Source organism: Lissotriton helveticus, chromosome 4_2, assembly GCF_964261635.1.
Source record: "Lissotriton helveticus chromosome 4_2, aLisHel1.1, whole genome shotgun sequence".
In the NCBI taxonomy this organism is placed as follows: domain Eukaryota; kingdom Metazoa; phylum Chordata; class Amphibia; order Caudata; family Salamandridae; genus Lissotriton; species Lissotriton helveticus.
The window spans coordinates 75,663,512-75,735,600 of NC_136064.1; positions in this window are offsets into that span (position 1 = coordinate 75,663,512).

A 72,089-nucleotide genomic window follows, 5' to 3' on the forward strand; every position below is an offset into this window, starting at 1 on the left:
CAGGGGCAGCCAGGAGTACCTTGTTGACAGTGCTTCGCCCTTCCTGGGCCAGGTGTCGGCTGAGTCATCAGTCGCTCCCCAGGGGGCGGAGCCAGCATTGTGGTGGCAGTGCACAGCCCTATTCAGAGTCCAGGGGCACTTCCACCTCCCACTAAGGTGTAATCCTTGCATTCACCACCTGTCATCCCCCAGCCCTGTCACTCACATAACCCAGACAGTCAGATACACATCCTAGCAGAGGCGGGCTGAAATGGTTAGGCAAGCAAATGCTAGCTGTCTAAAAGTAGCATTTGCAAACACAGGATAATAAAATAAACTTTACTAAAAGAAGTATTTCATTATTCTGAGTTCAGGCATACTAAACTTGACTTTCTACCATGTTCCCTGGGCCTGCTGGGATTATAGAGTGTAATAATTCCAGCAGCCCATTTTGGCCTAAGAGAACAGGGAGCCTTACAATAGTGAAAAACGAATTTGGCTGTAATTCACTATTAGGACATGCCACACACATCAGAGCATGTCCTACCTTATACTTACAATGCACCCTGCCCTTGGGCCTACCATAGGGGTGACTAATATGAATCAAAGGGAAGGTTTAGAGGCTGGCAAGTGTGTGCACTTGCCCAGCCAGCATGACAGTACCAGACTGCACGCAGGTTCTACAATGGCAGACCTTAGACACATTTAACAGGCTGCTTCTGTGGGTGGCGCAACCAGCGCTGCAGGCCCACTAGCAGCATTGGCATTTACAAGCCCTGGCACTCCTGGTGCACTTTACTGGGGACTGACAGTAAATCCAATGAACCAATCAGGAATATCAATCACAGTTACACTTTACATGGGGAGCACTTGCACTGCGGCACTGATTGGCCGTGGCGCAGTGCCCTGAGCAGCGGACACCACAAAAACATCTGAGGCACATCAGCAAAAAGTGGAAGGGAAACTCTCGCCAAGGTGCCAGGTCTAACACGTGTCCCCTCCAGCTGAAATGTGGGGAGAACTACCCTTCCCCAGGGAGTTCCTCATCACTAAGGCGGAAAAACCTGGACAGACCGTCAGCATTGGCGTGATCTGTGCCATGGCAATGTTCCACCGTGAAGTCCATACCCTGTAGGGAGATGGACCACCTCAACAGCTTTGGGTTCTCACCCCTCATTTGCATCAACCATCTGAGGGGCTTGTGGTCTGTCTGAACCCGGAAGTGAGACCCAAACAAGTAGGGTCTTTGCTTCTTCAGCGCCCAGACCACAGCAAATGCTTCTCGCTCTATTGCACTCCACCTACATTCCCGGGGAAGTAACCTCCTGCTGATGAAGGCTACAGGTTGGTCCCAGCCCTCCTCAGTCATCTGTGAGAGAACAGCCCCTACACCATGCTCTGAAGCGTCTGTTTGCACTAGAAATTCCTTGGAGAAATCAGGGGCCAAGAGCACGGGCGCCGTGCACATGGCAGTTTTCAGGGTGTCAAAAGCCTTCTGACAGGTGTCAGTCCAGATCATATTCCTGGTCTGCTTCTTGGAAGTCAGCTCTGTCAAGGGGGTCATAATAGTGCCATAGCCCTTGACAAACCTCCTGTAATACCCAGTGAGCCCCAGGAAGGCTCTCACTGCAGTCTGGGTCTTGGGGGGTTCCCAAGCCAGGATGGTCTCAATTTTGGGTTGCAAGGGTGCCACCTTGCCACTCCCCACTTGGTGTTCCAAGTACACCACTAAACCCTGCCCAATCTGGCACTTGCTTGCCTTGATCGTGAGGCCTGCTCTGCGCAGGGCCGTCAACACTTCCCAGAGGTGTTGCAGGTGTTCTGGCCAGGTGCCACTGAACACTGCGATGTCATCCAGGTAGGCGGCACTGAACTCATCCAGCCCAACCAACACCTGGTTGACCAACCTCTGAAAGGTGGCAGGGGCATTCTTCATTCCAAATGGCATAACCCGGAACTGGAAATGCCCATCTGGTGTAGAGAATGCTGACCTCTCCTTTGCCCCATCGGTCAAGGCGATCTGCCAGTACCCAGACATTAAATCAAACGTGCAGAGGAACCGGGCATCCCCTAGCCGATCAATGAGCTCATCAGCTCTGGGGATAGGGTGCGCGTCAGTCTTCGTGACCGAATTGAGTCCTCTGTAGTCCACACAGAACCGGAGTTCAGGTGTGGCTCCCGGCGCAGCAGCCTTTGGGACCAAGACCACGGGGCTGGACCAAGGACTCCTGGAGGACTCAACCACCCTAAGAGCAAGCATTTTGGAGACCTCCTCCTTGATGCAGGCCCTGACCCTGTCAGTTACTCTGTAGGCCTTATGCCTCACAAGTAAGCTGTCTCCTGTGTCCACATCATGAACGCACCAATCTGTGACACCAGGAACCAGGGAGAACAGATCTGGAAACTGCCCCAGCAATTGGCGGCAGTCATCCTGTTGTTCAGGCGTCAGGGTGGGTTAGAGGTTAACTCCATCCACTGACCCATCTTTCTCAGAGGCTACCAAGAGGTCAGGAAGAGGCTCAGTCTCCTCGTCCATTCCATCATCAGTTGCCAACAACATGCCCACTTCGGACCTCTCCAAGTGGGGCTTAAGGCGGTTAACATGTAGGACCCTCAAAGGGTTCTTGGGAGACTGCATGTCCGCCAAGTAGGTGACAGGACTTTTGCGCTCCACAACCTCAAATGGTCCTGTCCACTTATCCTGAAGTGCACAAGGCTCCACTGGGGCCAAGACCCACACCTTTTGTCCAGGTTGAAGCTCCACCAGAGTGGCATTCTGGTCATACCACCGCTTCATCTCTTCCTGGCTGGCTTCCAGATTTGCCTCAGCAAGTTTCCTGAATCGCCTGGTCTGGTTTCTGAAGGCCAGCATGTAACTGTATACATTCTGAGGAGGTTTCCCGGGAGATTGCTCCCAGCCTTCCTTTACCAAACTCAGAGGTCCTCTTACTGGGTGACCATACAGCAGTTCAGAGGGGCTGAACCCAAGGGACTTCTGTGGCACCTCACGGTATGCAAAGAGAAGGCATGGCAAGAGGACGTCCCACTTACGCCTCATTGGACCTTCCAGGCCCATGATCATGCCTTTTAGGGTTCGGTTGAATCTCTCAACCAACCCATTTCCTTGGGGATGGTAAGGGGTGGTGAACTTGTAAGTTACACCACACTCTTGCCAAAGAGATTTCATTTACTTGGATATGAAATTGGTCCCCCTGTCACTCACCACCTCTAGAGGGAATCCTACTCGTGAGAAAATTCCCATCAGTGCCCGTCCCACCACGGGGGCCGTCAATCAATCAATCAATCAATCAATCAGGTCATTTGTAGAGCGCACTACTCACCCGTAGGGTCTCAAGGCGCTGGGAGGGGGGGGGGGGGTGCCGCTACTGCTCGAACAGCCAGGTCTTGAGCTTCTTCCTGAAGGAGAGGTGGTCTTGGGTCAGGCGCAGATTGGTCGGAAGTGAGTTCCAGGTCTTGGCGGCCAGGTAGGAGAAGGATCTTCCTCCTGTTGTCGCTCTTCGGATGCGGGGGACGGCGGCGAGGGCGTGGTTGGTTGATCTGAGGAGGCGCTTGGGAGTGTAGAAGTTGATCCGGTTGTTGAGGTAGCTCGGGCCTTGGTCGTGTAGGGCTTTGTGCGCGTGGGTGAGGAGCCGGAAGGTGATTCTCTTGTTGACCGGGAGCCAGTGCAGATCTCTCAGGTGTCCGGAGATGTGGCTGCGACGGGGGATGTCGAGGATGAGTCTCGCCGAGGCGTTCTGGATCCGCTGGAGTCTCTTCTGGAGTTTGGCGGTGGTTCCGGCGTAGAGGGCGTTGCCGTAGTCCAGTCGGCTGGTGACGAGGGCCTGGGTGACCGTCTTCCTCGTCTCGGTGGGGATCCACCGGAAGATCTTACGTAGCATGCGCAGGATGTTGAAGCATGACGAGGAGACGGCGTTGACTTGTCTGGTCATGGAGAGGGAGGAGTCCAGTATGAAGCCCAGGTTGCGTGCGTGGTCCGTCGGTTTGGGTGCGGTGCCCAGGGCGGGGGGCCACCAGGAGTCGTCCCAGGCGGAGGGCGTGGAGCCCAGGATGAGGACCTCCGTCTTGTCTGAGTTCAGTTTCAGGCGGCTGGTCGTCATCCATTCGGCTACGTCTCTCATCCCTTCGTGCAGGTTGGCTCTGGCGGTGTCGGGGTCGTTGGTCAGGGAGAGGATCAGCTAGGTGTCGTCGGCGTAGGAGATGATGTTCAGGTTGTGTTTGCGTACGATGGCCGCGAGGGGGCTCATGTAGACGTTGAAGAGGGTGGGGCTCAGTGAGGATCCTTGAGGGACGCCGCAGATGACTTTGGTGGCCTCTGACTTGTACGGTGGTAGGCGGACTCTTTGTGTTCTTCCGTCGAGGAAGGAGGTGATCCATTCCAGTGCCTTCTCCTGGATTCCGATGTTGCTGAGGCGCTGTACTAGGGTGCGGTGGCAGACCGTGTCGAAAGCCGCGGAGAGGTCCAGGAGGATGAGGGCCGCTGTTTCTCCGTTGTCCATCAGGGTTCGAAGGTCGTCGGTGGCGGCGATGAGGGCGGTCTCGGTGCTGTGGTTCATCACTGTCCTCAGAGGGATGGCTTCAGGGTACCGGGTGGCATGGTCCACCAAGACCAGGATGAACCTGTTGCCCATGGCTGTCTTGGGGTCCAGAGGCCCAACAATGTCAATACCCACTCGCTGGAATGGAGTACTGACCACGGGAAAGGGTTGCAGAGGAGCCTTGTGCCTCCCTCCGCTCTTACCACTTGCCTGGCAAGTCTGACAAGATCTACAGTGAGCATCTGAGCTCTTGTGCATTTGGGGCCAGTAAAAGTGGGTGACAAGCCTGTCATATGTCTTGTCCATCCCCAAATGTCCTGCTAACGGCACATCATGAGCCAGTCCCAGTAGGAAGGCTCTGAACTTCTGGGGTACCACCAGCACACGGGTTGACCCAGTTTCAGCAGCCTTAGGCTCTGAATACAGGAGGTCATTCTCCCAGTACACATAATGTGTCTTGCCTGAACACCATTGGCCTGGTCTGCAGCCTGCTGCCGCATACCCACGAGAGAAGGGCATTCTTTCTGCTCCCTGCAGAATTCCTCCCTGGAGGGGCCTCCTTCTTGCTGCCAATGGGTCAGCTCAGGCAGGTCCCCCAGTTCAGCAATCTGTTCCCCTGTAGGCTCCAGGGCATCCCCCTCAAGGTCTGCTTCTTCCTGGACTGTGGGAACTTCAGGGGCCGGTTTCCCACGCCCCCTGCGCCTTTTCCATAAGGCCGGTTCCTGGGCCTCTCCTTCAGGCCCCAGGATCTCTTAAGCACCCCTACTGGCTGCCATTGACCGGGTGGTCACGCACACCCAGTCAGGCAGACCCACCATCCTCAGGTGAGTCGTCTTCTCCACCTTTTCCCAAGGGGAGTCTTCCAGGTCATTCCCTAGCAAACAGTCTACAGGCATGGCTTTTCTCACACAGACCTGCAGAGTACCAGAGACCCCCCCCACTCAAAGGGAACTTGAGCACTGGCTCTCTGAGTTGTCAGCATTGATAACCCTACAGTAGGCATGGGGTACAACCTGCTCCTGAGACACCAGGTGCTGCCTCACTGCAGTCACACTGGCTCCTGTATCTCTAAGAGCCTCAGCTTTCTTACCATTGATGGTCACCACCTGCCCATATTTCTTAGTGTTAGAGGGCAGGTAGTTCTCAGGGACCATCTCAATGTCTCCTAGAGAGACTAGGGTCATCTGGACAGGATCTCTACCCCCGGGGAGTACTACCTCTTCCCCCAAATTAACACTAGCTACTTGCCGGGATGGAGCACCAGTGGGTGCTGGTTTACCAAACAGGCGACACTTAGGATCAGTGGCAATGTGACCCGGGTCACCACACCTGTAACAATTGAAGGGCCCCTTTGGAACAGGCCTACCTGTCGGGGCCCCGGTCTGCTTCGGGGGTGGGGGAGGCTGAGAACCTTTCTGCTGGTTCCCTTGGGGATTACTTTGGGGGCCTTTATGGAACCCTTTCTGTTTACCCCTGTCCCCCCCACTCTTCTGCTGGGGACCCTGTCCACCTCTGGCTGAGTCTCCCACTGGACCCTTGTGGACCTTGGTGCTGAGCCAGCGGTCCGCCTCCTCAGCAAGCTTCCTCGGGTTGGACAGCTTGCTATCAATCAGGTGCTGGCGTAGCTCAGGAAAACAATTAAGCGACAAGTGCTCCCAGGCCATTAAATCAAGAAGCCCTTGAAAATCATTCACCTTACTACCCTTTACCCATCCATCCAGTGCTCTGCAGAAACAGGTTACATACTCCACATACGTTCTCCCAGGTAGTTTAGTACAATCCCTGAACCTCTGTCTATACATTTCAGGAGTTAACCCAAACCTGGTCATTAAGGCATCTTTCATGTGGGAATAGGAATTGCGTTCTTCAGGGGGCAAATCTAGGAGGGTGTCCCGCCCTTCGCTAAGGAACCTCCCTCGCAACCCCTCTCCCCAATCCTTGTCAGGGACCCGGTGGGAGGACATGGCTACTTCATAAGCCCTAAACCACTGTCCTATGTCATCCCCCTTAAAGTATTCCTTAGCCACATCTTTGGGTATGTACACCCTGGACTCTACCCGCACCGGCATTGGGCTGCCACCAGAGGGAGGATGCTCCAAACTTTTCTCCTTTAGGCTCATCTCCCTCAATTTCATTTCATGTTCCATTTGGATTCTTCGCTCTTCCAGAGCCATTCTTTTGCTCTCAAGCTCCAGTTGGCCCTTCAATTTTAACTCTGCCAGGTTCATTTCATGATCCCTGGTTGCCTGTCTGTCTGCCAGCTCCTCTGGTGACAGGTCTCTGCCAAAGCTATGGACGCTGTCTGCTCTTTCATGTGCAACAAGGTCCTCAGGTGTATTCTGATCCTCAGGTGCATTCCTTGATTCAATCCAGGCTTTCAGGGCCTTGTAGTAATCCTCCTTGTTCTTGCAAGTGGAACCTTGAATTTTTTTAGAAAGTAAAATAGCTCAGCTCTCTTGTAGTTGTCCAGTTTTGACACATCCCATTCCACTTCCAACACCTCAGAGGTTTCAGATGGCGCTCGCTCCACGCTGTTGGTGCCAGGCATGGCTTCAAACAAAAGGGATCTTCTTCTTCCAGCAAAGAAATAAAAAATTAAAAAGTCTGTGGCTAAGTTACTGGATTGTATCACTATGCAATGGTCAATAATCACTGTATGGACACTGCAAATGTAAATTCGTGATCCTTACCGCTGCGTCCAATGTTAGAATTTGGGGTCTCTGGTTGGCGCAGTGCAGCACTGGCGACAAGCAGAGACCCTCTCCTCTAAGTCAGGGTGAAGGATTACCCTCTAAAAATAACCCCTGCTTACCCTCTAGGTAGTGTGGCGCAAGCAGTCAAGGCTAATCTCTAGAGCACATAGGGTTAAACATTTGCAGCATCACACACAACAACCACTAACCCACCACACAATGACACTAGACTGTAGGTTGTGTAAAAATATATCTCTTTTATATAGATTTAAAGCAGGCTTGTAAATACAGTCTTTGTACAGTTCAAAATGGCTCCAGTTACTTGTTCAGGTTGCCACAGTTCTTGTTCAGCTTTAAAACTAGTTCTTTGGGGGTCTATGCGCTTCCTAGCGCCTCTGTACGATTCTGGCGGGTGATGCGGGCCCGGCCTGCCAAAGCTCACGCTTCTCGCGTGAGAAGCGTACGGCACGGCCGGGTCTAACTCTGAGTACGAGTCGTACTGCTGTGTGCGACTCTAAACGGAGGGTGCGCAGGCTACGGAGCGCACCAGGGGCGACTCGGGGGACAAAGAGCGGTGCGAGCCTCGCTGAAGGGGCGGCTCGTACCGCGGCTCGAGTCACACGCTGTGGGGCTCTCGGGGCTGCAGAGGGACTAAGAGCGGTGCGAGCTTCAATGGCAGGACGGCTCGCACCGTGCACACAAACAGTACCTTGGAGATCTTTGTAGGGGATGAAGGCGGCAATGCAGGGGTCGGTTCGAAGTCCCGCGTCGCGGTGTCGTCCTTGGCTGATGCGAGCGACGGCTCGGCTCAGCTCGGGAGTTCGCGGCGCGGGTCGGGTCAGTCGGGCAAAGCACCTTGGGTCCTGGAAAGAGGGGGCGGGGGCCCCGGGCAGCAGAGTGAGGCACAAACAAGCACAGGGTTGCTCCTTCTCTCCCCGCGCCGCTGCTGCACACGAACGGCGGCGGCTGGGGCTTCAGGGCAACTTCTCCTTAGGAGCAGGCGGGCAAAAGGCAGAGTCCAGTCTTGCGGTGCAGTCCGCAGCTAGGCAGGCAACAGGCACGGTGCTTGGGCCAGCGAGGCTGGTCCTGGCGATGTTAGCTGGGGCCTGCCAGGTAGCAGATGCGTTGCTCGGCGGGACAGGGGTGCCCAGGGCCTCTCAGAGGGCGCAGTGATTCCTTCACAGCGCACTCAGCTTTTCCTCAGGAGGGTTACCAGGCAGATGCATACCCCACAGCAGCTTCTCTTTCCAGGGGGGGGGTAGTGCCCACTGTTCCTGGGGCGCAGTTCATAGGGCAAGTTCCACAGCAAGCCCTTGGAGATTGTCAGATGCACAAGTAGGAAATAAAGCAAAGTTTCTTCTAGTTTTTTTTTCCTCTCCTTCAGCAGCAAGGCACCCACCACAGGCCAGTCTCTCAGGCTTAGAGACAGTACTTCTCCATGCAGCTTTCCTAGGTCCTTCTCTTCGGGCAGAGTTTCTTCTTGGCGTCAACCCGATCTGATTTACAAGGAGCAGGGCTCCTACTTTTATACAGCATTTTCTTTGTTCTTGCAGGCCAGGGGCCTCTGCATAACTTCTTTCAGTCTCTGAGCACGTTGTTGGGTGTACTCTGGTTTCTGGGGAGGAGTGTGGAGGAGTGTGGCTCCAATGAGCGGCAGACCCTGATGCAGAGTTCTGGCCCAGGACCAGGGTTCAATTCCCGCCTCGGCGGGTCTTGGGCTCAATTTCCTCGGACCTGACAATTCTCGCCTCGGTGCCTATTCTAATCATGGGCCCCACGCTGCAACTCTGGGCAATAGCTTGCTTAACCTCCACACCGGCCCCAACAGCGCTAGGATGCCTGGCTTTGCCCAGGAGTGGACACTTCACAGGGAAGGCCAGGAAGGGTTCCACAGCGGTATGAGTAATAGCGACAGGAAACCGCTTGGTGACAGTGCGCTCTACAAATACCTTGACATTTCCATTTACATTTCTGCTTTCAGTGTGAGGGGCAGGCACATCAGACGCTCCACAGGAGGTGGAGCCAGCATTGTCTGGACAGGGGCAGCCAGGAGTACCTTGTTGACAGTGCTTCGCCCTTCCTGGGCCAGGTGTCGGCTGAGTCATCAGTCGCTCCCCAGGGGGCGGAGCCAGCATTGTGGTGGCAGAGCACAGGCCTATTCAGAGTCCAGGGGCACTTCCACCTCCCACTAAGGTGTAATCCTTGCATTCACCACCTGTCATCCCCCAGCCCTGTCACTCACATAACCCAGACAGTCAGATACACATCCTAGCAGAGGCGGGCTGAAATGGTTAGGCAAGCAAATGCTAGCTTTCTAAAAGTAGCATTTGCAAACACAGGCTATTAAAATAAACTTTACTAAAAGAAGTATTTTATTATTCTGAGTTTAGGCATACTAAACTTGACTTTCTACCATGTTCCCTGGGCCTGCTGGGATTATAGAGTGTAATAATTCCAGCAGCCCATCTTGGCCTAAGAGAACAGGTAGCCTTACAATAGTGAAAAACGAATTTGGCTGTAATTCACTATTAGGACATGCCACACACATCAGAGCATGTCCTACCTTATACTTACAATGCACCCTGCCCTTGGGTCTACCATAGGGGTGACTAATATGAAGCAAAGGGAAGGTTTAGAGGCTGGCAAGTGTGTGCACTTGCCCAGCCAGCATGACAGTACCAGACTGCACGCAGGTTCTGCAATGGCAGACCTTAGACACATTTAACAGGCTGCTTCTGTGGGTGGCGCAACCAGCGCTGCAGGCCCACTAGCAGCATTGGCATTTACAAGCCCTGGCACTCCTAGTGCACTTTACTGGGGACTGACAGTAAATCCAATGAACCAATCAGGAATATCAATCACAGTTACACTTTACATGGGGAGCACTTGCACAGCGGCACGGATTGGCCTTGGCGCAGTGCCCTGAGCAGCGGACACCAGCAAAAACATCTGAGGCACATCAGCAAAAAGTGGAAGGGAAACTCACGCCAAGGTGCCAGGTCTAACACATATACATTAGGGGGGGGGGAATAACGTTAGGGGAAAAGTAGTCCTTGGGCGTATGCATACGGGGAACAGCGTTTACAACGCAACTTTTACCACGCAGTACCTTTACCACGCAACTTTTACAACGCAAGCATTACAACGACTTGCGCTGGGGGGCGCTGTAGGATAGGGAATAGTTTAATTTACTATCCAACTCCTTCCCTACTATCCACGGGGACTGCAGTTGGAATAGTAAATTAAACTATTCACTATCCAGCGCCCCCAACGCAAGTCGTTGTAATGACTTGCGTTGTAAAACTTGCGTGGTAAAGGCATGCGTTGTAAAAGCATGCATAGTAACGACATAAATCCATGCATACAGTGATATGAACACGGCGTTCGGCGTCATGGGCGCATACAGCGCTTGCGAGAGGCGCAATGGCGCAATGCGGCGTTCGGCGTCCGGACAGGAGCACGGGGGAGGAGCGCGGAACCGACACCCGGTTCAGTGCAATGTCCGCCACCATCATGGTGAAGTGAGCGGCGGCGACAGTGGGGCCGTGGGGCTGAGACGGCCCCCGAGGATGGTGCGGGCTGTAATGGTGAGAGGGTATGGAGTGAACAGAGGGGTGAAGGGGACTGAAGAGAGGTAAGGGAGTTCCTGGTAGGGTGAGGAAAGGTACGCTTTTGGTAAGTTGAAGACGTGAGACTGAAAGCAAGGACATGGGTGGGATGAGGTGGGGGGTCTGACTGAGGTGTCAAGTGTAACTGACGGGTTGGGAGGGTGTAGAGATTAAGAGGTGACGTGGGTTAATGTAATAGGCTGAGAAGGTGATGGGGTACACATGGGAGTGGGCTGAGATGAGGGAAGTGTGAGGTGAGTGTACTCGAGTGATGGTGTGAGGATGAGGTGACTGGGCTCAGGAGGTTTGGGGGGGTCTCTGCTTAGTGGCACACCGGCCTTTCTTGTCGCCAGATTACAGATCATCCAAAATGCGACGGCAAGACTTTTGTGCAATGTGCCTAGCAGAGAGAGTGTACGCAGTCATCTGAAGGAACTACACTGGCTGCCGGTGTCTCAAAGGATTACTTTTAAAATCCTAACATTTGCATTTAAAGCAGTTAACGATCTTGGGCCTGCTTACCTGAAAAAAAGATTCAGCCGGTATATTCATACTCGATCTTTACGTTCAGTGGATGGGAATTTTCTGAAGATACCCCGCTTTCGGCGCGCTCGCCTTGGCGGCCAGTCAATTGCCATCCTGGCAGCTTCCGCCTGGAACACTCTGCCGCTGTTCTTGAGATCGATGCAGTACTGTGTCCCTTTTAAGAAAGCTTTGAAAACGCACCTTTTTAGATCTGCATTTTAGTTCTTCGGTCACTTTCTGTCTTTTTTGGCCACATGCTTGTTCTTCTCTTTTTCTCGCGCCAGGATACTCTGGTAGTAATAGAGCGCGTTATAAAACTGCTTAAATTAAAAAAAAAAAAAATTCGGTGCGCAGGTGGATGGCCGGGACAGTGAAGCTGAGGCTCTCAGAACAGAAGGCCAGGTAGTTTGAGGGGAAGTGGGCAAAAAGGGGTGATTGGTAAGAGAGAGAAAGGAGCTGCCCGTGTCCGGGGTGCGCAATGCTGGTGAGTACCTTTCACCTCGCAAAGCCTACCTGGACAACGTCGGGACAGGCTGCTAGTATCCATATAAATACATAGATGGTCTTTAGGTTAGACTTCTTATGCCATTGGTCTGTCCGAGTGTCATTTACACTCTGCTTCCATTCTGTCTAGGGTAATGGGTCAGTCCATATCAGTCATCAGCTCTCTTTCTCTGTGAATGAGAGCAGTTTCTGATCACATATGCGTATCCACCTGAAAATTAACGTGCACCAATTTCAGGGCTGGTTGTCCAGGCCGAGCATTCAAGACCTCTTGTATATACTTTAGTATATACTTATATGTGTATGTACTTTTTGGGCTGTGGAGATCATCCCTAGTCCTAGGACTTGTCTGCTTCCACTTATGGACTTTTTTTTCTGTTCAACTGCCTCTATTTAACTGTCTTGATAGAAAACGACCAGTAGAGGTCAGTATAATACCAGAATTGCTTTCTGCTTGTTCAGCTGCCTCTATTCAGCTGTGTTGATAGAAACCCACAAGTTGAGGTTAGTAAAATATCAGAATTTCTTTCTGCTGAGGAACTTTCTTTTTTTAATTCTTCTGGTAACTGCCTCTATTTAACTTTCTTGATAGAAAACGACCAACAGATGTCAGTAAAATACCAGAATCACTTTAGCATTCTCTAGATCACAATCCATAGAAATTGTTTTCCACTAGTACCTGAAGACAATAATATTTTTTTCAAACTTATATTTTCAGTGATATGATCACCAAAGGCCCTGATTTTATATTAAAAACAGAGCTTTGGACTATACCATTTCCAGCTGAAAGGCAATATTTCTCTCCATGTGTTCCCTTACCTGGCGTGTCACGCAGTTTGGTGTTTACTTTCCCTCCATGTTAAAGAACAGTGGCTGTTTCAGCACCCAGGCTAATGTGCTGCATAACTAAATACATATAAAGTCCCAAAGGCGAGACCGATTGCATCGCAAATGCTTTTTTTTCAATTGTCTCCTTTTATAATTTTCATTTCATTTTATTCGATTTCTTTGCTTTTCCTCTTTTTATTGCAATATTTCCTAATAATATTAATAATATTATTAAATCATTTCTAAAGCACCTGGTTACACCAATTGGTGTGTCCCCGCGCTAGGAACTACTACTTAAAAGAAAAATGGCTGAAAGAAACAGAAAGCAGTAAAACTGGGGCATTGCGAACATAAGAACTCCCAGTTGGAAGAGCAAAGTCTTCAATCTTTCTCTTAAGATTAACTGCAGCTTTCCAGGGAGTGCTAATGGATAGCTTGCTTATCACTCCTTTCATTTACAGTGCACCTTCATTAAAATACGCAAACATTATGGAATGCTGTTGCCCAATATGTATCATTGTCTTACCGTTCCAAGATCACAGCACATTGGTTCTAAACGTGGCGGTAATGTTGGAACTTTAACAAAACAATTTACTATTCATTTCAATTTCCTTTGGGGATAATGTTCACCCCATATACCATCTGAGCTGAATTATAGTACCAAACTAGTTTGAGTCCTATATAACAACAATTAACAACACCTATGTGAGGTGAGTTGTAAATCCACTTCTATACTTAGTTTTGTCATTGCAGGGATATGCATGCCATGTTTAGACAGCAATTCTCCTTTTTCTACTTATTTTTTAAAAATTATTCTAGCATATGTAGTTGAGTCAGAGAGTAAATGCCAGAACAAGGCAGTGAATCAATACATTGGATGCATAAGTGAAAGGATGAGTGACAGGGGGCATGTATGATGACTGATTGAGTGCCTAAACCCAACAATGTGGAACAAAAGGGGGTGGTGATGGATGGAGCATCTGAACCAATCAAGCACTCACACCCAGTCAACAGATCTGGGTTTAATCCATCACCGTTCTTTAGCCCACTCTGCCACCCCAGTTCAGACATGGCCATATGCAAATCAGTCTGACCCTGTGCCTCATGGGAACGTTCCAGCCCGAAATGCCAAGCCATACCTTCCCTGGACCGTAAACAAGCTTCCGAGGACCGTTTTCTGGTATTTCAGCCGTCTTCAGCCCGGCTTGCTTGAATCGAGTGGCAAAGTGAGCAAGGGACTCACGTCTGCGCATACCCTGCCAATTTATGGCGAACAAAGTGGTACAAAAGGGGGTGGTGATGGACGGAGCATCTGAACCAATCAAACACTCACACCCAGTCAAAAGATCTGGGTTTAATCCATCACGTTCTTTAGCCCACTCTGCCACCCCAGTTCAGACATGGCCATATGCAAATCAGTCTGACCCCGTGCCTCATGGGAACAGTCCAGCTCAAACTGCCAAGCCATGCCTTCCCTGGACCGGCCGTCTTCAGCCCGGATTTGCTTGAATCCAGTGATTGGTTCAGATGCTCCGTCCATCACCACCCCCTTTTGCACCACTTTGTAAACCTAACAATGGCACAAGTGACACTTTCATTCATAAGTTAACTATTGGCATTGCCAATGCTTGTTTTTTTAAGGTGAATGAGTCAATCTGTCACTCTTGTTTTTTGCTCTCTCTCACCTCTTTAGAAGTGAATTCTGTATTTTTTTAGGGTGATCAAGTCAATCTGCCACTCTTTCTTGTTCTCTGTTTCTTGCCTCTCTCTCTGGTGCTTTCTATTTGTCGCATGCTCCCTCTCTTTGGTGCATATCAACAAGGCGGCGATAATTTTATTGCAATATTAGCAAGGTCACGCTACCGCGTGAATCCTGCTTTAGCGCCCTTTCCTGCAACGTCCACCTTTGCATCTCTAATGAGATGCACAGTGGGCGTTCCAGCTAAAAAAAACAGCATGTTCCATGGAAACCAGTGCTATCACAGGAATAATTATCGCCATTGCGCTATGCGTTGGTAATACGGCGCTAGCATGGCGATAATTATCTGAGATAGCAGGCGATAAAATTCCTCACGCTAAGGGCGGCCAGAGATAATTATCGCTGCCGCTTTTTGATATGCCCCTTTATCTTTTTAACTCGTGTGCTCGACAGTTTCCCTTACGTTAATTGGAGAGAGGGTATTTTTCTTCAATTTTATCCCCAGCATAGACCTCTGTGGGCTTGTCCTAAAGTGGTTAGGGCGATTCTGCAACTAGTTAATACTGCTAAGTGACACCCACATGTAACCCACAGGGTGGGGGACATATTTTTCCGTCTGGGTGGCTAGTGTTGTATGTTTACAAATAACTACTATTCAGAGAACTACCAACACAGCCTCTTCCTGGTGTGCAGGTATCACTGCTTATCTACAGCCAGCTCAGGATATGCACCTCTGTCCCCAGATGCAGCCCCCAGGGGCAGATTTATCAAGATGTTGTGACACCACATCAGAATCAGCAATTAATGATCACTACTCACAAAACATTTGAACGAAAAGGTCACTCTTTGACACAAATTGAAATTCCAAATTGCTGATTATGTTTACTAATTAATGTCAGGAGGAGATCAGAACTGCAGACTTTTAGAAAACAGAGCTGTGGTCGATTGACAAACTAGACAATGGTTCTCAGAATATATTTAATGAAGCAGAAGCTCAGCAGTGTATTCTCTTACATAAATATTTAATATACAAATCAACTGTGCAATGAGGAACTGACAATGAATTTAACATGCTCATAAAGATGCGATTCACAGACTAATGTTGAATTATGGAATGAAATTGTTATAAGACACAAAGTCACAAACCAATATTGTAGTATATCTCTGTTAAATTGGCATATGGGGAGAACATAGCCCACAGAGGAAGGGAATGGTAAAGCTTCGAGGTTAGAATAAGTAGTTCACCATAGGTAACAAATATAAACTTCAGGCTACACCACATGGTTTACCTGATGGTGGATAGATAGACCTAGAGAATGTCATGGTAGAAAACAGATATAGACTGTACTCAGAACTCTGTAAGAGCATTCACTATTGGACTTTGGCACATTAAATTAAAGTGAGAAATCCTATGAAATGCTAAAGCATATAACAATACCATGGTATGCAGAAGTTCTTATAGGGGATTGTTTAATGCATTCACTGAATGGCATTGTTTGGAATGTTTAGCTGACCCAGGTATGCTTGGTCATATATGTATTATTTGGAAGTAATAGTCTTTGCTTATTGTGAGACGTGACAGCCTCGGTGTGGTCTGCCCCCGACACTTTGCCTTCTCCCTCCTGTTTGCTGAAATTTGTTTTCATAGGCTTTACAACTATGTGCACTTTACCACTGCTAACCAGTGCTAAACAACTTGAGCTGACTCCTTAACACATGGTAAAAGTGACTTGCACCCAATTGGCACATTGAATTTACTTATAAGCCCCTAGTAAATTTTACTATATGTGCCCAGGGCCTGATAATCGAATGTTACTAGTCAATCAATCAATCAATCAGTACATTTGTAGAGTGCACTACTCACCCGAGAGGGTCTCAATGCGTGTGCCTGCAGCTCTTATTGTGCCCCTCCCTTAGCATATAAGCATGTCTCAGGCTTGCCATTGCAGCCTATGTTCAACTTTAAACTGCCAATTTGACTTGCCAAAAGAAACATTTTGACAAGCCGAAACCTTCATTTTTTATACATATTAGTCACCTCTAAAAGCAAGCCATAAACAGCCTATAATGCAGGTGGCAGGGAATTTGAAAAGTTGGACATGTACATTTAAATTTTACATGGTCTGATAGTGAGAAACTCTTATAATCATGTTTAACTACTGCAAGGGCTATGTCCTATAATTGATAACTTTTGATTCGAAGCAGGTAGGAATATCACGATTGCACTCAAATTAATTGTAATTTAAAACCCTCTGTAATGACAACGTTTGATTTTAAGCCTCAGTTTTTAAAATGGCACTTTTAAAAAGTTGGCATTTTCTTGTCCTAACCATTTGGTGCCTGCAGCCTGTTTTCTTGGGTCACATTACTGGGTGTAGTGGTCCTTGTGTATTCTTCCCAGACAGTGATACAAGGGGGGGAGTAGATGTTGGCAGGGTGCCCTTCCTGACAGGATGGGCGAGGTGGAGCTGTCCCTTTCCAACTTACATTTTAAAGGACTACATCTAGCACACTCACAAAGAACTTGACACCAGTCTATTGTCACCCTAGACAACCTGAAGTCTGGGAAGAAGAAGGAAGGAAAATTCCAGAACAAGATGCGTGGGTGGTCTGGAAGATTTATCCACTTCAAAGGATGGCATCAGGTAATCATATTAGACCTCCAAAGCCACTCTACAGTACAATTCTGGATCTGGGGGAAAACTTCGAAAGCACTGCATTGTTTCTCAGAGGACTGCCCCGCTGCTTCAGGTCTGCATTGCTGCTTGAAGGAGAGAGGACCAACTTCTTGAACCCAGGGCGACTAGAGCATCGCTCAGGGTTGGTTGGATGACCTCCTATTCTGAGCTAAAGGGATATAACAGGCCATACAGGCCTCCCTGAAACTGCCCAGCTGACCTGATGCAACTGGACCTGCAACTGGACCTGCCTCATTACTGTTGGCTCCTGCTAAAGTGAGTCCTCATCCCAAAGAGGTGCCTCCCCAGGTCCTAGATTTTTGACTGGCTTTCAAATGCCAAATAGAAATCTTGAAGTTTTGAGCTCTGTGTGACTATGAACAGACCCATCCTCACTGATATTTTCCTGCCCATAACAACAGCAAATGTTGAGCTCCGGTGAGCCTGACATTTCATGCTATAGAGACCACCAGCGGCGACCAGCAATGTGAGATCTGCATTTCTTGCTACTGCAACAGCAACCTCCTGTGACTGTCAACAGGAAGCTCCAGCAATGACCTTCCACAAAGCCTGACCGGATCTTCACACTATGTGATGGCCATCTGCTATGCCATGCCTGCTGTTCGTGCTACATCGATTACCATCCATGGCGCTTTTCCTGCTCCTCGCAGACTACTCCACTGTGAATTTGACTTCTCACACCAGACTATGAGAAGATACGTTTTTCAGCAGGCCAACCCTCCATCATTGTTATGTTATGTTATGTTACGAACTTTTGTACTGCGCACAGCTGCCCCAGCTAAGGGGCGTCCTGGCGCATGGCAAGTAATAAGCAACACCTACAGGGAACATAACAGAGAAAGACAAAGGCAATTTAATCAAACAAAAAAGTTTTTTGAGCTTTACGCAAAGCCAAAAGATCAGAAAGCAGTCGCATGTCAACAGGGAGAGAGTTCCAAAGTTCAGCCGCTCTGACCCGAAAGGAGCGGCCACCTACCCGGCACAACCTGTATCGGGGGATCACTGTGAGAGCTTGCCCCAAAGATCTTAAAGACCGGGCAGGCACATACCAGGATAGAAGGTTCACAAGAATTTGAGGGCTCCCATCCCTCAAAATCTTGAACGCCAGAAACAGCCCTTTAAACTGGATTCTTGACCTGATAGGCAGCCAATGTAGTGATCTCAAGGTGCCGGAAACGGAACATGATCGGGGTAGGCCAACAATGGCTCTCGCCGCGGCATTCTGGACACGTTGGAGGCGGGTAACCTCCGCCACATTAGCCCCTACCAGAAGCGAGCTGGCATAGTCCAGACGAGATAACACTGTGGACTGGACTATCAGCTGCCTGGTGCGATGGTCAAAGAACTTCAAGACGGGACGCAGTGACCGTAGTATACCAAAGCAGCAGGCCGCAGTTCTCTTCGTATGGCCCACGAAGCTGAGGGAGGGATCCATCCATACTCCAAGGTTCTTCAGCTCTGTGACCGGAATGGGGGCCGGCCCCAATTCCGCTGGCCACCATCTGTCTCCCCATAGTTCCGACCTCCTACCGACGATCATGATCTCAGTTTTCTTTGCGTTGAGCTGGAGACAGTTGTTCTTCATCCAGCACGCCACCGCCCTGAGTCCGCTCTGAAACCTGGGGGCGTCCCGGTCCGCATCCCCGCTGATCGTAACCGCTAGCTGAGTGTCGTCGGCATATGAGACCATGGTCATGCCCCATTGCTTGACGACCTCAGCCAGCGGTCTCACGTAGAGATTGAACAACGTGGGACTCAGCGAGGAGCCTTGCGGCACCCCCTGTTTCAGAGGATGGAATTGGGACTGGAACGGTGGGGTGGCAACGCTAAACAACGATCGTCTAAGAAGGACCGGAACCACTGGAGGGCCAGACCACTCAGCCCAATCTCCTCCAGGCGATGCAATAAGATGGGATGCGAGACGGTGTCAAACGCGGCGCTCAGGTCTAATAACACGAGCGCCGCTGTCTGCCCCGCATCCATCACCATGCGAAGATGTTCAGCCATGGAGAGAAGGGCGTTCTCCGTGCTGTGCCCCGCACGGAACCCGTTCTGAGTGGGATCCAAGATGTTAGCCTGGATAAGGTGAGCTGAAAGAACTTTGTTAACATGGGCCTCCAATACTTTGGTCGGCCACGGGAGCAAGGAGATAGGCCGGTAATTTTCAAGTTTCTCCGGATCCAGGGAGGGTTTCTTCAAGATGGGAGAAACTACCGCCCACTTCCAGCTAGCGGGTACCGTGCCTGACTCCAACGAGATGTTAATCAAGGAGTGTACCACGGCCCGGCCCACAAACGATCGATCTCTAAAAAGAGTCGGTCTAAGCGGATCAGCGGGGGACCCTGATTTAACCTGCTGAGCCAGAAGGTCAAACCCCTCAGGTGTCAGTGGGGGCAGCATGTGCAAAGAGGTGTCTCCATGGATGTTAATCGGAGACTCAACTGGTGGCTCTGTATTAGGAAATGTCTTATAGATGTTTTGGACCTTTTCCAAAAAAACACAGCCAGGGCCTCACAGTGATCAGTTGAGCCAATCGTCGGAATACAGGCTCGCTTTGCTAGAAGATCCTTCATCACTTTAAAGGTGGTTTTGGAGGGGTTGGAGCTGACAGCGAATTCAGCAGCGTAGTACGCTGCCCGCGCTCGACAGACAGCCCGATGGTAAGTTTTGACGGAGGCGAGATACAAAGCTTTTTTCCCGTTATCGTACGCCTTCCGCCAAGCCCTCTCCGCTCGCCTACAACTACCCTTGAGTGTTCGTAAGGCGCCATTGTACCACGGACTAGAGTCCCTAGAGCTGATCTTACGAGCGGTGATTGGAATAAGGGCGTCCAGCGCCTTGGAGATCCAGGAGCAAAACCTGTCGTAGCCTGAGTCAGCAGCTACCAGAGGTTCTAAAGGCTCCGCGGCGAGGACACGATGTAAGTCCTCTAGCCGTAATTTGCTCCATTGCCGTCTCGCGACCAGCTTCGCAGGGGGAATAGTAATCATTCCCGGCAGGGGGGTACAGATGGCAACCAAAGAGTGGTCCGACCAGCCAAGGGGTGTGACGGCAGTGACAGAAGCGTCTGCCAGGTTTGTGAAAAATGGATCTAAAATATGGCCGCCTATATGAGTAGGCTGCCGAACCAGTTGCACAAGCTGAAGGGCTTCTAAGTCAGCAAGAAGACCACCAACCGTAGAGATGTTAGGGTGGTCAAAATGTTAATTAAGGTCTCCCAGGATGGAGAAGTTAGGGCAACCCACCGCCAGAGAGCTAACCACATCGGGGAAGGCAGCTCTAAACGCCGCATCACTTCCAGGGGGGCGATAAACAACCATCCCCGAGAGCGAGAAATGTGGGGAGACCAGAATTTTAAACACCGCACTTTCACACCCCGCAATAGTCAGCCCTGACCAGCTACAAGTGAAGCTGGAACGCATGGCAAGAGCGATACCCCCACCCCTAGTAGATCTATTAAGGGTAAAGACAGAAAAGTCAGAGGGGAATGCCAGATTGATGATAGCCGCATCGTCGGTCTGAACTTGCGACTTTTCCCAGTTCTACAACAACCAGATGACCACTAGTGGCACTTTGTGCTTTAAGGCACTATACTTACTTGAAACTTTTAAATTACATATCCTACTGGTTGAATTTTTTTAATTTTGGTCTTATTTATTACAATTAACTATATTTTTCTAAATTGGCGTGGAATTATTCTTATGTTGTATTTTAACTTTATTACTGTTTGTGTGCTGTATAAATACGTTACACATTGCCTCTAAGTTAAGCCTGACTGCTTTTGTGCCAAGCTACAAGAAGGTTAAGCACAGGTACATTTAGTGACTTTTGTGGTTTACCTTGGTTTACCTTGACAAGGATTGTGGTTGTTGCTTCAGAAGGGTTAACACCAGTGGAATAGCTAGGGAGGTCAGAAGGAGGGGAAGGGCGGTCCACCCCAGGCAGCACTTTTTTGGGGGCGGTGGCCTTGGTGCATGGCCTGTGGCTAGGGACTCGGAAGCCATGGCAGAGCAGATCGGGATACAACGCAATCGCCCTGGCTGTGGCCAGAGAGGAGGGCAGGCAGCGGGCCTGGAGGAAGCAGATTTTATTTATTTATTTTTATTTTAAATGTTTTATATAGCGCGAGCTTGACCCATAGGTATCAGAGCGCTTTACATACACATAGTAAAAACAGAAGGAAATTGCATTACATAGTAGGAAGGCAGTAAGGAAGCAAAACAGAGATAAAAAAAATACAACATGAAAAACACGTAAACAGTGCAGTGGAGGGAGAGAAAACAAACAAAGGTGGTTAACACAGTTCGGTCACCAACTATCATTGAATGTCAAGAGAGAGAGGAGTCAACTCGGATACTGAAGTCTAGGTTAGTTGACTTTGGTCAGGAAAGTAGTTGTTAATGAGATGGAGTTTCAGGTCCCTTTTGAACAGGAGAAGGAGGGGTTGCATCTGAGGACTCTAGGGAGAGCGTTCCACATCCTGGAAGCGTTGCCAGAAAACGATCGGTATTGGGTGGTTTTCTTTTTTCAGTTTCGGAGGGATAAGAAGGAGTGAGTCGGACTCACTCACTGTGATACTGTTTTCGGCACGGTGCACGCAGAAAACTCTTTACAAATGGAAATTATTTAATCTTGCACCTGTAACCTTTCAACTTAGGTCCTAACAGGACTTAGGCCAATAAGTCCTGTTAGGACCTAAGTAGAGGTAGTGGCGTAGGGTTGGACCAAAAGGTAAGTTTTCTTTTCTCTCCTACCTCATCACCTTGTTAACCTGGCTAATCCCCCCGATTGTCTTCTTTAATCCGGCGTCACCGCTTATCGTTGACTTTCGCCAGCACCCACAACCGCCCCCGACTGTTACCGCCCATTAGCGGCAATCTGAGGGATCGCCCCATGCTTCTAAAGCACTAGCTAGTGGACACTCCCCTAATTCAATATTGCAATTTCTCACACTTATTTTAAAAATCATATGAGGATTCTAATACAAATGTTAAATTGTGTGCAATTTGCACACAAACGTTTTCATGAAGGAACTAGGGCTTAAATGGACCAACATTTGTTTTTTTGTGACTTGCGATGACAGAAAATAATCTATTCCAAATAGTGATTTGGATTTGCTTTCTAAAATTACCAATTTGCGATTTTGGTCACGATCACAAACTTCAGCTGTCACAAAGACAGACATTGATGACATCAGAATCATAAATTAGGCACGATCTGCCACACTGCAGACCAGAAGCAGTCATAGGGGGGAGCAGGCTCTAGCAGTTCACATTTCTTATTATCTAAAATGGTGAGCCAGGAAGGCCAGTGAGAGGAGGGTGCAAGGAAAAGAAAAAAGAGGTTTACTGACAAAGAAATAAAAATTGTGGTGAGGGGTGTGTTGCAAACAACAATCAGATGTTTGTTAAATGGCCACTGACTGGTCAGATAGCAGAAAGAGTAGAAAATGAGAAATCAACATTTTCTAATTGGTCGCTGCATATTTTTTGCCTTTTGCTGGACCCTGTATGTTTGCTGGTTTTAGAACTCTGTACACTTTAGCCCTGCTAACGAGTATTAAAGTGCCTATTCTCTCTCTTTAAACATGGTTGAATTGGCACATAACCAATTAGTAAAATCAATATACATAAAGTCCCTAGTAAATTGTACAAAATGTACTCAGGGCCTTTGTACAAAATGTACTCAGGGCCTGTAAGTCAAATGTCAATAATGCGACTTCAGCACCTATTGTGCCAATCACTACAATGAAAAAGTAAAACATGGCTTCAGGCCTACCTTTGTGGCCTAACTGTGCAGTGTAAAAACTGCAACTTGACCTGTCAGAATAAACCCTTTTTACATGCCAAAACTTCCTTTTTATTATTAATGTCACCCCTATGTAGGCCTTAGATCCCACAGGCAGGGTGCCTGTGACTTAAAAGTAGGACATGTAGAAATGTAATATGAACATGTCATAACTGTGACTTGCACCCAGAATCTATTTTCTACTGTGACAGTCAGAGCTGTGTAGAAAACCAGAGTACAGGAACAAACAAATTATTGTATATCCTCTGTTAGATTTCTGGAAAGCCCTGCTTTTTTTCTGTCAGATGTTTGTCTCTGTTTTTAGTTGGGGTACAGTGACTGATCTGGATTTTATTGTTAGATGTGGGAGGTCATTAGGATTACCAGCATTCAGAAACCAAGTGTAGTATGGCCAAAGACATCCACCATGTCAAAAAATGCTTTAAGGGGTAGGGTCGGCAATGGGAAGATTCACCCCATTGGTTAGGGCATGCCCAAAAGTAATTCCCGCATCTAGCTCATGCCAGGCATAAATATGGCATCTCCTGGCACCCACTACAGAACACTCCTGGACATGAGGAGGATCAGAAGACTACTGAACCTGCTTTCTGCTTCCTGAGAAGAGCCACCCTGGAGGGCGGGACTTGCTCTCTCTTGTACCCACAACAAAGATGTTAAAGCTGCAGCTACACAGAAAGCTACAAGAAGCCTTTTCTTGCAACGACCCAAGTGACCAGTGGCAATCGAATCTGGATGCCTCTGCATGACACATGTGAGTCTCTAAGTGCCACACCTAAGGCCCAGGGGGCTTTAAAAGTGCACCCCTGTGGTGGAGTGGGACTTATAGAATGAAGGTCAGAAGGTAAAACCTTTGTCGGGGTTGAGTATGGTTTGCTCCATCGCTCCATCACATTCAGCATTTAGTTGCGCCTAGGTCCTGGTCTACCACGACATTCGACTGTCATGGGCACATTATGCTTCTTGGCGCTATTCCTATTTACAAATTTAAGAATTCATATCTCCAGTTCCCCTCATTTGAAATTTTGTCATTTTGGTGTCATTTAGTTTATTAAATGTAACTTTTTTTCTTGTTCAGTATGATATTTTTATTGCTTTGCATTTAACTTTATTACTGTTTTGTTTCTGCAAAAACACTTTACACGTTGCCCTAAGTTGAGCCTGGCTGCTCTGTGCTATGGCTTCCAGGGCATTGAGCTCAGGATCATTTAGTGACTTTCAGGGTTCACCCTGGCAAGGGTTGTGATGATTACTTGAGGTGGGTCACCATCCATCCCAATTAATAATCACATTTTTTTAATATACAGGAAAGAAACACTGCTGCAGGAGTTACTATCAGGTACATTGAGGAGCTAACAAAGCTCTGGTATGGCCTACGCTCCAGAAATAAGAAGAAGCTTGCAAGTAGGATGAAGGAAGCTGATGGGACTGGAGAGGTGCATCTACTGAGCCGACACCCACCACGGTGGATGAAGCCATTAAAAGTGCATTGAATCCAGAGAATGTGTCTGGATTTATGCGGATCGACACTTTTGAAGCTGCACAACTACCACAATGTTAGTATTTAAAATGAACGTACATTTTTAATTGTTTAAAAATGGGATGCATGAACTTCTGATAAGAGGGTTTTAGCAGGGGCAATGGGTAGTGCAAGCTGCAGTATGCTCCTGACAAGGGCCCTGGCACTTATCTGTTTAAAAATAAGGCATTTGTTAGAAATGGGATTTCTGGCTAGCTGAGACTTGCACCAAAGCGAGGCAGAAACCACCACTCTAGTCAGGATAAGGGAGTTACACTTCTAAAATAACCCCTGCTCACCCCCTTCGTAGCTTGGCACGAGCAGCCAGGATTATCGTAGAGGCATTGTGTAAAGCATTTGCACATAACCAACAGTAAAACAGTGTACGCACTACAGAAGGACACCACACCAGTTTAGAAAAATATCCAATTTTTATATATATATATATATATATATATTTTTAGTTTTATATAGCGCGAACTAGACCCGAACCGAATCAGGTATCGGAGCGCTTTACATATTTTTACAGTTACGTTACATGAGGAGACACTTTCATTTTTAGGCACGGGGAGATTAAGTGATTTGCCCAGAATCACAGGAGATTTTGGCGTCGTTACCGAGACTCGAACCCAGATCCCCAGGTCGAGCGCCCTAGCCGTTAGGCCAACTCCTCTCCCCAATATACTTAAGACAAGACCAAATACAATAAAAATCCACAATATTATTCTTCAAAATCTTCACTTATCAAAATATGCTTTAGGCTAGTAGTTCCTTGATGTCGATAGCTCCATCCGGGGCTATCACGATGTCGTGAACAACAAATCCAAAAACAGTTCTCGCTGACCCACAGGAGCACCAGCGCTTTACCACTGATCAGCAGTGCGAAAAGCCGGGAGGGCAGAAAGCAAAACTTGGGGAAACACGCCAAAACATGCCAAGCCTAACAGCATTGCACTACAGTGTGTGCAGACATTTATGAAGAGAGTGCAACACAAAAAAAGATGTGATTGTCACTATCAAGTTGGAATGCAAGGATATAGAAGAGCTGTAGCAAACTAGCAACTGCCACCGGAGTTCTTAGTCACAGATCTGTAAATTTGCAGAATGAAATGGCACACTGTGAAGCAGTGATGTAGCAATGGGCTTAGTTCAGGTCATGTCTGGCTTAGAAGTACTGGATGTTCTACAGACATGAGTCATCATGTTGAGTCATTCATCAGGCATCTCCTGCACAGGAAAGTGAAGAGGCTGAGATACAAAGGTCAATGCAGACAAGAAGAGGTGGAACAGAAACAGAAGGATGGGGGTCTGTGCCTTCCACTGATAGGTCCACTGCTTCAGAATTGAGGACAAATAACGAGGACTCTGATTGCGAAAACAAAACTTCAATTATAATTTCTATTCCCATACAATTGTACACAAATGAAGTACACTGACAATGCTTGACATTGATGTGTCCATCATTTGTAGATATTCTGTAAATAAAGAAAGAAAAAAAAGTTAAACATATTCAACATGCTGCATGTGTCATGTCTTTCATTCTTTTTGTCACGCACCCACTTTAGAGGCGGTTTGTTGCTGTGTCTGTCTGATGTCCCCTTTCTTCAGCAGCCCTTGCAGCATCTTGACCTGAGTTGTGGGGTGAGGGCTCGTCATCTATAAAATGATGATCATCTGGCACTATACTATGGAAGGTCCTTTTCGTCTTGCAATGAGACATAACATTGCACAACTGGCAACACTTTAACCTATTGTCTCTGTGTGATACAGCAGTTGTCGTTTTTCACCAAGTTAGCAGGAGCACGTCTCAGCTTGCCTGCTGCTTTTGCGCAGGTTACTACACGTCTTCATTTTTGCAATAATTTCAATGACTGTTGTTACATGAGAACTCATTGTTGTGTTCACTTTCTGCATGTTCCTGGGATTTTGACTGAACATAATGTGAAAGGTCGAACAACAATGCTCCTCGTTATTTTGTTCTGGCCCGACCTTAGCCCTTAGACAAAACATACTGAGACACGAAACAGTTTAAAATATTTATTTTAACTAAGGTGCCCTAATATGCAGTATAAGTGCCACAACAAGTTGGAAAATGCATAGTACAAATATAGTCAGCATAGCAGCCAGTCTATATATCATGGAGGGAGATGTCATCATAAAAAGACAGTGGAGAAAAGACTACAGTGCTGTTGTTCGGACAGCATACTTGTGCTTTTAGTGGGGTACACAAATAGGTAACACGCATTTGGAGAGGAACCTTTCCAGGGAGAAGAGCGAGACAGCACCTATGATGTAGACCTACCTTCTATAGGCTAAGGTATGGGGTCTGCTGACAAAGCCCAGAGATCTTCTATTATATAATAATACTTCTTCTTAGCAAGTGGAGGTAGGTTAGGCACTGTAGTCTTTTCTCCATTGTCTTTTTATGATGCCATCTCCCTCCATGATATATAGACTGGCTGCTATGCTGACTATATTTGTACAATGCATTTATCTGCTTGTTGTGGCACTTATACTGCATATTAGTGCACCATAGTTAAAATAAATATTTTAAACTGTTTCGTGTCTCAGTCAGATCCTTTTGAGGACAAGTACAAGAGTGTGAGCGAAAGGGTGTGTCTTGTTACTGTGATTCCTGAGAGATCTGGGAGTGTTGTGTTCTGGGGTGTATAATCATTTGTTTCTCTGGGAGTGAAAAGGAGAGCAAGTGAGACACTATAGCTAGGTGGTTCTGGGCTTGTGGGTACTCAGGTGGTAGGAAGACTCAGTCCCTTGAGACCAAGGTCTCATGATCTGTGCATAGTTCTGTATTTGTGCAGAATCCCTGCAACAGCAGGCCCCCACCACTTTTAAGAAGACACCATAATCTGCCCTTAGGAGGCCTAAATATGGGCTGAATACCAGTCCTTGTACATCTTTATGCAACAGTATACTCTCTTTGACTAGTTGACTGTATTGGGGTATGTTGACAGAATCCAAGGGCCTATGGCATATGCACTATCTCTAAAATAGGTTACCAACCTAAGGTGTACTTGAAATGTTTGTCAAATCAGAATGAAAGCAAAAACGCACCGTACCTAACAGGATGCAATCTCTGTACTTTTGCAAGACTGGTGTAGAGGCCACATTGACTGGAAACGTAGGAGTCATGTGTACTCCCTGGGCATTTAGCTATAGGGTCTGTATTACCCCTTGCATTGTATATCAATCAATCAGGGGTTTATATAGCGTGCTACTCACCCGTGAGAGTCTCAAGGCGCTGGGGTGGGGTGGCTCTAGATCAGTTGAAGAGCCAGGTCTTGAGGTACTTCCTGAACGTGTGCAGGGTCAGGAGCGTCTGATGTTCACCGGGAGCTAGTTCCAGGTTTTGGCTGCGATTTAGGAGAAACCTCTCCCGCCAGTTCTGTTTCTGCAGATGCGTGGAACCTCTGCCAGAGCGAGGTCGGTGTAGCGGAGGATCCTCTTGGGTACGAGAAAGGATACTCTCTCGTTGAGATATTTGGGTCCGATGTTGTTGAGGGATTTGTAGGCATGGGTGATGAGTTTGAAGGTAACCCTCTTCTTGATGCGGTGCCAGTGGAGGCCTCTTAGGTGTTGGGTCATGTGCTCATGGTATGCTGTCCTGAGGACGAGTGTGGCTGCGGGGTTCTGGATGGTTTGGAGTTTGTGTGGAAGAGTTTTGTTGATTCCGGCGTAGAGGGCGTTGCCGTAGTCCAGTCTGCTGGTAATGAGTGCACAGGTGACGGTCCTTCTGCAGTCGGGGGGAATCCATTTGAAGGTCTTGCGGAGGAGGCGAAGGCAGTTGAAACTAGTGGAAGTCATGGTGTTGATCTGGCGGTTCATGGAGAGGGAGGAGTCAAGGGTGATGCCGAGGTTCCGATCGATGTCTGTAGGGGTGGATGGGCTCCCGAGGGCGGAGGGCCACCAGGTGTTGTCCCAAGTGGAGGTTCAGGGACTGAGGATGAGGATCTCGGTCTTCTCTGAGTTTAGCTTCAGGCAGCTGTCCTTCATCCAGGCTGCCACATTCTTCATTCCTTCTTGGAAGCAGAATCTGGTGTCTTCTGGATCCTTCATGAGCGAGAGGATGAGCTGGGTGTCGTTGGTGTAGGATATGATGCTGAGCCCATGCTGTCTGACGATGGAGGCGAGGGGGGCCATGTAGATGTTTAAGAGCGTGGGGCTGAGTGATGATCCCTGGGGTACTCCGCAGTTGATTTCTGTTGGTTTGGAGAGGAAGGGAGGGCGTATGGTACTTGAGTGATAAATCTTGCGATTGTGTTAAATGTCAATTAACTGGAAATACATTATATTAGTCATACTAGATAGAAAGGTCTAGTCTAGGCCTCTACAAAATGTGTACATTTAATCAAATGTTAACAATTTGTTTCCAGATTAGTGCACATGTGTACATATGGATGCAGTATTTATATACCCCAAACATAGCCGCAAGTGATAGGAAGAATAAAAGTTTGTGGACCTTATTTTTCTTTTTTTGCTGTTTTTTAAGTTGGAGCTGGATTTGCCCTGTTGTGCTGGACAGGGGATGACATTCCAGATCCTTGGTTCACGAATGGGAAAGGCCTTTTGCTTGATTTTCTTTTTTTAGACCATCTTCTTCTACTGTCTGAAGGTGTTCTTGGTGCAGGGGTGTGGAGAGCCAGGGGAGATGGCAAGCTTTTCATGCAAAAAGGCAGGGGTGTCGGAAGTATAGTGCAAACTTAGCTAAAAGCAGCGGAGTACTGAATAGGGGCAATGACAAGCATAATGTCAAGGAATTATAGGAAAGGTTGCTGGTTTGTGAACTGGCAATGCATTGTGATGGCTGTGCAGATGATGCAGCTGTGCGTGAAAATGGCACAGGCCAGCAAGAGAAAACTGTGGTGTTTCATCACAGTGGAATGATGTAGTCATATTTCTTCACGCCCTAATGAGGGGAGCTGCAGCAAGTAGAATGCTCCTGGGGGTCACTGTGGATTAAAATTCCAAGATGCTTTCTCAGATACCCAGTGCACAATAGAATATGTGATAAGAAGATATGATAGAAAATAAAACAGTTGAAAATTGCTTGATTTCCATTAAACCAAACACAAAGAGATGATGGACAAGACGCTTTTTCAGACACGCACCCCCAGTCACAGATCTGGGTAGAATCCATAATCGCTCGTTAGCTCACTTCATCGCCCCAGTTCAGACACAACTATAGGCAAATCAGTCTTGACCCTGTGCCTCATGGGAACAGTCCAGCCCCAACTGCCAAGCCATGTCGTTCCTGGACTGTAAACGAGCATCCTGGGACTGGTTTTGGGGGTAACACCCCTCATCAGCCAGGCTAGCTTGAATCCAGTGGCAAATTTAGCAAGGGACCCATGTCTGGGCACACCCTGCCAACTTAGGGCAAAGGAAGCAAACACAAGGAGATGATGGATGGAGTGCTGAAACATTTCAGACACTCCTGAGTCACAGATCTGGGTTGAATCCATCATCGTTCTTTAGTTCTTCTTGCATTTGACTTCCATTAAAGGCATTACCCTAGTTACTAAAAAACACGAGAAACTACTAGAATACAATCATATGTAGGCTTAAAAGAGTTTCATGTCACATGCCATGAGCCATGGCTACAACACCCCATCAAAGTCCTCTGAAGCCTTTAAATGTTTTAATACTGATAATTAGTGTACACGTACACGGCTCCAGAGTCCATTTCAATTTGTAAATTAGCGTGATGCAGATTCAGTTACCAGATTTGAGATACATCTCCTCTCATTTGATTTCTCCTAAATTTAAACAACATCCGGAAAGCACACATTCAATGCAATGAAATAGTCATGTGAGTCAGGCCCACTAATGGGCCCATTTACTTGGACCTCAGAGTGCTGGACTATGGCTGCACGGCCCAGGTGAAGGAGGCTGGGCCTCAAGGGTTGTGGCTGGTGAGTATGGTACCATCATGGACAATATTCTCATTCTAAGTCAGAGTAAAAAAGCAAAACATTTCATTTGAACTTCTAGTTATATATTAATAATATCGAACAAAATATCTGTGCCTCATCTACTAAGCAAAATCTCTAAAATTGGAAGTCACAAAATATAAAGACTAATGTTGTAAGGTCTTCAAATTGGGTGGAGTCCACTGGTTGGCTTCAATTGACCTCAGAGGAGCACCAGCCTCATCAGAGGGTGAGATTAATACAAGCATTCCATTAATCACTATTTTGTTTACTTTAGTGTGTCGCCTTAAGTGGGACTGGTATGCTTCAACATAGGTCCTGTGCACACGGTGTAACTGGAACCAAGCTATTCCTGGCTGATGAGTCCTAACTAGAGCAACACCTGTCCTGGGTTACTTGTCTTCCGGTTCAGGGAGGGCCTGGCCTGCCAGTTTGATTTGGACTGTTCCCATGAGGCGCAAGGTCCAGACTGATTTGCATATGGCTTGGTCCAAACCATGATTTGAGGTGGAATGGTGTGCAAAACAACAATGGACTGGGATGCAGCCCAAGTAATTACCAGATGCTGAGATTCATTCAAATAATCTATCCATCACTTTCTGTATACTTTTTTGTGGACAGTAAAATACAGCCATCCTTTGGGAGTATTGGACCTACAACCCCATGAGACAACGGTCCAAATGCAGTTGTTGCACTATTGATGGACTCCCATGTGGTTAAATTTGGTGGTCTTGGGCAATCACTTATGTAAATGTTTTGCCAGAATCACTGAAATAATGCAATTGTGCAGTTGTGGTATTTTTTTCCAAAATTGAAAATTTGCCTGATGTGTCACATAGTCCTCCATCCGCTGCATTATCTGCAGATTTTAACAAAAAAAAATTCTTTTTCACTCAAATGGTTCAAAAGTTACTAAAAACTCAGCAACACGAGTTGCCTCGCAGTTGAAGACCCGTTGCAAAGCTAGACTAGCCACCTTTCTGTTGCTTATGGCAACATTTGGATGTTAGTTAAACTGGTACAAATGAGGTGCAACAGCCAATTTGAGACAGGAATGTGCGCGATGGGACTCCATCAATTGGTAGATGGCCACACCCGCTCTAAAGGGCACATCCTGGACCTTATCTGGACCTCGCAACCACGGGCCAGTCAAATAGATATTAGCCCCTGTGCATGGTCGGACCACTCGCTAATTAGCTGCTAGGTCCCGCTAGATAGCCAACTATTGCAACCACTTCCAGAGTGGAGAATGGTGTGAAGCTGGAATAAAATTGAAGCTGATAACCTAGTGGATACCCTACTCAGCCCCCCCCCGCAAAATTTAAAAAAGGGAATCTCGACCAGGAAAGTGAAGCCCTGACCAACACCCTTCACGGAGCTATAGATAAAGTGGCACTGGAGCAAAAAGACAGAGTCAGAGACAAGGGCAAAGGGGCCCTCTGGTTTAATGAGACTCTGAGGGAAAGGAAGCAAAGCCTCCGCCAAGCTGAGAGGTGGTGGCGTAAAGCATATGACCCAGCTGAGCTGTCACCTTATAAAACCTTACTTACCTCATATAAAAAATCTATCACGATCAGGAAAGTGTGATATTAAGAGGCAAGAATTACAAACGCGCCAAACAAACAGAAAGAGACTTTCAGAATACTGAAAGAACTCAGCCAAAAGTCTGAGATGAAATCCATGGCCACGCCCCCTAGACTGCAATGTATTTCAGACCTTCTTTCTTCAGAATGTCAGGGACATCCTCTCTGAGATTGACAATACCCCTATCAATCAGGGCTCTCTAGTTCAGAATCAAGTCCCTCCACTCCCCGGCAAGCAACTTACCATCTTCCCTAACCTGGATTCAGCATCACTGACACAACTAATGAATTGCACCTAATCGGGCTCTCCTGCAGACCCTTGCCCCCGAGGATCTTCCGAATGGCCCTTCCCGAGCTGGAAAGGCACATCCTCGCTTTACTGAACAACTCCTTGGAGACTGGTTACTTACCCTCAAACCTGAAGGAGGGCAGAGGTACCCCCCATTAAAGAAACCTGGAGCAGATGCTGCTAATCTCAAGAATTATAGGCCCATCTCCCAGCTCCCCTTCCTGGCAAAAGTCGTGGAACATGTCCTCAAGACACTCCCGTCCTTCCTGGAGGAACACCAGCTACTCCTGGCAAAAGTCGTGGAACATGTCCTCAAGACACTCTCGTCCTTCCTGGAGGAACACCAGCTACTCCAGGCTCCACAGGCTGGTTTTAGAACCCATCACAGTACTGAGCTGGTGATGCTGTCTGTACTCAATGACCTCAGAATCATGGCTGACAATAAAAAACCAAGCGCCCTGATTTTATTAGACCTATCAGTGACATTTGACACGGTCAGCCATACACAACTGCTGCCTTGAATCACGAACCTGGGCATTCGCGGGCTGGCACACCAGCGGCTAGAATCCTTCCTGTCAGGTCGGACCCAGAGGATCCAGTTGGTGGAGCAGATATCGGACAGGGGCACCCTCATCTGCAGCGTCCCTCAGGGCTCTGCACTGTCCCCGCTCCTCTTCATCATGTACATACAGCCTCTGGTGACAGGTCTAGCCCACATGGGTTGCTGAGTTTTCAACTACGCGGACGACAACCAACTCATCCTCCATATTGACAACCCCGCCCATGCCCAGGATCTCGCGCAAAACATCCTCAGATTCTCAGTGAACTGGATGACAGCCAATTCACTAAAAATGAACCCTGACAAAACAGAAGTCCTTGTCATCCCCATGAAAGACAATGCCTGGAGTGATCGCTTCTGGCCCCAAAAGCTGGGTGCCACCCCCACACCAGTACCTGTCGTAAAAAGCCTGGGTATAAAGATCGACTTCGAGCTTTCCATGGCCAACCAAGTCACCCCAGTGGTCGGAACATGTTTAGGCCTCATGAGACAGGTACGGAAACTTGTCTTCCTCCTTATCACTGCCTCAATACAAATGATTGTGTCAGCCACAATTGTTTCTAGACTAGACTATGGCAATGCCTTATATATCGCCATCCCCTAGAAGCTCGTCAATAAACTGCAGATGGTACTGAACGACGCAGCCAGGCTGATTTTTAGGCTGCCTAGAAGGACCCACGCCATGCTTCTGCTGTGCAAACTGCATTGGCTTCCTATTAAGCAGAGAGTAAAATTCAACGGTCTCTGCAGTGCCCATAAAGCAATTTATGGCAAAGCCCCAACCTACATTAAAGAAAGCCTGGAGAACTATGTTCAGGGCCGCATACTGCGGTCATCCGAGGCCTGCCGCCTGGCCCCTCCAGGGTGCAATATCACATCTAAAGGGGGCAGAGCATTTTCAGTCCTGCTTCCACAACTATGGAACCAACTGCCGGATTACCTCCGCAAGGAGCCTGCTCCTTCAGGAAACAGCTCAGAAATGTCCTGTTTAGGGGAATTTTGGACACCACTAACGACCATTTGGCAACTCTCTCTAAAGCACTAAGAGACCTGCCGGTGATTAAGCGCTTTGCAAAATCAATTAACATAGCATAACAGGCAGTGTTAACAAGTGTAAAAATGATAATCTAGGGCCATATGTAGGTGGCCAAATACCGGTCGGTAACGGCCGATTTCGGCCGTTACCGACCGGTATTTGGAGTTTCAGATGTAGGGGGCCAAAATATTACCGAACATGTAAATTTACCGAATTGGTAAATTTACCGATTCTGTAAATTACCGAATCGGTAAATTTACAGATTCGGTAATATGGGATGTAGGTGGCCCTGAAAACAGTGCCACAGGCCCTTAATAATTCGTTATTTACCATCAATTCTATTTGATGGTAAATAACGAATTCCTGTGTACATACACATCTGTGCCTGTACACCTGTGCCATGTGGAACACATACATGCCCTAACGGCATGTATGTGTGTCTCATGGCACACAAGCCTGAATTCGGGGTGCAACAGGGTGTCAAAGTGACACCCTGTCCCCCCTTGTAAAATCAGTAATTTTACCGAATCGCCCATAGGAATCAATGGCAATTACCGAATCGATAAATACCGATTCGGTAATTACCGAATGTTACCAATTCGGTAAGTATTTCGGTAAAAATACTTACATAGCATTTACCGATTTGTAAATACCGAATCGGTAAAAGTCGGTATTTACAATTCGGTAAATGCCATTTACCTACCTAGTGTATTAACACTATCATAAAATTATGCAGCGTAATTTTCTTTTTCTTGGCACATAATTTACTCACCTGTGCTCCATAATTTTGCCCTCTCCTGCTGCACAATTCCCATGGCCCTGTTTATTGCACTGCTGCTCCCTGTTTGGCAAGATTGGGAGTTTTTTGATTCAATGTAACAACTGCTAATCTGCTTTATTAAAAAAAAACACTAATTATTTCCTGGGAGGAGGGAAGTGGCCAGTCACATGGTATGGTCACCTAAATGCAGTTCAGTGGTAAATAGCTATCCTTTGCACCAAGTAGCGGGGTACAGCAGGCCTGGTTAAACTAATTTAAGAAAAGGATTGATCCTCGGTAAATAATACGCTCCCTGTACCTCGTCAAATGATCTGAAAATATAGCAGCAACTTGAAACAGGCTTGATGTGAGAAATAGACACCTAGGCCGTGGTATACTCGCAGGATCTTGTTCAGCCTGAGGTCCAGTTTTAACCTCAAGTCCATAACGAGACGAGCTTTCATGTGGCTTCTGCTTACCACCCTCACTCTAACCATGACGTGGTGGTATGGCTACAGCTGCTGACTTTGGAACTGGGAATACAGGTTCTAGTCTTAGCTTCACCTCAACATCCAGGGGCATATTAACAAGGAACAGGGAAAATTAATGCAAAGGGCGCTTAGCGTTAATTTTTTTAACGCCTGCTATCGCTGGATTATATCGCCTGGTTATTGCAATATTAACAACGCTAACCGCCTAGGCGATAAAAAAATCCAGCGATAGCAGCATTTTGGGAGGTTATCTCTGGTAATGCAGCGATAAAACTACAAGGATAGGGATATCCTTGTTGATAGTCCATGGTGGATTTAGCCATGTAATCCACCTCCCATTGGATTACATGGCTAAATCTGAAAATTAGCAGACGTAAAAAAGCAGTGTTAACTGTGGTTAGCGCTGCTTTTTTTGTCTCTAACAGGGTTATCGTGAAGCTTGATAATAAGACCTTTCTCCTATTATTTTGCACTGGAACGCCCACTTTGCATCTCATTGGAGCTGCAAAGGGAAGCGTAGTGAAAAAGGGTGCTGACATGCATTTTTGCATGTTAGCACCCTGTTGTTGATAGGGTGATTTTTTATCTCTGCTTCTTTGGCTTTTAAAGCCAAAAAAAGCTGAGTTAAATCCCTTGTTAATATGCCCCCATGTGTTTCTGGGAAAATCTCTAAGGGCCTGATTTAGATTTTGTATAGACTCCTGTCGTCCCTCCGTGGGTGTGGATAGAAGGACTTCACGGAGCTGAGAGAGTCCTGCCGTATTTATATATGTGCTGGCTGAACCGTCGTCCGCATCGACAGACTGTTTACTGTTGCCTATGCGGCGCACCTCCGTCGACTTGGGGGACTCCATTGCTGGCCAGCAGTACTCTTTTGCCGTCAAGCTAGCGGGTTTGCACTTAGTTGAGTTAGATGTCCTCTTTGCGCTGCTGTTGTCCTCTTGGCAGTTTCCTGGCAGAATGAGTCACTGGTGGAGTGAAGCCTGGTAGGTACCACTTTTAGAATATGTCACTGCACATATAGGTTGTGTGTGGTTAAAAAATATATGCAGGTGATGTGTCATGCCATTTTGTACATGCTTTGAAAAACTGGGGGGTATGGCCCTTTGGACTGAAGTGGGGTAGGGCCGTACGAGGAAAAATTCATTTATAGGAACAACCCTTACAGTGACAACATAAAACAGTGGGCACGGTATATTGATGATATCTGGCTCCTGTGGCAGGGGAGCCAGATAGAACTCGACAATTTTTATGGCTGGCTGAATGCACGTCATCCAGACATAAAATTTTCAATTGATTCGAGCAATAAGAAAATGACCTTTTTGGATGTGGAAGTTGGCATCGAAGGAGATAGGTTTTCAACCTCTTTATTTAAAAAACAGACGGACAAAAACACTATTTTACACTATAACAGTGCGCATCCCCAGTGTCTGAAACAAAACCTACCTTATGGTCAGTTGTTGAGGATAAGAAGAAACTGCTCTGAAATAACTAATTTTGATACACATGCAGCCACATTTTGTGATGAGATGAACAAGAGGGGTTACCCAAAAAAACTGCGTAAGCATTCAACAAAGAGAGCGAGGTACACTCCTAGGGAAGAACTCCTGAAAATAAAATCAAAAAATGAACTAAACAAATTAGTTTGTGTCACCACTTATGGGGCTCATACTAATAAATTCAGGCAAATAATCTTGCGAAACTGGCACTTACTAGAGGGACTTGAAAACCCTTTGGAGAGGCCAATTTTCGCTATGAGAAAAAATCCCAGCATTGGCCAACAAATCATCCGGGCAGACAGTTATGTCCCTAAAACCAAGAGTGATCTTATATCACAGTGGAAATTAAAACCCATCACTGGACACCACAAATGCGGTATGTGTGTCGCCTGCAGTAGTACTATAGAAGGAAATGAATTTTGTCACAATGGCATCAAATGGAGACATGAGATGCACACAAAGTGCAGAAGTAAGAATGTAGTATATGCAGTATTGTGTGCCTGCAATAAAATATACATCGGCAAAACATGCCAACAAGTGAACATACGAATTTCACAACATCGATCACGACTAAAGAAAAGAGTCCCGAATGCCCCAATGGTCGACCATTTTGTGGCTTCTAACCACAAGGAGACCGATTTCACTTGGACAGTGTTAACCAGCATTGATCCAAAACATCGATCACCAAATGTAGAACAAGCGCTGTTACGCAAGGAAGCGTACCTTATAATGAGGTTCGATAGTATCAACAAAGGACTCAACTCTATGAGTGAATTGAACAGACTCTAATGAAAAGTAAGCGTTCAATTGACTACAATTCCCAGAATGCACCCCTGGGGCTTCACCGTAATACAAACATTTGATTGGTCAAGTAAGTTTAAAGAAACGTACAGGCGGCTGCCTGTGTGACCAACACTGGTGATTCAGAAAGACGGGGACCATTGAGAGGAAAGCAAGCAGTAGAAATAGGTAAGCTTGGTTTCTTCTGTTAGGAACACGATCGCGGTCCTTGCTACAAACACAGCGTCCCTAATGGGTCCTTTCATGTTTCAGATCCGCAGCGGGTGAACTGTTACCGCTCAACAAGGCGGGTGAGAGACATCGCGTTCAACGTGAGGAGACTCGCGGTGAGTGATTCAGCGGTTCCCCCAGTAGTTTAATGGCTGCGAACCCAAATGTAGAGACAGACACAACAATGCCACTGTCGGTTACTCTTTTGACAGATAAAAATTTAAAATTACAAAGTGGTCCCGTCCTCCCCAAAAAATGACGAGGGAAAACGGTTCGCATTACTGAAGTTTTGAGACACGCCGCGCCAGGTAGGAAAGTCCTGCCCCAGTCTTGGTATATTTTAAAAGTAGGAAATGATTGTTGGATCTCTGCAACTAATAAGTATACAACAATCTTTATTTTAGAAGCACGCACACAGCTTCATTCAAAAGCTCCAAGTGTGACCTTCACCTCCACCACTCCGAGGTAAGGCACCTTGATGAAAACTATGTAAAGAACCTGAGTAGGCTAAGGGAAGCTGTCCTAATAAGTATGTACAATTTGTTTTTTATCATTAGGATAAGGATCGGAAAAACGATTGATTTGGCCCTGATGAGAGTCTGGGTACTGGAAACTCACACTCGAAACGCGTCGGCAAAAAGGATTAAATCCTATATTTTTGAAAGAACGGCAAAAAGGATTAAATCCTATATTCTTGCAAACATTGTTCACAAAGGGGACTGAACCTTGACATTAATTTTATACTGAGCATCTACAGTGATTTATGACAATTCAGTATTTTGTTAAAAATTGTGTTTATGTGTTGATGTCCATTTGAAATAATTTTGACATCTTTTTTCACGTAAAAATTCTTTTTCCACCTGTTTCATATTTTTTAAATAACACGATGTATTATGAAATGAATCGTATGAATTGTATGTTTCACTTTCTTTACACATAGGTTGTTGTATAACTCAGACAACAAATGTATGTGGTTATGTTTGTGAAGAACGTCTTCTTCTCTTTCTAAAAACAGTATTGTCTATTTCTAAAAAAAACGATTAAAAGGCGTAAATAATTGCCGAGATGAACATGACAAAGTTTGTTCATTTCTTTACTTGAATAATACTTGTTGAAATAACGTGAAGTGTGGGTTCTTCTATTTTGTACATGCAGCATAACACACATACAACATACCCATACTATTGAATGTACAACCACATGCACCACAAAAAATGCAGGTGTGTTTATTTTACATTGATAAGTCACAACATGAACACTGATGCATTACACATAAGAAACAAATTGCATGTAAGGGCAATGTAAAAATACACAAGTGAAGTCTGAAACCCCTCTTGCTGTGGCTGCTATGCCTTGAATGCTGCTAGAGTCCAGAGGGTGAACGATACACTTCAGATATACAGAATTATCTGGATAGTCACAGTGAGGGTTTCGGGGTCGCCGCACATATGCAATACAATCATTGCAATACAGTAGTAATAAATTCAACCTCAATGACATTCCAATGTACAGTTTCAATATTTCGGGACCCTCTGTATTCCACCCATCGGCCCCATACCTTACCCCACTTCTGGGCAAATATGGTGTTGATGATTAAGTGCCGGTGTTGAGCACTGGAAACCACTGGTTCAAATTAAGCACTGTTTCCTATGGTATATTATATTAGTTTGTGGGTGTAGGTCACCATTTTGAAGCTTCTTGATACTGAGAGAGACTAGCATAACCAACAAAACCTGCCCCAAAAGAACAAAAACAACTAAGAAAACATGGAAGTATGAAAAAGGGAAGAAACAATAGGAAGACACCATATTTAAAAGCTTCCTGAATTTCAGTAAATTGCAGTGTCTTTTATTTTCTGCTGCACGGTGGTACTACAGTACTACTGCGCTGCTCAGCACCATCCCCATGTACTTACACAGTATTCATGTGGTACCACAGCATCACAGAAAAAAGGGGCAGAGCCTTGGGGCACTGCAAGACCATGGGGTTGCCCAGCCATAGGGTCTGATAGCTTCCCAACATTTGCCATGTAAATTAACATGGAAAAATGACGTTTTTGCCCCCACCCCACACTTACTTTGAGGAATGTAATCAATGACCACTGGAACACCTGTGGCGGCTCCTCAGGTAAGGCGGAGGAGCGTCGCCCCACTGATGCTGTGCAGCAGTAAAAGAAAGGAAAAATAAAATGATAAAACCACAATTTTATTAGCTTTTTATTCTTCCCTGATGCTGCAGCTTGGGGGTGGGGCTCCTATGCTGACAGAGCAGGAGAGGAGTGGTGGGCACACTGAAATGCGCATGATGCTTTGACCGGCCCTCTCGGGCTGGCCAGTCAGGTACACTTTAGCATGTTCTCCATGCCGGCTACATTGCGGCCTGCATAGAAAACATGTCTAGGTTCCCAGTCCCTGTCTTAGCCCCAAACCATGGGGATCATACAAATCAAATGCTGCATTGCAGCATTGTGATTGGCTCAGGGGAGCCTTGCTGCTCCCTGTTCTGAGAAGAGGCGAAGGGGACAGAGCGGTGATGAGGTAAGTACATTATTATATTTTTCACAATCATACCTCGGTGTAAAAAGGCAGGGCCGAATTCGACCAAGAACCCTTCAGTATTTGCCCGGCGTTAGCCGCCTCTCATACCATTCAATATTACCAAACAAAGAGGCAGGCGCTGGAGACTGGAAGGCAGGAAACAGGAGTTTATTCCGACGGAGCAGAACACGTCAAATCAGACAACAGGGTATCTTCTCGAGGTGCTCTAACCGCATATCTGAGGCCTGGCCTCTTATACACAAGTTTATGGCTTTATTACATTTATGACATCTGTGGTATTGCTTTGAAGTACGAAAAAGGCATCTTTGGAATCCCCGGTTCAGGCCCGTTCTCACACATATCTACAGTAGGGGTCCCCACCCAAATCTCAGCATGATGGCTATCGCGCAGCTGGACATTCCGCTGGGAACAGGAATGCGGGCGATCGGTCGGATCTAGGGGTGTGAAGGCATTGATTAATCCCCACTCCTTTGATGTGAGGCGAGGTCCTACTGTAGGGGGCAATAAACTGCATCTGTTGGGCTAGGTGATGGCCTGGGATCAGGCCGGACAATCGGGCAGGGAGGAAGAGGTTATCAAAGGGCCTGTTCTATGAATGAGATGAAAGAGTGGGGGGTTCAGCACGGGATGTGGCTCGGAGACAGGGTCGCGCTGCAGGTGCGTTTATGGCCCAAGCAGGAGAGACCGGGGGCTGTCGGGGCGCGGGGGGGATGCTTGCGAGGCCGGGGAGTGAGGGGGAGAGACGCGCAGGCTATTGGCAGTGGGCAGAGAGGCTATGGCACACAAAATGGCTGCCACTTACGTGCATGAAGGGGCCTAAAAAGGGACAAGATGGCGTGGCCACTGTTTCACGATTTTCACTTTACTTTCAACAGTGGCTGTGGTGAACATAAATGAACGCCGCTTATGTATACCTAATTTAGTCATTTTCCACAGTCCCCATTTTTTATCATAAGTTAGTTCATTTCTGTTCATGTCACAGGTGAGGATGTACAAGCTGACATTAGTTATACAATCCGCTTTGGTAGCCCATATGCATTACGGGCAGATGGAAATAATTCTGCTATCAATGCTGACAGAATCGTACATAACCATATGTAGTAAAGGTGATAGGCGAGGAGGCAGTGCATACAAAATTACATTAGCTGTGTCATAAATTAGACCTGGAGATGGGGACATTACTTAGATGATGTAGGGAATTCGTTCGAATACAAACATGATGTCATACAATAAATGTTCTGGCAGAATAAGGGCTATTAAGTACATTACTTGAGGTCTGGACTCCGTGGGGATCACAACTAGACAGCATGTTCATGTGTATGACTGGTGTTCTATAATCATCATGATACAGAGTTGACGCTTTCTTAGTTATCCATGCACAGTTGAAAGTGACCGATGTAAGGTTTCGAAAGCTCAATTCGGTGATAATCAATACAAAGTGGTTGGGAGAGGAATTCAACTTAATACAAGTGACAGTCAAGGGGTGGTAATGTTCAAAAAGGGTTCTTCTTTCCAGTGTCTTATTACAGCGAGCCATCACTGGTAGGCTCTCATTGTTCTTCCTCTTTTTTTTTTCTTCGTTGGCACTGATGAGCACCGGCGGTGGAGCTATGCGTCCAGCTCTAATCCAGATTTCGCGTTGCAGGGTGTGGCCATTCTTTGCTCTCGGACCACAGTCCTGTTTGTCTTGTTCCTAACTGATCTACCATAGGTACTTTAGGCGGGGTACCCGCATTCCGTTCTTCTTTCGTGACAAACCCTATTCTATCTTTGTGCTGTGTTTCTTCTTGAAGTCAAGTTCAAAAAAACTCCATATGGAAAAAAGGAGGGGGGATGGGGGCGTGCTTTGGGAGGCCGAGGGAAGAGAGGGTGGAGTGGGATCAGATCTGAAATGGATCAAGGAGGGCAGAAATCTCAAGCAAGTGGGCCCATCAATCGGGCTCAATGGGCTGGGACTTTCGGCACGAGCTGGTCAACATGCAGGGGCTTCTGGACAGCCCTTCTTTCTTTTCACTTTCCATGTTGAGAATGGTGCCTCGTCCCGCATCTCTTTGCTCTGTGGCTCCGCCTTGGTCGAGGTCATAGATGTTCCCCGATCTGCAGCCAGGCTGTGCGTCACGTCCGGCCCCTCTCCTCCGACGACTGCATGTTATCTTTAAATAAGTACAAAAACAAGTCTTAGAGAACTGGCAGGGAAAGACGTTCACACACTTCAATTTCTCTCCCAACCCCAAGTAGTTGGGGAAACGTTTATCGGTCACGATAGGGTGGATGTTTATTAATCCTTACATCGGGGTATGCTATTAACTCATGAATCATTGCTGTGGTGCAGGTTTGCAGGGATTTTTACTATTTTCCATCATCATGTCTGTTTGGTGTTTATTCCTGTTACATTCGCGAACGTGATTTATCTTTAAAAACAAGGTCATCAGCTACACTCTTTAAGGTTTTCTGGGACGGCTGGTACAGAACTGGGACCATTCTGGAAAAACGGGGACGTTTCGGACACTCTACTTTTGTGCAATGGGCGGTGGTAATCTGAATGATGAAGGTGGTGTTACTAAAGCACTAAAAAAGCCACTGACATATAGCTCCCTTTTAAGGGCCAGATTAGGGGACATCAGTCGTCTTACCTGTCCTTTCTTTCTCAGCCAATTAAGTTCCATCATCTTACAGAAAGGAGAGGTAGTAATATGGCAAGATACAATCGTTTTGTTTCTGTCAATTTGTTCAAACACTGTCGTGTTCAAAGCCAATTATACATGTACCGGCGAGGTACAGTGTCATCATTTATTCAAAAGGGAGCAAGGGAGCCCTCAGAGGGAGAGAGCGTCGTGCGCACCAAATAGGCTATTAGTACACGTACAACATAAAGAGAGAGAGAGAGAGGAAAAACGTGTATAATAATAGGCTATTCAGTGCACACACACATAGAACAGTACGGGTCAGTTTTACATGTAAAAACACAAGCTGAGGGAAAACATAAATTCCTAGTTTACGTACACACAAATACCAGATAGGGCGCGACAGTACATACATCAAGTACGAAAACCTAAGACAAGACACAGAGCTATTTTGGGCAAAAGGACTTTGTCATGCGTGTTGCGTATTCTCAGTATTCCCTTTAATTCATTTTGGGGTCGAGCTCTTTTTATTCTCCTTCCTTCCTAATAGTAGACAATTTTTGTTGGTAACCTCGTTTCAAAAATACTTACTCCTTTTTAATTGGCCGGACACTAGTCCAGTCGTGCTTATACTCACGGTGGGGTCTTCCAACATCTAGCAAATGATGATGATAATGGTACAATTCCGATTTTTCTATGAGGACGGAAGAAGAAGGGTTAAATCTAAAACATGACAATATCCCTAATTTCTGGGCTGAGGGGGATTTTGGATGAACCCTGACCCGGGGTACTCTTAACTTCTCTTATTTAGTCAGCGCACAAATTGACTCACTGGTGCGCATTATTTTGGGTATACATTTGGGATATTGGTTGGGGTCGGGTTCGTTGTACTGCAGTAACCCTTCACGTTTCTGGTGTAGGCCACTCTCCCATTTACTAGCTCCAGAGAGAGTCGTCTCTAATTAAGGAATGTGCTATACTCTTATTCGTCTTTCACATGCAGGTACCATGTTCGGGCTTAATTTTCCTATCCCATTAACCATTCGATCAACACCTCAGTCATACAAAAAGCATTCTTTTGTCAACCCAGATGTGTGCCACACATAAGCATTCATACGGCACAAATCAGGGCCCATGCGCACATTCATACCATACAAATTTTTCACGCTCCCAGAGATAGCTCCTGTATACAATGTACCATCTCACAGAGCTAGCCTATTTTTTCAGTTTTTTTTTTTTTCGCGTGGAACACGGTGCGTTTTAGGTCTTCTCCATACTTCAGCTGAAATTCCGATATTAACCTGCAGAAAAAGAAAAGAGGGGGAGGGGGCAGCGTTCAAAGCACATCAGCGCGCATAAACACGAAAATGTTTTTACCTACCACTTACCTGACTTATCTCTTTGGGATGCAGTACCTTGCATCTCGGCATTGAAGCCCAGAGGAACTGGTAGTGCGGCAAAGACAACCGATGATAGGCTGTTTATTACATAGATCGCCCGAGGGTGGTAGTACAGACCGCATGTAGGAAAGGGTCAAAAGCCAGGGGTATTCAGTATAAGGTGAGGGGGGGTGACGGAGTCATGTTTTCATTTGAAGGAAAGAAATGGTCTACAGTGGTATAGGGTCGTTCCTATTCGCAGAGCATGGAAACTATTGGGGGGTGGCAAGTTTCACTGAGGGCTTTCGTGCCTTCAATAGTATGCGTTTTGCCTAACGTTAGACTAGAGGGCATTCCTCTGGTGAGTTTTAGGAGCGTTTAAAAACTCCTCTGATACACGGGGTGGGTAAAACAAGGATTATGATGTTTAGGATACCGAGGACCAGAATGCGCTTGGGGTTCATCACTAACAATACTTCGGGTCAATGTACTTCTTCGGGGAATTTACAACTGTAGTGTAATTAAAGATTCCTAGTTTGAAAAAGGCGCGCTTTCGATCCAATAGGGGGCTGTGAAGTAAAAGAGGTCTGGTCTACTGTCCTATTCATAGATATATCTAAATATCAGGATCTTTATCTATTGCTTATGCTGCAGGAATGTAAAATACGACAGATCTTGACTATTCTTTTCGCATTATTTCTGTGTACTAAGTCTTTTTAATTTTTCATAATCAAAATTGCTTCATTTTACTTGCCCTTTATTTATTTGAGGATAGTAGCCTTTATTCGAAAACCTACCAATCTAAGTGACTGTTATGATGCTAGTTCCATATATTTAAAAAACCTTTATTTGTGAAGATGTCAGCATTCAAATATGGGCCTCCAACCATATAGGCCGGTCACGGAGCAGACGGGAAACGCATGAGGTAAGGAGAGATTACACTGTAGTATAGAAGTACGTAACGGGCGAGCCATTTAATTAAAAAAAAACTAAACGTGACTAACGGTTGCAGGATCAGTGAAGGTTAATTTTATAATTGGAAGTATAACAGGATCAGTTACAATAAAATCGTCCATACGCACACCATGGGCGAGTATCATGAGTAACATTACTTCGAAGCTATAATAATACAATAATCAATAATGAATAAAAACCCACATCAATAGGGTTGTCCGCATGCCCAGTCAGTACCCTTCCCCGCCCGCCGTGTGCACAAAGACCGCATACATATCCCATAACATCAAGGCTAAGCAACTAGAACGTCATAAGGAGCTGCAAGTCCCGCCTATACTGGCGCCATTTTGGTCGAGGCCGGGCAGGTCCAGAGTATAGTCCAAATGCCTCCAATAACTAGCGGTCAGACCAGAACCCCTTTTGGCAGTTCAAAAAAATCCGTTAACGCCAACGGAAAGGACAGGCGGCATGAACCGTGACTTAAAGGTGAGGAAGGCAGAATCTTCCCTACCGGGCCATGCTGAGGTCCCACCGGAACTGATCGAGTTGGTAGTCTACAGTATCTCTTAGTAATTTAGGACAAAAGCTGGAGTTAGCATGAGAGCACCGTCATCTCGTGACAACGTCGTGGCCACTCCGGAGAGCGGGACAGCAGGCGTATCCCTCCGTCGATGCACTGAATCATCCTCCCTCACGGCACCTGATGAGGGTAAGGCGGCGGTCACCCCCACCGGAAGCCCGCGGGAGTCGGGGACCAACGACTTCCGTAGAATCTCTAGAGCAGAGAGAACGTCTTCAAGAGTGGGGTTCATGCCCGAGCAGGCAAGCATCCAAGTCCCATGGTAGCCCAGAGCCATCTTAGTGGACCAGGCCCAAATCCGGGGAGCCGGCCGCCATCTTGACAGTCCCACAGCAGCTGCCCTTCACCACAGCCACCGGAGCGGCCCCCCCCCCCGGTCAGCCAGCCACGGGGGATCCGCAAGTGGAACGTGAATGGCAATCTTGGTGCAGGAGAGGACCCTCCACCTGGAGGGGGAGGGGGCCATCCGCGCCGCCTCTCCGCGGGCGCCCCACGCCATCTCCTGGCGCAGGTATACAAAATGGCTGGACCAGGCAACAAAGGGGGGGAGCCATCAGCAAGGCATCCCCCGCACACAACTTGCTGGACACCTCCTGTGGATGATCCGGGGACGGGCCTCGGCGCGTTGTGTTGCCTCCGGCTTATTCGCACAACGGTCCCTTTTGGTCGGCCTCCATCCTCCACCCCGGGCCGCCACCGATGTCACCTCGCCGGCTGATGACTGCAGGCAAGGCCCCGGTCTCCACGTGCCGGAGGCCTCATTTTCCGGACGAGCGTAGCTGCGGATCTGCTGCACTCTGGAGCCCCCAGGACGGATGGTACGTATCAGCAGATAAGGTTGTCGTTTTTGGGCAGGGTGGGCGGCAGGATAGACACGTTTGGGCAGCGGGGTCGGCGGAGCCGAGCTACCTTGCGGTCATCACGGTGTCGAGCTCGGCTCCTCCCACTAGTTTCATATTTCTCATGAAGGGCTGTTCCTAGTGTTTCTATTTTAGCGGGGTCAAAAAGATCCCATCAGTGGCCTACTGACTTTGCTCGATTCCTTTTGTTTTTCCTAGCGATTTTTATGTCATAGTTCGTTGGAAAGATACAGCGGCTAATCCGTATTTTATATACATGTCTTTTTTATTAGGGGTGCCATCCGGTGGAGCCGGATGATCTACCTCTAATAAACGGTCCGGGCTGAACCAACTACTGAACAATGGGGAGAAGATAGGCATGACGGGTTACAATGGGGACAAAAGTCTGCACTACCTATCCTTCACTACTTTGCAAAGACTAGGCAGAATATTTCTATTCTACAGTATTCGCAAATAGGGAATACCCAAAGAGAGAACTAATTCCAAACAGTCAATGTTCGGACAAACAATCAATCAATCAAATGAGGAATAAAATAGGCGCGACGGGTTACAACGGGGGCAAAAGCCTGCGCTACCTACCCTTCACTATCTGCAAACAGAGAGGGAAATTCCTGTTCCTCCTCGTTTGTAGGCAGAGAAGATCCTTTCAGAGAACCAATTTCGAACAGTTAATGCTCGAACAAACAATCAATCAATGGAGAGGGAAGTAGGCGCGACGGGTTACAACGGGGGCAAAAGCCTGCGCTACCTACCCTTCACTATCTGCAAAGGGAGAATACTCCTATCCTTCCCCGTTTCTAGACAGAGAATCTCTCAGAACCAAACAATCAAATGCGTAATACTAGTATTTTCCAAGACAATCAAGCAATCAATTCGCAATTCGTCGTGTTACACGACCTTACCCGGACCGCATGGACAGTTTCTCGTCTTCCGCTTCCAGCGCCTGATCGTCCTCTATTCTCCGTAATTGCTGTGGCACTCCTGATGGTTCCCAGTCAGGACTGTAGATCACTCGAGAGAGGTCTGCTCGGAACCGGTGAAGTTCGGATGATCGGCTGCCAGACGAGGGTCTATCGGGCAGGTGCACTTCCCGATCGTTGCATTCGTTCACTCTGTCGTTGGGACCTCTCCCACTGGATCCACGTGTCGCTGATGGGCCCCACGTTGGGCGTCAATTGTAAAAAGGCAGGGCCGAATTCGACCAAGAACCCTTCAGTATTTGCCCGGCGTTAGCCGCCTCTCATACCATTCAATATTACCAAACAAAGAGGCAGGCGCTGGGGACTGGAAGGCAGGAAACAGGAGTTTATTACGATGGAGCGGAACACGTCAAATCAGACAACAGGGTATCTTCTCGAGGTGCTCTAACCGCATCTCTGAGGCCTGGCCTCTTATACACAGGTTTATGGCTTTATTACATTTATGACATCCGTGGTATTGCTTTGAAGTACGAAAAAGGCATCTTTGGAATCCCCGGTTCAGACCCGTTCTCACACATATCTACAGTAGGGGTCCCCACCCAAATCTCAACATGATGGCTATCGCGCAGCTGGACATTCCGCTGGGAACAGGAATGCGGGTGATCGGTCGGATCTAGGGGTGTGAAGGCATTGATTAATCCCCGCTCCTTTGATATGAGGCGAGGTCCTACTGTAGGGGGCAATAAACTGCATCTGTTGGGCTAGGTGATGGCCTGGGATCAGGCCGGACAATCGGGCAGGGAGGAAGAGGTTATCAAAGGGCCTGTTCTATGAATGAGATGAAAGAGTGGGGGGTTCAGCACGGGATGTGGCTCGGAGACAGGGTCGCGCTGGAATGGCTGCCACTTACGTGCATGAAGGGGCCTAAAAAGGGACAAGATGGCGTGGCCACTGTTTCACGATTTTCACTTTACTTTCAACAGTGACTGTGGTGAACATAAATGAACGCCGCTTATGTATACCTAATTTAGTCATTTTCCACATCGGTACCCCCTTGCCTCACCACCCCAGATACATGCTGGCCGGGACTGATGAGACCTTCCATTTCCGGAACTGTTTAGCTGCCTCTAAGAGCATTATACTACAGTAGGCCATAAACCGCTCTGTGATTCCCATACCCTGCTCCTCCCACAAGAGAAAACCTGGTAGCAAACTCCATCTGATTCAGTCAAACTAGTCTAAAAACGGACAGCATCTCTCACTGGTTGACAGTTGGCTAACCAGACTCCCTGAACTAATAAATTGTTTCAGCAATTTTGGTTTGATATCCATCAACCTATCAGAATGTGTTCTTCCATTTACACCACTCCGGCAGCCATTCAGAACACTCGGGGCAGCTGGCACCTTTCTGGGGTTTTTTCCCGAATAGGAAGATGTGGGTACACTGAACTGAAAAAGAGACGAGGTCTGCCAATTTTGCTTTTTAGCTGAACCGCCCTATGAATAGGGATGGGCGGAGTTCACAGAGTTGTACTACACGAAATTTGCGAAGCTGCAGAAAAACTCGGTGGAATTCCGCGTAGTTGCATAAAAACGTCTGCTCTGCCTTATTTATTACAGCTGGAGCAAAATCACAGATTGGCACCCAATAAAAACCAGCCGGTTAACATCCCTGGTCTGTTGGTTCATGGGAGCTGAAAACTCAAAATAATGTTTTGGTTTTTTAAAAATATTTTTATTTGCATTTCCAACCAATACAAAACAGCAAGCATGTCACAATTAGTCACAAACGCCTCAAGGCACCCACATACCACCCATCTCAGGAGACACATCACCCCCTCAACTCAAAATAATGTTGAGGGGGTGACATGGCGGCCACTGAAAAAGACAAGTAGTGCATGTTTTACGTAGTGGTCCGCGAAGACAAAATGACCTCCAGCAGGGCCGGAAATGTGCGCCCCATCAATCATCTTTTTATTTATAACTAGCTTACCCGTCGCGTGTTGCTACGATCTCAGAAGGAAAGGAAATTCAAGGAAACTTGTTATGATAACATTAAATTTGCATTGTGTCATTTTTATTGTAACATTCATTTTAATATGGAAAACATTTCAAAGTGTCATTTTAATTCTATATATTTATTCGAGTGCTTGTGGACACACAATATTTTTAGGTCTCGGCTAGCGTAGGCTGCGCATGCGCAGTCTCACTGGTGAGATATTATGTCTCAGAGTAGCGAGGCTTAAACCCGCCCCTCTTCTCCATTGGCTGGCCTCCTACACGGCGGCCGGTCATTGGAAGAGAGGTCTCTGTGACGATCTCTTTTCGCTGTAAGCCCCGTCCTTTTAGGATTGAGGAGTGTGTTTTTTTCGTTTCTTTCTCTAAAGAAAAACACGCCCCCAATCCGAAAAGGACAGGGCTTACAGACTCCTGCTGCCCGTCTGTTTTGTTTTCTAATGTGAAAACGCCCTAGACAAAGAGACACCGAGTCGAGCTTCCAATGCTCCAAGTCATGCAGACATCTAAAAACAAAAAAAAGCTTCTAAAATCAATAGTCTGACTCAGACTTCAATGAGAGACTCGAGCGGTTTCCCAATGCAATAATATTCATCTTCTCACGCTGCAGTCAGTCAGACGTGCACCCGGGCCCAGCCAGCGTTGTCCAACTCCTAACAAACTAAAATGTGATTTTACTCATGACTGCGTCATTACAAAGTACAATTGACGAGTGCTTGCTCCGTAAATACAATCCGGGATTATGTCTTGTTGTACAGCGAGCGAGTTAAGATGGCGGCTGCAGAGGACGGAACTCAACCGCACTTTGGGCATCCTCTGTTTCAATACACTGCTGGGCTCGGGCGCCCATGGCAGCACAGATGAATTTAAGGATTTTTGCGGAAACAGGCTGCGTTTCGCTCCGCGGAGGATGGTTCTCCTGACTAACTAATCTCACACCGACCCAAGGCAGTGAGCAGCAGCTGGGAGGATCACCTCTGAGGGGGCTCCAGTGCAGCCCTCCGCCCCATGCCCCGCTTGACCGCAGCCCGAGGCGCTAGAGGTACCCGCTGAGGCCATGCAGGCGCTGTCACTGCTGTTACTGCTGCTTCTGTGCTGGTGGGCGGTGGCCGCCCAGGGCGAGTACTGCCACGGCTGGATGGACAGCAGCGCCCGCTACCATGAGGGCTTCCAGTGCCCCGAGGCCTTGGACATCACCAACGCCACCGTCTGCTGCGGCTCCTGTGTCCTGCGCTACTGCAGCGCATCCGTCGAGGCCCGCCTGCAGCAGGGCGGCAGCCCCAACGACTGACCGCTGGGCGAGGAGGGGAGTCAAGCCGCACCCGCTGCTCGTGAGTACCGTGCGCGCATCTTGCCGACGCCGGCCAGACCTATGCGTGCAGTACAGCGCTACAGCACACATACTCTTACCACAAATCACTCAGAGTCAGCACCCAACAACTGGAGACTCCCTCTACCACCAGGTGCAAGCACTGCTCTCACAAGGACGCCGAACCAGAGGGCACCCTGCCCACAGCCATCACATATCATAACCCGCACACACGAGGGCGCATCCGTCCCACAACCATTACCTGCACATATGACCCGCACACACGAGGGCGCATCCGTCCCACAGACATCACCTGCACATACCATGACCCGCACACACGAGGGCGCATCCGGACCACAGCCATCACCTGCATATACCATGACCTGCACACACAAGGGCGCATCCGGACCACAGCCATCACCTGCACATACCATGACCCACACACACGAGTGCACATCCGGACCACAGCCGTTACCTGCACATACCATGACCCACACACACGAATGCCCCTGTTCCCTCATTGTGCTTGCTTTCCTGCCCCCTGTTTCCTCATTGTGCTTGCTTTCCTGCCCCCTGTTCCCTCGTTGTGCTTGCTTTTCTGGCCCCTGTTCCCTCGTTGTGATAATTTTTTCTGGCCTCTGTTCCCGCGTTGTGATTGTTTTTTCTGGCCTCTATTCCCTGTGTGTGGCTGGCTGTGTGTGTGTGTGTGTGTGTGTCTCTGTGTGTGTGGCTCTGTGTGTGTGTGTAGCTCTTTGTGTATGTGTGGCTGTGTGTGTGTGGGGGGGCTCTGTGTGTGTGTGGGGCTCTGTGTGTGTGTGGGGGGGGCTCTGTGTGTGTGTGTGTGGGGGGCTCTCTGTGTGTGTGGGGGGCTCTGTGTGTGTGTGGGGGGGCTCTGTGTGTGTGTGGGGGGCTCTGTGTGTGTGTGGGGGGCTCTCTGTGTGTGTGGCTCTCTGTGTCTGTGTGTGTGGGGGGCTCTCTGTGTCTGTGTGTGTGTGGGGCTCTCTGTGTCTGTGTGTGTGTGGGGGGCTCTCTGTGTCTGTGTGCGTGGGGCTCTCTGTGTCTGTGTGTGCGGGGCTGTGTGTGTGTGTGTGTGTGTGTGTGTGTGTGTGTGGCTCTCTGTGTGTGTGTGTGGGGGACTCTCTGTGTCTGTGTGGGGGGCTCTCTGTGTCTGTGTGTGGGGCTCTCTGTGTCTGTGTGTGGGGCTCTCTGTGTCTGTGTGTGTGGGGCTCTGTGTGTGTGTGTGTGGCTCTCTGTGTGTGTGTGTGTGTGTGTGTGTGTGGCTCTGTGTGTGTGTGTGTGAGGGGCTCTGTGTGTGTGTGTGTGTGTGGGTGGGGCTCTGTGTGTGTGTGTGGGGCTCTGTGTGTGGGTGCAAATGCAATAGGTCTCGCATTTGTGGGAGATTAAGCTATTGGCATTGTAAATGACAATGCCATTTATTTATATGTTTTAAAAACAGAAACGTAAATAAAAATAATGTCATGAGCAATGCCAATAGCTCTAACTTTAACAATGCCGAGACCATTGCATTGTAAATGCTTGTTTGTTTTTCCGTCTGGTGCGTACACGAATAAATCAGAAGGTTTTCCGACGCATGAGCTGGCCACATACAGTTGTCCATGTGAGAAGCACGGATTCCCCAAATCTAGTCCACACACTTGCAGCGATTGTCCTTGTGCTTTGTTGATGGTCATTGCAAAAGCGAGTTGCACAGGAAACTGTAATTGTTTATCAGTATTCGAAAGATTAGGAGGGCCCTGGGGGGGCAGATATTTTATAAACAATTATGCCAGAAACCTTTGCAGGAGTGCACTCAACAACTTCCCAAAGTTTCTTGGTGATTGGATGAATGGTGTAGTAATGCATAAAGGACAAAGACAGACAGACATACATTTGTTTTTATATATATAGATTATACTGGCAAAGTGTTATTTATACACAGGGATCCTCCATTTGGTTGCTATTGATGATGGGTCTCCTTGAGTAAGCCTCTTACCATCATTGTTTAACAAGCCCCCACATATTAATCAAATATTAGCATATTTTCAGGGAGACAACGCCTCTTCAGGGGTAGTAAGCGCTATATCAATACAATTTAAACATCAGCGCATAAGATAGCAACCCATCTCTACTTTGTTTGCATCATTTAGGAGATTTTATGGAATCCGTCTCAGGCAATAATCTGCATCCCTTTCACCGCTTAAATTACAATTTATAGGTGAAGTTACAATAATTGAAATGAATGGGGTCTGCCACTGACCTCAATGCACATACATTGTCCTTGTCCAATTTTTCATGTTTGTCAATCAGTTTAAGCTGTTCCAGAGTCCTGCACTGTTAGTCTGCAAGCGGTCAAAGGAGCTCCAAACGCCTGATGACCCGTCCTGGAAAAGACGTCAACTCGACTCACCAGAGGAAATCACCTCCGCTTCTGACCCGGAACTAAACATTCAGCTCCTGGGGGACCATCACACCAGGCGACGTGCAATTTCTGCAGACGTCGGTCTCTGCTGCACTGGTAGTGGCGGCCCGGGTTTACATTCTTGGTACTGTAGGGGTGGGCGGTGGGGGTAAATTGCGCCATGCAACGGAATCAGAGATTTTTGCTAAACTCCGTGCTCCCGGGTGAGCGCAGAGTTGGTAAAACTCTGCAAACTCCGCTGGCGGAGTAGAGTGCACCGCCCACCGGTACCCATGCGTTGTAAGATCGTCTCAGAGGTTGGTAGGCAGTACCAAAATAGAAAGGTCATGTCTTGTATTCTAAAGTAGACACGAATCAGGCCGGGTGGAATTATAATTCCGCTTGCTGAATTTTGGTAACTCTGAGTTCCACTTGTAAGGTGGAGTTCCTGACAAATTCTGCCAATCAGTGCATAACAGAATTATTCGGCTATTCGGACCCTGCAGGAGCAACGCGAGCTTCCACAACGCATGTTTGTGACCCTGAGCGTGATTTTCTGTCTCCTGGCATGATTTCCAGTCGCCACAGAGCCTTCCGGCGTCATTCTATAATGCTGCTGGACTCTAGTAGTCAGAGAGGGCTGCCATTCCAGAGGAGTTGCTGCCGCTTGAGTAGATTTTCTTCTCGAGCGACAGCAAAATCAACTCAAATGGCTGCAAACTCTTGCTCAACCCATGGTGCAGTTTGCACTGTTTTTCAGTGCTGATTGCGCTATCAGTGCTAAATTGGAGGTCGAGCAGCATATTTTTAGCCCATTGGCGGAATTCTGCGGAATCTCATGGAGTTTTTCTGTAACTCCGCAGAATTTTGCAGACTGAAACTCCACAAGTTCTGCCCACCCTTAGTAAAAATAATTTGCAGAAATAAAGGGAGATGACGTTTCTATTGGTGTTCTAGCCTCCACATAAAGGCTAGAAGAATGGAGGGACACATTGATCTCTCCCCTGAAATTCTGTATGTTCATCACAATCTGTGGAGCTTGGAGTATAACCAAATAATGTAACGCTTGCTGCACTGCCCTCCAGGATAGTGTGCTGTTTAATTTATACATGAATGACTGGAATACCACTGGAATGAAAGCACCATCACAAGATAAATAAAAATGAAATGATACACTTTGTTGGAGGCAGGCCCATTTTATTCCAATAGATTTTCTGACTATCTCATGTTTCCTCAACTGAATATGTGCTCTTCAGAGCACGAATGTGTACTGACACTTACAAAATAAAAATAAGAAGTTACTGTAGCACGAGAGATCATAAAAATAAAAATCAATTAAAGCAACATTGGCCTGGCCAAAAAATAAAGCGATGGCTCAGATACCAAAATTAGGGATGTGTGAAATTACTATTTGGCCCACAAAGTGTAATAAAATTGCAAACTTTCTGAAGTTGTAAAGTTGTCACCACCACAAAACTTCAACTCCTGGTGAAATTTCCTACAAAACAATGACAGATTTTTCGAGCAAATGTTATTTTTGCAAGAGAATTCTTCTGCAGAAAAGAAGGATGTATTTACATAGTTTTTTCAGCCAACACTATTTATTTGCAGAAATTTTCACTCACTGTTTTTTGCTGTCTCTGTGAAGTTGGAGAATTTAGGATGTTTTAAATATAACACCATGAAGACAGCTAACTTCACTTTGAAACTTCAAATCTGTTACAGCAATTAAATTGTGGCCTGAGAGAACCAAAGCTTTTAGGTCTGCCCAAAGGGCACTTTCCTACTGGGAACAAACTGTGTGTTGCTCCACCTACTGCGCCCTCCTCCCATGAATTCTGTGCTGTGTGCTGTGGGCACAGTGCCTACTGCTAATAAACAAGTGGCAGACAAGCAGATGGTTGCCATGGAGTTCTGGCTTCCACAAAGGGAGAGATGCACTCTGCGAGTACTGGGTGTTTGGAGATGCCAACTCCTCCTAAGGCTCTAAAAGTGAGCCCTTCTTGTATACCTAGGCGACCATTAGGATGGCGGGCGGACTTCCGTCCGCCCACCGACCGCCCGCCAGTGGTGCGGCGGACCCGCCCCAACGATTAGGTTGCCACTGCCACCGTGGCATCCTCCATTCCCAGCATTGTGGTGGGCGGTGCTCACATCACCGCCCACCACAATGCTGGGAATGCACTGCGTGCATTGTCATGCACAAGGTGACAGGCACCGCGAGGTGCCTCTCACCATGTCCATGACAATTCAGGGGATTACCCCCCATGTGCACCCCCCAGCCCTCCAATACTGTGGGGGCCCGCAATTGGCCCCCAAAAGCAGAATCCGCATGCCGCGGAAAGGCATGTTTCCGCACCCATACGCATAATAAAGCCTTTTCCGTCCGGTCGACTTGTCGATCGGACGGAAAAGCAGCAGACGGTCTTCCTGTCCGCCGTGGTACCCCCACCATACTAATAGGGCAGGGGGTAAATGGGTGGTGGACGGGGAAGGATGTAGGGCGGATCCCCACCGCCATGCTGGTGGTGGCGATCCTCCCTACATCCTAATGACCCCCCTAGTGTTCACCTTTTGACTCACTGAAGCTCTGCCCATCTGGGTAGAAAAGGGACAGGACCAGACACTGAATCCATGGCTGTCTTTCTTTAAGGAGTTGGAACCAAATCTCTGGGTCGTTTGTGTGTAGAACTCGCCTTGCATCATTCGAGGCTGAGATCCCATGTGTCCACTAGTGGTTGGCATTGCTAGGAGTGACAGAGACTATAGACAGCACTCAATGGCCGAGCCCGACCCTAGATCAACACACAAGCAGCCTGCTCATTACAGGGGCGTGGTCAGTGAGTGACCCAAAGAGAGCGACCATCTACAGTGTGAGCCGCTTCACTCTGTATCATACCATGTGAGCCGACATGGTGACCCATCACCGTTGAGAGCACAGCACCTCGCAAGCCCTAGGCCAGCTCGTGACCCTGCAAGAGGCACCCGGTGTGGTGCCTTATCAAACCTCTGAACCATCTGCAACCCCAACCAGAGATGCATCTGTCAGACAGCTCCTTCCCAGTGATGACGCAAGCTGAATATAGAGGTCACCTCCCACTGTATGTCCACGGCTGTGAGACTGGCGCGACTCCGTGACTCCGACTGGCAGAATTATATGGAATGTATGTATCCTCATTGAACTCAAAACCACAGGCCTCCTCAAACTTACTGCACATATTACTCAATAATAAGTAAGTCCTATTCCTTTTTCTATTATTTTTTGGATGGTCTATTTATCGAGAGTGATACGTGTGCTGCCTGACAAAAAAGATCAACCTCCTCATAAACAACAAAGTGTAAGCCTTGATTGCTCGATCCCTCTATCTCTTGAGAGTTGGAGCCTGAAAAAGCGTCCTTATCATTTCAGTGAGCCTGCAGTAGAACCTGGTCTCTGCATCTCTAGGGACAACGTTACTTGGCCTGTAGACATGCACGCCCTGGAGAGTGGATCTCACACTGTATGCCAAACCTTTACTCCTAGATCTTTCCTCCTGGCTGCCCGAGGTCTGCCAGTCTACCTACAAACCAATGTGGAAGTAGTGCCCGCCAAAGCACCATCATGATCAACCTCCCGAGACCATTGCAGCTATATCTGAGCAAAGGACAACTAACTCATGAAGGAAGAATCCTGCCGGACTTAGCATCAAAGTGCTCCCAAGCCACCTATGTGATGATCCAGATTTGTAGGCTCATTCACGCAAGCCCCATTAATCAATCAGGTTTTTGAAGCGCACTACTCACCCGTGAGGGTCTCAAGGCGCTGTGAAGATCCAGGTCCTGAGGTCCTTCCTGAATTGATGCAGTGTCGGGCTCTGTCGGAGGTGAAGAGGGAGTTTGTTACAGTACTTGGCTGCGAGGTAGGAGAAGGGTCTTCCACCTGCTCTGGTCCTGTTAACACATGGGATGGTGGCTGGGGAGAGGCCGACTGAGCGGAGGTTTCTCTTGGGGTCGTAGAAGGAGATTCGGTCATTGAGATCTGGTGTTGTGGAGGGCCTTGTAGGCATGCCTGGGCAGTTTGAACGTAATCCTTCTATAGGCGGGGAGGCAGTGGGGGTTGTGGAGGTGCTGGGTGATGTGGCTGTGTCGTGGGATGTTGAGGATTAGTCTAGCTGCGGCGTTCTGGATGGTCTGGAATTTGCTGAGTAGTTTTTTGTTGATTACTGGGTAGAGGGTGTTGCCGTAGTCCAGTCTGCTGGTGATGAGTTAGTGAGTAACGATTTTTCTGGAGTCAGGGGGATCCATTTGAAAGTCGTGCGGAGTATGCTGCATTGATCTTGCGGTTCATGGTGAGTGATGAGTCAAGTATGATGCTGAGGTTAAGTGCATGGTCCAGAGGGGTGGGTGGGTGTCTGAGGTCGGGGGGACTATCAGCTGTCATCCCATGCAGAGGGGGTCGAACCGAGGACGAGGACTTCTGTTTTCTCTGGTTGAGCTTCAGGCAGCTGTTCTTCATCCAGGTCGCAACAGCTTTCATCCCTTCTTGGAAGTTGTGCCTGGTGGAGTTAGGTTCTTCGGTGAGGGAGAGGATGAGCTGGATGTAATCGGCATAGCAAACGATGCTCAGCCCGTGGTTTCTGACGATGGAGGCAAGAGGGGCTATGCAAACGTTGAAAATCGTGGGGCTGAGGGAGAATCCTTGGGGTACTCCGCATCTGATCTCCGTTGATTCTGAGAGGAAGGGTGGGAGTCTTATTCTCTGTGATCTGCCTGAGAGGAATGATCGTATCCAGTCTAAGGCCTTTCCATGGGTGCCTGCGTCTTGGAGCCTGGTGGCTAGTGTGCGGCGGGAGACGGTGTTGAAAGCTGCTGATAGGTCCAGGAGGATGAGGGCTGCCGTATTGACTTGGTCGAGGAGGGCGTTGATGTCGTCGGTGGCAGCGAGGAGGGAGGTCTCGTGCTGTGGTTGCTGCGGAACCCAGATTGCGAGGCGTCTAGGATGTTTTTGGTTTCTATGAAGTGTGTTCATAGTGTAAGTGATACAGCTTCCAGGAGCACTGTTGTGAAACACAACGTTAAAAGCATCTCACTTGTAGTCTTTGCTCAGCCCCTCTCTCTGGTAAATATGCCTCCTTTCGCCTACTACACCCACTGGAGTGCTGCAGGAGGTGGGCATTATGCAAGAGTATTGGCCCTCGTGCACTCTGAGAGTCCACTGCATTGCTCTGAAGAGTACCCTTTGACCTCCTCACAGCATCATTGAAGATTAGCATTGGTGCACCTTGACCTGTCACTCAGATTGTTGAACATTCAAAGTGCCTAGGCTTCCAGCACTGACGTCCCAAGCCTCCCCCGCAGCCTGTGCCATGAACTGTGCCACTGGACAATCATGATAGTAAATGCTGGAAGTAAAGATAAGGGGTGGGTTTCTCATTAGGGGCTCCTTACAGACAGACGTGCACTAGGAAATGGTGTGAGATCCTTGGGACGTTGAACAACACTTACAACGCAACTTTTACAATGTAGTGCCTTTACAACGCGGTATTTACAACACAACCCATTACAATGCATTGCGCTGGGGGGCGCTCTAGGATAGGGAATAGATTTAATTTAGTATCCAACACCTTCCCTACTATTCACGGGGACTGGAGTTGGAATAGTAAATTAAACTATTCACTATCCAGCGCCCCAAAGCACTATGCGTTGTAATGGTATGCGTTGTAAAACTCGCGTTGTAAAAGCATGCGATGTAAAAGCATGCGTTGTAATGTCATACATCCCCTTGGGACACCAGTAAAACGTAATTACATATGGAAATAACTTATTTCCAATCAGCTTGGCAAATTGGATCTGTTTCAGTATGAATTTTCAACACCCGGGAAAATCTAAAGAGATCCCGAAAACCTGCACCTGTTGGATCGGGACCTTGATAACTCTACCAGAGGCTGATTTTCATAGATCCTGTGATCCTTCGGGGTTTGTTTTTATAAAGATTAATTCTGTGGATACAGGATCAATGGATTTAGGATGAGGTGACATGATAGAGTAAATCTGCTTCTTCTTTTTTTGCAAACTGTAATGAACTGCACTTTCTACACCCTTGTCCACCCCACACTTTCAAACGAAGCCCTACAATTGGCAACAATACGAAGGAGAGAACTGTCTATGGTTTCACAATGCTTTCCTCAGTTAACAGCAATAGCATCATGTGAGAATTAGAGATAGCACAACCCGTGGATTTACCATTATCAAGGGGTTTAGCTACCATGCAATTGTTGATATTGATAAGGTTTAGAGTCTTTCCTGCAACTCGAATTGTGTTTAAAGCAGCTCATATGGAATTATGGGGCATATTACCAACGTTAAGCGATATTTATCGCTAACGATGCTTAGCAACGAATTTTTAACGCTAAGCATCGTCAGAAATTATCGCAGATAAACCTTGCTATTATCAAGGTTTATCGCAAATGCGATAAAAAACGGCCGTAATGCATGAATATCGCTGAAAAGTCAGCGATATTCATGCATTACCGAGCTAATGCTCTTAGCCATGTTATCCACCTCCCATTGGATAACATGGCTAAGAACTGCTCAGGGCAGGTGTTAGCTTTTGGAGATATATCTCCAAAAGTTGGTAATAGGAGATAGCGATGTTAGCGACTGTTTCCAGTCGCTAACATCTTGGCACGCCCACTTTGCATGTCATTAGTGATAAATATCACTGACATGCAAAGTGGGGCCCAAGATGGTCGCTATCTCCTACTAGCTGTCGCTAACTGGTGTTAGCGACAGCTAGGTAATAGGGAGATAATTTTATCTCCGCTTTCTTGGCTTTTAAAGCCAAAAAAGCGGAGATAAACCCCCTTGATAATATGCCCCTATATTTCTCCCCCTGTGTTAATAAGTTTACAATGATCAAATGTCATCTATGTATATACTTTGAAAGTCTCTTAAGTAAACAAATGTTTAACAAAGAAAATATGAAATTAAGATCAGCTATTGTATCTGACTGATATACTATGTAGCGTCTGGTCTATTGTAAATTGTAAATAGATCAAGCTTTTAAACATTTGTATATATATTGTAAATAAGTGTCTGTTTTTGTATATATTTTGTAGCCCTGAAGAAGTCCTTGGCAACTGCACGATTGATGTGATTTTAAGAAAAAGATCATGAATAAAGATTTATTGAAGAAGAAATCACTTTTACATTTAATTATTAAGACCATAATTGTGTACTATGAACTTAAGTCTTACTATGCACATTTAATTAACCTTGAAATTGAGTGCTGAACCACCACTTCGTATGCTCATTTTGGGAAGTAATTTACTTTTAGAGATGTAGAAGGGTCACAATTCTGGTTTGTTGCACCACTGTAAATCTTCATTCACTCTTTCTACTTTATGTTGATGGGTGCAGGACGTGTGTGCCTTGATCCTTCTTCTTTGCCGGGTACTTTCCTCAGTTTAGTTAAACCTGTATTTATTCCTAAATGTTGTATCCTTAGACAGTGTGAGGTTGACAGACTCACAATTTCTTAATTTTGATTTCACTCTGTTTTGCCCCTCAATTAGACAACGCTTAATTTGCGCTGGTGGTTGCAGGTGGGGCATACCAGCACCGATTTTGAGGACCCGCACTTTTTTGTCCTCATCGGACTTTCACCCAGAGAAAGGGAGAGAAAAATGCAGACTGAGGAAGGTAGGAGGAGGAGAAATTCGGAAAAATAGTGATGAAGAGAGGAAGCTGGGATGGAAAGAAAGCTGAAAGAGTGAGAGAAAGAGTGAGGGAGTGCCTGGTGATGGAGTAAAAAGTCATGGGGTGGAATCAAGGCTATGCTGCCTTCGTATTCAGCATCCCATTCATCAATAATTCCGGCCGAGGGCTTCTTAACAAAACTTTGGGCACCGACGCTTATATTATAAATTAACCACTGGAATTAGATAACAATACTGAGCGAATGAATGAATTACTTAACTTTGCTATGATGCAGTGGCAACTGCCAGCCATAAGGAGAGGTGGAGCGAGCAAACTGCTGCTGCCAGCACCAGCTGCAGCAGCGCAGTAATATGTGCAAGATCAATGGGTGCCAGCGACCTGGAACAGTAGCCGGCACTGTGAATACATACACTAACAAAAAAAATCACAAAACAAAAACATAAGACACTTTCCTGGCTGCACATCTGGCTTCAGTCCCGATCTTCTTCTTTCTAACCCTAGGCGTAGTTTGCGAAGTGGCGCTATGCGTAGCAACGCGAAGTGCACTTTGCACTACGCGCGCTATGCGTAGCTACACGAACTGCGTAGTGCACTGTGCAAAGTGCTGTTCGCACTGATTGCACAGTGCCGGATTCTTGTCCGCACTGTGCAATCAGTGGGAACTGCATCTTGCACAGTGCAAGCAGTCTTTTTCTGGCGCTCAAGGACATTTCTACTCGAGCGGCAGCTTTCTCAACGCGGACAGGTAGTTTCTCATCGCGAGCGGTCGCGAACATACGTGACCACTCGCAATGAGAAACCTGACCTCGGCAACTTGATTTTGCTGATCGCGAACGAGGAAAAAGTCTTGGCGGGGTGTCAAATTGTGCTTGCTCGCGGTCGGCAACTTGACGTTGAGGACCGCGAGCAAGAAAAAAATGACCGCTGCACTACGCTACGCGTGTTTGCACTGTGCTACGTGCAATTCGCGTAGCGCAAAATAGCGCACACTTCGTAAACTATGCAAGCGTAGTGCTTTGCCCAGGCTTACTTCTTTTCTCCAGCATGGTGAAAACAGCACCAGGATTGGATGGAGCTGGCTGGTTGGAAGCTCCTTCAGGCTTTGAAGGCCTGTGCTTCGTCTGCACTCAGCTGTCGTAAGAAGCTGGGTGGAGAGCATCAAAGTGCACATGTCACTTTGGCCGGCGCAAGACAGACAGCCAAAGCGATGCACTCACTTTGAGCATCCGCCAGCCACTGCTCCTATCCTCTGCTCCCAAGGACACGCGCCCCATATCCCTGTGCTCCAGGCAGGCTGGTTGCATCAGCAAGCACAACAGTAAAAAATAAAATGGCAGTTAAATCTTTTCATTGCCATTTTATTTTTCCCTGCGCAGCTCGCAGCGGGAGGGGGCGGCTATGCTTACCCGCCCAAGTGAAACAAATGCCACTTCTATTATGCATGGTAGTGATCAGTAGTGGGCGAAGACTGGAAATTCCAATGTGATGGAAATGGGTCATTTATACTGTAACATTTTAAGAATAAATAAGTCTTAAATTGGACAGAAATAGGGACATTAAAACACATTGTACAGCCAATAGTAGTGCAGTCTTTCTTTGTTGGACTCTACCCATTCTGAGAAACAACTAAGATACTAAACACACCTCTGAAATTGACAGGCACCCCCGCCCTTTAATCACAGGCAGTCTGTGCCTTTCTTGTCAAAAAGATGCATCAACATGGTGGCTCTCCCTGCTTTCCATACTCCTTCTTTGCTATGGCTATTTTCTATGTTTTTCACCCAATCCACGCTGTGAAACTTCAAGGTAGCTCTCTTGGAGGTAAAGAAATCTTCCCGACATTCCCTTCAGATCTTTATGGCTGCGGCTTCGAAGCGCTGGCATGTACAATGTTGAACATGGCATGACCACAAAAGCGTGTGCTCGAACCTACCCATGTTGGACCCGATTCACAGAACTAACTTAAGACAAAATGCTAAACTTACTACTTTTGGTATTCACAGAAGTTAGGATTTTGTCTTAAGTTTGTCGACAGACTTAAGACAGACTTAAGTTAGGATTTTGTCCTAAGTCTGTCTTAAGTCTGTCTTAAGTTTGTCTTAAGACAAACTTAAGACAAAATCCTAACTTCTGTGAATACCAAAAGTAGTAAGTTTAGGATTTTGTCTTAAGTTAGTTCTGTGAATCGGGCCCTAGTCCTGGCAAAGAGCGCACCGTGTCATGTAGAACATGCGGTTTCACTCTGGCATGCTGCCGGCCTTTGTTTGCAGATGTTTCTCATTCTTACAGTGACCAGAAAAATGCCACTGATTGAATTTCTGGCTCCCAAGCTACCTAAACATGTACAATGGGTCAACAAAGGTCCATTTCTGGCACTTGGTGTTCTGTAAAGGATGCTGCAGGACTGAGGCAGGACCAGCCAAGCCACAGGAAACATGAACGAGGCATGTATGCAGCATTGGATGTTAAATGTTGCTTTTCTGTTGATTTTGGCAACAGGAGCAGGCGGTGTAATTTAGTGTTGGTAGCCCCACGCGTCTGTGGTAGGCATAGAGCAGAGGTGAACTCCAAAAGCCTGCTTACGAATACAGAACAGGCAGGGGTGAAAAGGGAAGCGTTCAAAGAGGAAAAAAACAACGACAGTGCTCCAAATCTGAGCGATACATCTCTGAGCCTAGGGACAAGGGGCCTCATTTATGAGAAGTGACACATCGTTGTGTGAAAGCAGTGATGCGTTACTTCTCAGTTCGCCCTCCTTGCGTCATGATTGATGCGTCATATTTACTGTATGACGCATCTGACGCCTGCTGTGAAGCAGGCGTAAGATATTGACGCATTTGCACCCTAGAAGTGGCGCAGTGAAATCTGGTGGATTTCACTGCGTCACATCTACGAGGCTTACTTACATGGGAACGCCCACTCTGCATACATTTTACCTGGCCCAGGTATAATGAAGTGCAGGGGTTTACAAAGTGACGCATCTGCTTAGATGCGTCACTTTGTAAATAGGGTGCAACAGGAGGCATGTTTTACGCTGCCGATGCATCACAAAAAGTGACGCCACGAAGCGCAAAATTGTCGCAAGGCCTCATAAATAAGTCCCATGGTGCATTGGAAGGTAAGGAAGGGTAAAGTATCATTGTGGAAAGCAAACATGAGTAATACTGTTTACACTGTTCCTTCTGTACAACCCGCAAACACCAAGAACACACCGGAGTGAGTCCACACTACAGTTCTACCTTCCCAAATTCATGGATGCACCATAGATCTCCTGGATAATCACGTGTTTAGGAAAGAAGTTAAAGTTTAAAAACAACACCAAACACATTGGCCTGCAGCTCACTCCAAGTTCCAATATTTGAAGCACAGGCAATTAGATTATCTGAAATTCTTGCCTTTCAGACCATCTGCTAAGCAGTTCTGCGAAGGGTCAGACTGGCCCTTGCATCAACGCTAATCAGATTGGATGAAACACCTAGGTTCTTTTTTTCTGGACCACCTTTGTTCTGATGCAATGCAAAGCTTTCCGTTCTGGCCACTGCTTCCAGTGGGCCCATCCGGGTGAAGATGTATTACCCGGGGGACATTCTGACCACAGCTGAAGGGTCAGAGGTCCTGGTGCTGTGACCACATGCGAATCTGCTCCCTATTTTAAAATTATTTCTGACTTAGGATGATATTTTGCACAAGAGACCTGTGTCACACGCCAAGTGCTGTACACGATTATGGCACAGTGCTCCAGAACAGTGCCTAGCAGAGTAATCTCAGGGGCATATTATCAACAGAATGCGATAATTATTGAAAAGCGCGCTTAGCGCGTCTTTTAATATCGCCGGCTATCGCTGGATTACGTTGCCGTGTAAGCGGCGTATTAGCAATGCTTTGCTCAGAGGCGATTTAAAATCCAGCGATAGCTGTGAAAACCGGTAATAGCGTGAGAAATCGAGCGATATTTTGACAGCGCTAATGTAAAGCTTGTTAATAGGCATGTGTGGACTCAGCCTGACAATCCACCTCCCATTGACAAGATGGCTAAGTCAGGTTTTAAACCCCTTCCCACATTCCCCTGCTGTGCTGGGGGGAGGGGGGTGCGCGCAGCGCCCCAGTGCTCATGACAAGCTCAGCTCGTCATGCAGCACAGTGCTCGTGTGCTCATGACGAGCTGAGCTCGTCATGACCACACGTGTTTCTTTAGAACGCTCAGCACAGCAGGGGAATTAGCCCAGCGTCTGAGCGTTCTAAAGGCCATGAAGAGCTCAGCTCGTCATGAGCACAGGAGCACTGTAGCTCATTACGAGCTGAGCTCGTTATGAGCATGCAAGGGGTTAATCAGGCGTTCAATATCAGCGATAATCGCGGTCAGCGTGACTTTTATTATCGCTTTGCGGGTCTGGGGCCGCATTGGTAATAGAGGGAAGTTGTGTTTGAGACTGTTTCCATATTGTTTTAGTGAGGAACGCCTACTTTGCATATCATTAGCGATAAATATCGATGGCATGCAAAGCAGCAAAAAAAAACAGCTGCGAGGAAACAAGCGCATGTTAGCAAGTCCTTGTTGATAGTGCAATAGGAAAATTGCTGCTTTTCTGGCGATATGTGCTGGAAAAGCAGCGAAACTTCTCTTGATAATATGCCCCTCTGTTGGCAATTTGGTTCTGCCCAAAGTTGAACTTTTAACCTCAGTGGTTGCTGCGGCCATAAACATGCTATGACACTACTATCTGCTGATTGGGGCTGATTATAGTCCTGGTGTGTGGACCCTTTTGGTTGCATCGAGAGGAGAGAGTGCCTGCTACCTCTTTTTCTTACATCCATGTTGTAGGTCATAGCTGATAACCCTCATTCCCCATGAGTGAATGTGTGGCAACTATGAGAGTGTCTGGAAGCCATGCTAGAATCTCCTCTGTACAGTTGAACACTATGCTTATAGGACGCGCTCTTAGTGGTAGTCAGAGCTTGCTGCATCCCCACTCCCAACATGTCTCTTTCCTCTTCAGTGGTCTCTCCTCACATCATGGCTGTCTCTCTTCTAAGGTTAAGGACAGTACCCTAAGGGCAGAAGAAGAAACTCTGCTGTTTTCCAGAGTCCCAGCATGTGCACTTCGCTGTAGGCCAGGCCCTAATTTCAGCATTCACTGACCTGAAATGAGGCAGGGAAAAGCCTGGAGTCTGCAGGGCAAGCAACCTCTGATGAGTAAGACTTACTTACCACTTCCAAAGCTGGTGAGCATCCTTGCTTCTGCCATGATGAGAACCCTTGTGACACCAATGAATCTGTAAGACCGGTGTACCTGATCAAGATGCAAGTTCCAGATGCTAACCCACGCCCATAAGGCCCTGCACAACAAAGGACCAGCATACATAAATAAATGCCTGACCGTCCACCAACTGTCCAGACACCTCCGATCAGCCTCCCTCTCCATTGCAGACAGATGCGCCGCGCTGACAGCGGAGGACACTCCTTCTCGCGCCTGGCTGCCAAGGCTTGGAACAACCTCCCCTTTCACCTCAAGACCGCACCGTCACTCCAACAATTCAGAAGAGATCTAAAGACCTAGGGGCTTATTTACAAACCCCTTGCGCCATCGGTGCATCACAATGTCCCATATTAAAAGTGACGCACGGTCGGCGCAAGGACCTTGTAAATAAGCCCCCTAGTTGTTATCAACCACCACTGCTCCAGTGCCTCAAGACCCTCACGGGTGTTTTGCAGCGCTCTAGCAATGACTGATTGATTGATTCTTCCTGTGCCATGCATATTCCACACAGCAGCTTGTCTGTGCAGTGTCGGTGGCTAGTCTTGGTTTGATGTGCTTGCACCCTGCATTTGACACACAGCTCTTTTTTCAAGCGCCGCAAGGGCCCTATGAGCCGCTGTGTGCTTGAACCCTGTATCTTCTCTGCAACATTATCCCTTTTTGAGTGCCTGCCCGTGCACTTCAATCCAGCAGTGCACTGCGATCGAAGCACAGCCACGCTACGCTGACGCGCAGGGACTCCCTGTGCAATCCTGTATAGGCAGGATGGGCCAATACGTATTCCCAGTGCAGCCATATGGAGATGATTAATAAAGAGCGACCACAGGTATCTCACTGAGCCATAAGAATGCTCACAGTTGTACTCGTGTGCTTGGGTACTAGCTGGACCGGATCCACTCAATGTCATATTTCATCATTACAAATAAAGCATTTCATCATTGCAAAGATACAGAGTAATTGAAATAGTGTTCAAGAAAAAGAATTAATGCCATAATTACATCTTAACGTTACTGAGCATATTTCCTTAAAGGTAATAAAAGTCTTATATCTTTAATTAAAGAATAATTCTTCTTGAACATTGTATGTATTGTCCATTGTATGTGCGCTGCCCGAACTAGATGCTGGCTCGTGTTTGCTTCCAGGGACAGCAGCAATATGTGTTACATGGATTTCCCAAACTTCCTTGAGTTGTGCAGGCCCTGGCCAGCTGGCCTGATGCCCTGAATTAAACATGTGAATCGGAAATATTGATGCATGGGTATATTTATTTGATATATTGATGCATGGGTATATTTGTTTGATATATTGATAAATGCGTATATATTTATTTGATATATTGTGGCATGGGTATATTTATTTGATCTGTTGATGCATTGGAATATTTATTCGATGTATTGATGAATGGGTGTATTTATTTGATATATTGATGCATGGGTATATTTGTTTGATATATTAATAAATGCGTATATTTTTATTTGATATATTGTGGCATGGGTATATTTATTTGATCTATTGATGCATTGGAAAATGTATTCGATGTATTGATGAATGGGTGTATTTATTTGATAAATTGATGCATGGGTGTATTTATTTGATATATTGATGCATGGGTATATTTGTTTGATATATTGATAAATGCGTATATATTTATTTGATATATTGTGGCATGGGTATATTTATTTGATCTATTGATGCATTGGAATATTTATTCGATGTATTGATGAATGGGTGTATTTATTTGATAAATTGATGCATGGGTGTATTTATTTGGTATATTGATGTATGGGTATATTTGTTTGATATATTGATAAATGCGTATATATTTATTTGATATATTGTGGCATGGGTATATTTATTTGATATATTGATGCATGGGTGTATTTATTTGATATATTGATGCATGGGTATATTTATTTGATATATTGATGCCTGGGTAAATTTGAATGATATATTGATGCATGGGTATATTTATTTGATATATTGATGCCTGGGTAAATTTGAATGATATATTGATGCATGGGTATATTTATGTGGTATATTGATACATGGATATATATGTTTGACATATTGATCCATTGGTGTATTTATTTGATATATTGATGCATGGGTATATTTATTCTAATTTATTGACGCATAGGTATGTTTCTTTGATATACTGATGTATTATTATACTTGTTTGATATATTGATGCATGGGTATATTTGTTTGATATATTGATGCATAAGTATATGTATGTAATATATTGATGCATGGGTATATTTGTTTGATATATTGATAAATGCGTATATATTTATTTGATATATTGTGGCATGGGTATATTTATTCGATCTATTGATGCATTGGAATATTTATCCGAAGTATTGATGAATGGGTGTACTTATTTGATATATTGATGCATGGTATATTTGTTTGATATATAGATGCCTTGGTATATCTATTTGATAAATTGATGCATGGGTGTATTTATTTGATATATTGATGCATGGGGTATTTATTTGATATATTGATGCATGGGTATATTTATTTGATATATTGATGCCTGGGTAAATTTGAATGATATATTGATGCATGGGTGTATTTATGTGGTATATTGATACATGGATATATATGTTTGACATATTGATCCATTGGTGTATTTATTTGATATGTTGATGCCTGGGTATATTTATTTTATTTATTGATGCATAGGTATGTTTCTTTGATATACTGATGTATTATTATACTTGTTTGATATATTGATGGATGGGTATATTTATTTGATATATTAATGCATGGGTATATTTGTTTGATATATTGATGCATAAATATATTTATGTAATATATTGATGCATGGGTATATTTGTTTGATATATTGATGCATAAGTATATTTATGTAATATATTGATGCATGGGTATATTTGTTTGCTATATTGATGCATGGGTATATTTTTTGATATATTGATGCATGTGTATATTCATGTGATATATTGATGCATGGCTATATTTGTTTGTTATATGTAATGTAATGTAATGTGCACTTATGTAGCGCAACTGTCACCCAAAGGGTATCCTGGCGCTTGAAATTTACCAACCAGCTGGGACAGAGCAGAATTGTGCAAGATCACTTATCTAAAGGGAATAGTCTAGTTTTCAGTTCCTTCCTGAAGTGTGACAGGGCGTTCAGTTGCCTAAGTTCCAGGGGTAGTGCATTCCACAGCTTGGCTGCTGTAAAGCTGAAAGATCTTCCACCCATTCAAACCTTTTTTGCGCGGGGGACATAGACCAGGTTCGCAGAGGAAGAGCACACGGATCTGGCGGGGGCATACCATACAAATTTCCTTTGTAGGATTTTAGGCCCAGGTTTATGTATAGCCCTGTGAACAATACAGAGTGCCTTAAAGTGTACTCTCTGTACAACAGGCAGCCAGTGAAGATCTTTTAAGGCCAAAGAGGCCGAGGCTCCACATGGCCGGGTCAATGCCAATTTAGCCGCCATAGTCTGTATTCTTTTTAGTTTCTTTACCAAAGAGCCTGGGGCACTCAGAAGAGTGCATTACAATAGTCTATTCTGCTCAGGACAATACTCCATACCACTAAAGGTCTAACAGAAGTGTGTAAAAACGGGAGGATCTTCCGGAGGCCTCTAAGCAGATGTAGACAAGTGCTCACTGTTTTGTTCACCTGTGAGTCTAATTGTAGATTGCTGTCCACATCACTCCCAGATTATGTACTGTATTGGCAGGCACACAATGATTATTGGACAGATCTGGCCAGAAGTCTGCTGGAAGAGGGTGTTGAACTTTGCCTGACGTACAACACATTACTTCAGTTTTTTCCCCATTAAATTGTAGGGAATTTTCTATCAGCCAGGCTGGTGTTCCTATGCAGACAGATATGAATTTTTTCTAAAGAGACTGCATTATTGCCATCACCGCAAAGACAAGCTGTGTATCATCTGCATAATTGATGACATCAATGCCTAAAGATGTTATTAAGCCAATGAGCGGGCGGAGATAGACGCTAAACAAGATTGGGCTGATGGCCGAGCCCTGAGGAACTCCTTGTTTAACATCCCTAAACTGAGAGGTAAATGGCGATAGCGTCACTGCCTGCTGTCTGTTGGAAAGGTAAGAATGCAGTCAATCTCTTGCCCCCCCACAACACCCAATTTCTCCAGCCTCTCAATCAGGATCTGGTGGTTGACTGTATCGAACGCGGCTGACTTGCCAAGCATCACCAGATAGGCTGCCTGACCGTTGTCAGCCCACATTCTTAGGTCATCCAAAACTGCAACTAAGGCAGTTTCGGTTCCATGTGCAGGGCGAAACCCAAATTGGGCTTCGTCCAGCAGTTCGTTATCCTCGATGTATCTTGAGAGAGATTTTGTCACTACCCTCTCCAGAATCCTAATTGGATAAGGCAGCAAGGAAATTGGTCTATAGTTAGTGGGGCATTGGGGAACCAGAGATGCCTTTTTTAACAGTGGGAAACAACTGCTTTTTTTCAACAGTCCGGAACTACAGCTTAAGGATTGGCAGCAAATATGATAAAGATGCCGAAAAAGTTTGCTGCCAAAAAATTTCCAAACTTTATGGGGGAGTGGGTCCAGAGGAAAGCCGGAGGAAATACCAACAGCAATTGCATTAAATCCCTCTAATGAGGGAACCTGGAAATGGTCCAGGACTGTCGCATGTTCCCTCTCATTTATACCCCAATTTGTTAGCATGTCATCTCCAGTATCCTGGTGCCTAACGTCGTTTCCCAAAGGTTTGAGACCATTTAAGATTTTACTGATTTCCTCCTCGAAAAAAAGTGCCAAATCATTACATAATTCCTGTGATGTTAGGCTTAACACACTCTGGATTAGCCAGACCTGTCACTAGGCCAAAGAGAGTTTGAGTCTTATTAGTTGAATGTAAAATAGTCTCCTGAAGGTATTTAGCCTTTGCGTTGCCTATCAGCTCCTTGTAGGTATAAAGCACATTTTTTTAAAACTTCTTTGTCTGATTCCAGATAGTTTCTCTTCCACTTCCTTTCCGCTTGTTTGCAACTAGTCTTCATCGACCTAAGTTCTTCGTTGTACCAGGGAGCAGAGTTTTTTTTACAGCTTTTAACTTTCCTGAGAGGTGATAACTGATCCAGTGAACTAGTGATCTCATGGCATAATTTCAGATAATTCACTTCCACCGAATCGTGCAAGATATAACTTTCATCCACAAGCCGGGGGAGGTCCGTTAATGTAGTTATTTTGGACCAAGCCCTCCTGGTATGAATAGATGACCTGCCACCATCATATTGTTGAAGATTATCAACTTTTAAGGTGAAAGAGATTAAAAAATGGTCTGTCCAGCATTGAGGAAGCATTTCCTTTACAACTAGATTATTTTCATCAGCGAAGATAAGGTCAAGCACATGGCCCCTCTGGTGAGTAGGTTGTAATACCAGCTGTTGTAAGTTTACATTCTGACAAGCCTGGCAGAGTTCCTTGACAGCTGTATCTAAACTACCATTCTCCCATAAGTTAAAATCTCCAAGAACCAATAACTTAGAATGAGCGTTTGATAAGTTATATATAATGACAATGAATTCTTGGTAGACATGGGCAGCACTCACTGGTGGTCTGTAACACAGTAGGCCAGTATGCAAGACGCCACTAGAACCTATGAGTGAAAACCCTAGTGACTCAATTGCCGGGTTGTCCACTGTGGAAAGAGGGGTAATATTCCATATATCTTTATAAATGTAACCCACTCCTCCGCCTCTTCCATCCCGCCTAGGCTTATGATGAATTTTGCAGCCTGGAGGACAGGCTAAGCTTAACTCCACCTCACTGTCTGTTCGTGTCCAAGTTTCAGTGAGGAACATGACATCAAGATCATAATCGTTCAGTAAGGTGGAGATCTCCACATGATGTTTATTCAACGATCTGACATTAATCAGTCCACAGTTAAGACTTCCCAGCAGT